At 44.2% G+C, this 72089-nt stretch overlaps 1 protein-coding gene, 1 long non-coding RNA gene and 3 other non-coding genes across 5 annotated transcripts; 4 read left to right on the forward strand and 1 right to left on the reverse strand.

Moving 5' to 3' along the window:
* Positions 1 to 8715: 8715 nt before the first annotated feature.
* On the forward strand, positions 8716 to 19974 carry LOC114429894 (NACHT, LRR and PYD domains-containing protein 12-like; the record flags this gene model as incomplete). Its single annotated transcript, XM_028398503.1, has 7 exons — positions 8716 to 8739; positions 10677 to 10878; positions 11098 to 12898; positions 12988 to 13161; positions 14331 to 14504; positions 15816 to 15862; positions 19487 to 19974. Coding segments are annotated over exons 1-7 (2910 nt in total), but the record flags the coding sequence as incomplete, so codon positions are not given.
* A 6387-nt stretch (positions 19975 to 26361) lies between these two features.
* Positions 26362 to 26434, forward strand: trnak-uuu (transfer RNA lysine (anticodon UUU)). Its single transcript has one exon. It is a non-coding gene; the product is annotated as a tRNA-Lys (tRNA).
* Positions 26435 to 33947: 7513 nt separating this feature from the next.
* On the reverse strand, positions 33948 to 34029 carry trnas-aga (transfer RNA serine (anticodon AGA)). The gene has a single exon. It is a non-coding gene; the product is annotated as a tRNA-Ser (tRNA).
* A 7223-nt stretch (positions 34030 to 41252) lies between these two features.
* Positions 41253 to 41334, forward strand: trnas-aga (transfer RNA serine (anticodon AGA)). Its single transcript has one exon. It is a non-coding gene; the product is annotated as a tRNA-Ser (tRNA).
* Positions 41335 to 60513: 19179 nt separating this feature from the next.
* LOC114429730 (uncharacterized) lies at positions 60514 to 61137 on the forward strand. Its single transcript, XR_003669900.1, has 3 exons — positions 60514 to 60564; positions 60654 to 60711; positions 60800 to 61137. It is a non-coding gene; the product is annotated as an uncharacterized LOC114429730 (long non-coding RNA).
* The last annotated feature ends 10952 nt before the right edge of the window (positions 61138 to 72089 follow it).

The following is a 72089-nucleotide window of genomic DNA, read 5'->3' on the forward strand; positions in this document are numbered from 1 at the left end:
GACGTCCTGTTGATACGAGGCGCTGTAAACTAAACGTTTTGATTGAATGTTGTTTCTGGACTGTTTACTGTAGTATAGTATAAAGTATAGTTCACGTGAGGAGCAATATTATCGTTATTATATCAAACGGTCATTCTGCCTGTTGTCATTTTGTTGAAGGAGGAGCAGAGAGAAACAGAAGAAACCTGACAATTGATAACGGAGGAGATGAGGCTGGAGAGAGAGGGAGAGAGAGAGAGAGAGAGAGAGGGAGAGGGAGGGAGAGAGAGAGAGAGAGAGAGAGAGAGAGAGCAGAGAAAGAACGGACAGACCTCAGCTCATTGAGAGGATGTGGACAGCAGTGATTTTATGTTCTGTGTTATTTAAATGTTACTTATTAATTAAAGGATGATATTAAATCGTTCTTGTCTCTGTGTTCTTAAACTCTTCTAACCTTGTTACATTATGTGTTTCATCACCTATTTATAATTTAAGTAAACTTTTGAACAACTCTCAGTGACCACAGTAAATCATTTATTGTGTGTGTTGTGTTATGTACAATATTTACAAAGACACAGTTTGAACATTTCTAACTATTTACCAGTGGGCATTATGAAAATGTACAGTTTATTATTTATAAAAATCAGCAGAAAATACTATTCACAAAGAACATATATATAAATGTTTGGCTGAGCAGGAGTCCTTGGTGCTGCTGGACTGGATGATGCCACGGTGAAGACCTTGGAGTCCTCTGGCTGTGAGTGGGACATCATCTGGGGGAGGGGGGTGTCTGTCTCCTCTGTCCACCACATCGTCCATCAGGGTTTGCAGAGCTGACGATCGGCGGCTGCCATGTTACTAAAGATGTTTTTAAAAGGGCAAAAATAAAAATAATAACTTCAACAGAGCGGCTTCCAAAGCAGCTTAAAATATGAAAAGCTATAAAATATGTATCCTCACCCTCCAGAGGTGATGATGGTCAGTACACCTCCTCCAGGACAGACAGCTGGTCCTGCAGGGAGCCCCTCTCCTCCACCCAGCAGTTTCTCTGGTGTAGTGACAGACCTGATGCTTAATGACACATTAAAGCAGTGGTTTCAGGGTTATTTGCAGGGTTCTTACACATTTAGCTATTTAATTTAAAGTATTAAAATTACAAACAGACCCTGTATCAAGTCTTACAATTGAATCAAATATAAATTACATTTAATCATATTTGTCTATCTACTGGTTATATCTAGCGTTTGCTCAGTAACTGGTATATTAATTATGATCAATAATATGGTTAAACAGCAGCTTACCGTCACCTCCCCACTGCGCTCTCCCAGCCTGAAGAAAATGAGCCGTCACAGGTTTTGCTGCCGCTGGAGCCGCCTCTCCTCTTCCTCCAACAACAAATAAATATATTAAAATATTCCAAATGTCTAAATCCACACTGTTGTCCCGTTTGTTGTGTAGTCCGTGTTGTGTCGCTGTCGCTGCTTTGTTTTTCCCGGGGCAAATTTATGACGTCGCGCCACAATCAGGAAGTGCTTTGAAGGCCAGACCGTCCCATTTACCAACGGTGGAGGATTCCTCCGGAGGATCCTCAGGAGGACGCGGCCTCCTGAGACTGCGTAGGCTGCGTCCTCCGAAGGATGCAGACCCTGAATTGGGACCACAGCCTATGTGTGTAGCTGACATGTTGCTCAGCTTCCATTGGACACATATATAGATGGAAGCTGCAGCAGGATTGGCTGATGGACTGATCACAGGTGTGAACAATCAGCCGGTGACGAGTGGAGCAGGAGCAGCTGCCCATGCTGCAGAGACACAAACAGCAGCAGCACTCTGTGACCCATGTCCACTCTGTGTGTCCTCCAGACAGTCTTACGATTAGATTAAGAAACCTTTATTAGACCCACAATGGGGAAATTGCATTTTTGCAACAGCAGTACAGACAGCAAAGGATAAGTTAAGAAAAGATATATATGATAAATAAACTACCAATAAAATATAGAATAGAATCATCAACAGTTTACATATGAACAGTTATTGCACAGGTGAGTGGAGGGAGAAGTGGTCTGTAAGAAAACTGTACATAGTGCATCAGAAACTAAATAAATAATGTGTTGTACACTGTGGTGTGTGAATATTGCTCCTATCAGAAGTGGTTATTATACAGTCTGACAGCAGCAGAGGTTGTGTGTAATGACGCGGCTCACCAGCAGAGGGCGTGTGACGGAGCAACAAGCAGAAACTACAGAGGAGAAGAGACACAACAAAGATCAGAACAGACACACTCAGCTCTTCTCTCTGAGACCATGATGATACCGTCACATATCATCACTGCACATGTTTTTGGCTGCACGTCTGGAAATGAGAGGAGACAGAACATTATCATACATGTTGCATAAGTAAAGTCACATGACATGCACCACTGTAAATAAAGGAAACCACATCCAAGACACTTAGAGCACAGAGCCCAAGAAATAATATAATCTAAAGCTCACAAGACACAAGACGAACAGAACAGAACAGAACAAACACTTTATTTATCCCAAACTGGGAAATGTTTTCTATGCAGCAGCAGCAATGTACAGGGTCCAGTATCATCCTATCTGGTGGTAAAAGTCTTTCTCCCCGTCGGGGAATCGAACCCCGGTCTTCCACGGACAGGCGGAGAATACTATCCACTATACTAACGAGGAATGCTGACAACCATCATCCGTCATAGCAGCAGCCACCTGGTGTGGTCATGTGTCAGCTGGGGTGTGACGGAGTGGCTACGTCAGTAACTGTTGGGCAGACTGCAGGTGTGTGTGCACCCAGACACACACACGGGTCCCAGCTGAGAGCAGCGGACCTTCCTGTCCTCCTGTCCATCGCTGTCCAAGGTGAACCGACACCACCAGACCACAGGGCCATTATTTATTTAGCAGGAAAGAAGAAGATGCTCTGCAGCATTCAGGTGTGTTAACACAGTGCAGAGAGAGGAAGACATGAACAATGGTGTCAGAGCAGCAGCTGTTGCTGCATCAACCTGGAAATCAAACTGTTTATATATATGCACAAACTGTACGTTCATAAGTCACATGACATGCACACTGTAAATAAAAAGGAAACCACATATTTTTAAGACTCTTAGAACACAGACAGAAGTATGAATTATATATGGTTACAATCAAAATAACTGAATGCAAATAAATGATTTTGTGAAATTTAAATTAAACCTAAAAACACCAGAATCAGCAAATCACATGTTTGCATTACAGTGGTCCCTCCTATAACCAGTTCACCTCTCACCTTGTTTTTTCTCTTACAGCTCATTGAGTTCTGGTCCGGATAGTCCGTAGACCAGTGTCAGTCCATCTCCAGAATGCAGAATGCTGCTGAAAACAGGTTTGATCTTTGGTTTCATTCTGTAATACTGGACTTATTTCCTACGAAGGTTTGAACTCTGACAGTGTTTAAACAGAGAGAACGGAGTTTAAAGTGTGCAGTGAGGGGTTCACAGCCTTAAAGCATCTAGAATAATCAAACATGGAGCTGACTACTTCCAGAGCTCCGCTGTCATGGCTCTGCAGGAGGCCAGCACCTGGTCGGCCTGTTCGAGGACACCAACCTGTGCGCCATCCACGCCAAGAGGCTCACCATCACGCCCAAAGACATCCAGCTGGCCCGCTGCATCCACGGAGAGAGAGCTTGAAGTGTCCGCGGCTCCTCAAACCACAGCGGCTCTTTAAGAGCCACCTCAGTGTCCTCTAAAGAGCGGCTCCTCATCCTCTGCCTCTGCTGCTCATCACTCTGTCTGATGCACAGAATAATCAGTCTCTTCTGAAATAAATATCATCTTTTATCTTTTGTAAGATGCAGTGTAATAATACACATGTTGAACTCTTCAAGATGAATAATGGTCCGTCTCAGGGACATTTATTTATTGGTTGGTTCAAGGATGTAATATCAAACTGACACCGAGGAATATTTAACAGGAAACTATAATAAATGTTTTACAATAAATACATAATATCATTTATAAATAGCTTTAATAAGTATAGGTTTATTATGTGTAAAAGCATGATGACCTATGGAATGATAACACTAAAAAACTCTGCTGCTCCAGGAACGGTACAGGCGGTGACTCCTGCAGTCCGCCATCAGACTCATCATGTAATTTAACCACAGGGATTAATAAAGTCATTCTTGAAAATATTCATGTATTGTTTCTATAGTTTTATATGTTTAGTAAATATAGGTTTATCACTGCTTTAGTATATAAGTAAACACATGAACTAACACTAACAAAACAAACCCCAGTGAACCAGGTGTATGGAGTCATAAGTTTTGTTAACCTGAAAAAATAAAATTCATTCAAACACTAAAACTTGAAACTGAAAATTTATGTTTTGATGTTGATTTTTTTCAGCTCAAAATTTTTTTTGAATCAACTTTGAAATTCTTTTGAATAAATAGTTTATTTTCAGGTTTCATGTCAATCATTATTTTCATATTTACCATTTTATTTTTTCAGTTTCCGAGTTTTTGTTTTCAGATTCAAATCTTAATTTTTTACAGTTTCACATCTTGTTTCTTCAGGTTCAAATCATTTTTTCAGCTTCAGATTTACTTTTCAGGTTCAAATCTTTTTTCCACTTTCGCCTCTCCTTTTTTCACCTTTGAGGTTTTGTCCCTGATTTTGCGGGGGGTGGGACATGGGTGTGGCCTGCTGAGTGACAGCAGGACAATGATGCTGAGGCAGAGCGCGCTCTGGGCTGAGGCCTTAGCTCGGCCATGGTGCCTTCAGGGAACATCGGACGTGTGGTCAGTTAAACTCAACATGCGCTATCTATCGTATTGACGTGACTGGCTGCAAAACACTGACACCAGGCAAAGTTGTAGACAGTTACGCATCAAAAGGGAGAATATTAATAATTTGTGGAAGCGATAAGACGCTAAACACATCATGCAGGCCTCCTGGCGGACCCTGTAAGGAACTATCGGCTGGCTGTCACTCTCTTCCTGCTCTGTGCACCGGAGAAGAAGTACGCGCACTCAATGAGCGTCAGTGCTGAGTTACAGCGAGACTCAACTGGTGAAAACACCGAATACGGCGCAATATGGCAGAGAAAAAATTGAGTCGGAAAAGCCACAACCAGAAAATGTCTTGATGCAGAAAGATGTGAGACAAGAGTGGTTATCGGTACGACTTCACCTGGCGACGACTGGCCGAGCAGACAGACTTCTATCAGAGCTGCTCGCTGCTTCTCTCGCTGAGCAGGTTGAATAAAGTCCATCACTGTTCTGTTTGTGTCACAGCTGTTATCATGTAAACAGACACAGACAGAGCAACAACAGGGAGGCTGCTGTACATGGAGCAGCAGACCGTTAATGAGCAGATCACTGCTGAATAACAGAAGCTCTAGTTCAGCTCCACACTTCAGAGCTGCAGCCTCAGCACTCTGTTGTTTCATCATGTGACTGTTTGCAGTCATGATAACCTGCGGCCGCTTTCTGACGTCATGTGATCGTTGTTCCTTCCTGCGGCGTCACACAACGGGGGACTCAACAAAGTCTGCACAGTGACAGAGAGCTGTGCGCACATGTTGTATGAGTCACATGTTCTGATCAACTCAAACATTTCAACCATCTTCAGCAGTTTTTAATTACATTTTATTGATGGAATGCAGGCAGTGAGATTCAGGGTATATAAATACAGTTTATTTTATTTCTTATATTGTATGAGCTCACACAGACATGAATAAACTCCATGAACTCCACAGTCCTCCTGAACAGATGTGTGTTATCTTAAGAATAACATGCAAAGAATATTGGAGAATACAGACCATAAATCCACAATATAGAAGTAATATATACAGTGAAATACAGAAGACTGAGCCATCTGAGGCTGCACTGCAGCGCCACCTGCTGGCAGAGCGCCATCACAGCAGGGACACAGTTAGTGACATACAAGCTGTTTTTATGTCACAGTTCTTTACACGTGATGAACACAATAAATGAAACAAGTGTACAAAACAGTTACATCACACTTAAATTGTTCTGATCTATAAACACTGATCATGAATAGGTACAGATCAAACAAACTGTCCGCTCCAATCAGGTTCATGTTTCTGTTTTGGCACATCGTTGACACATTCAAATCCTTCACGATCATTTATTGTCAAATCGCACATCCCTAGTTAGAGAGAGCAGACTCAATCTCATCCTCTCCACACTTGGACCAGAGATTGTGCTGGACTGTCCTATTGACTTCCTCCAGTCTGGTTTCACAATCTTTCATTGTCTTTCCCAGGTCTGCCTGCAACTGCGCGCTCAGCTTAGCTTCTTTATCCACCCCTTCAGCCTCTGTGATGTCCGCCAACAGTCCGGTCCAGTAGTTATCATTACTCCCTGACTTTCCTGGCATGAAGGGTAAGTGTTTTGAACTCCTCTTGTAGCTCAGTCTTTGTCATGTTCCCAGCAGCCCAGCTCAGGTAGTTTGCTTGTTTGGTGAAGGCACTTTTCAACTGACAACTCAAAGCTCTTCTTTTCCTTTTATTGCAAGTTGGTATGATGACATTAAGTTGCAGTGGCAATGGTGATTGCTTGGTTTGGTTTGATTAGAATCACTTAACCGCCTAGAATCGCCTAGGTTGATAACCTTAAAGACAAATTAAACCTGGTGTTAAACACTTTTCAAGATAACACAATAAACTTAACTAAAGCATAACATTGTAGCTATTTTTGCTAACTAAACAGCTTTCATTTCAACTTCAACTTAAATTGTTCATGAACACAAGTAGTACATTTGTCTATTTACAAAGTCCAGTCTTTACCAGTTGTCTTTGTGTCTTGCCTTAAGCTGAGAGCTCCATGGTGCTGAGGCTTACTGACTGTAAGGTGTGTGAACCATGCTGCTTCTGCTCTGCTCCATGTGCTGATCTGTAGCTCATTGATTGCTGAGCTCCATCTAGTGGACAGACAGTAGAAGTGAATCAGGAAAAGTCTTTCAGACACTTGTTGGACCGGTTTCACCGTCACTGACGTGTTCAGACTGTGAGGCTGTGAGGAAGTGACGGCGTCCTCAGATCAGATTGTGTCAGACAGCAGGACTGAGGAGGACCAGGAGCAGCTTCTTCTCCACACAGGAAGCTGGAAAGTGTCTGTAAGTCCATCTGAACTGATCCAGCAGGTGAGAGTCCTTCCAGAGAAATCTCTCCATGTCTGATCACACTGTGCTGCATCACTGACTGATGGTACAGTACAGATGTTTCTGCTGCTGATTGGCTGCTTTCTCTTTGCTCTTTGATGACTTTTATAGCAGATGAACAGCTGTTTCAGAACAAGTTGTTACTTGTAGTGTTTTTCTGTTCCAGTCACAGCAGACTGTAGAACACAGCTCTCAGGTCACATGATCAGTGAGGAATGCAGGGAGTGTCAGAACCGGTCTGACAGCTTTCTGAGTTTTTGTGTTCACTGAGCTGTGTGGAGTTACTGTAATTCAATTCATGTCAGACAGACAAACAACAAGCGTCTCTGTTGATCGTTCTCTCTGTAAAGTTCAGCAGCTTCATTTGCTCTGAAACTCAGATCGACTCGTTCAAAGCTTCAAGCGGAGAAAAGGTCGCTTTATTCTGACTTTATCAGATCAGTCTGTTTCAGGTTTAACACGCCTGTGCTGCGTTTTATTTTTCATGAATTCATATCGATGATTGAAACTCATCAGAAGAAACATTTTCTCTTCTAATATTTGCCATGAGGAGAAGTGTGTCAGTCCTCAGAGCTCAGACAGTAGCTGCTCATGTGTTTGTCCTTTCTATAGAAAACAGTCCACAGACTGTTACAGAGGAAGGTCTCAGTGCTTCACTCAGTCTGTTCACACTGTGACAGAAACACACATGAACACATGTTCATTTATTCACATGTTCACACATGGAGAGAAGTGACAGAATTCTGAAGCAAACACTGAATGTGTGTGTGCACTGTTCCACTTACAGCATGTGACATCAATAATAACAGCATCAGAGATGTTGGTGTGTTTACAGACTCACCAAAATAAAAGCCTGAGAACCAAACCTGGTCTGAGGCTCTGATGCTAAGCTAACAGCATGATTAGCCTGTTAGCATCTACATGAAGGATCAATAACAACATGCTGACTGTGTGTTTCTGTGTCATGTTGCTGTGTTTGTGTGAAGGTGTGAGCTCTGCTATGAGTCAGTGTGAGGACAGAGAGGAGGGAGTCCCTCCCTCTAAAAGCCCTCTGTGTGGGGACCATGAGAGCCGGACCAAAGCTCAGAGGTAAGAGGACCGTCTCTGACTGTCCATGACTCTTCTCCATGTCAGAGCTCACACTCACATTATTCACACATCTGTGTGTTCAAGACCAAAGCAGCAGCACACTGCACACTCTGCTGGACCTGGACCTGGACCTGGACCTGGACCTGGACCTGGACCTGGACCTGGGCCTGGGCCTGGGCCTGGACCTGCCAGCTGTGTGTCCATGAAGAGTGATCAGTCAAAGGATTATCCCATTTATTTCAAAGCTGTTGATCCATCTGAGGGTCAAAGGTCAGAGTTAATGTCACAGCTGCAGTTTGTTTCCATCATTATTAAACATTTAAAGTGTAACATGATGTTCAGCATCATTTTTCCAGAAGAAGCTCAGAGTCAGTGTTTGTGATTCTATCAGGATCCAGGATGTGAGAGCAGACTCTGCTGGACCTGGACCCAGCTGTGTGTCCATGAAAAGTGATTGGTCGATGTTTGAGCCCATTAATTTCAAAGCTGATCAGCCATCTGATGATCAAAGGTAAGAATCACTCTGGAAGTGTCTCCATGCTGTGATGAGCTCTGCTGGACTCTTGGGGTTGTATGTGTCTGTTTGCTCTGCAGGTGGTTGATGGTTTGGAGCATCTGTAGCACAGAGTAATGCATATTTACAGTGCTGCTTCAAAGTGTATGAATCATTTAAAATCTTCTATATGTCTGCATAAACATGACTTAAACATCTGCCTCACTGTACTAGAAAGGCAGCCCACTGAAACAAAGTATGGAAAGACATTTCAGTAATAAAACATTTAAATAAATGATAGATTCATACACTGTATGTAAATATTATTGTGCTGCCCCCTATAGTCAGCCAAAATCCTATGTTTGAGTTGAGATTGTCCTACGAGGCTTCCGTAGTAGCATAATGGTTCCAGAGCCAAGTGGAAAGTTTCTGCTGTGTTTTTTCATCCTGCTACATGTTTTTAGTCGTCTGAGAATATCTGTCTGTAAGTATTATGTTTCATAAGCCCTTACCTTACGTCATGCGCTCATAGGAGGCACTTTAAGTTATTTAAGTTTAAGAAAACGGGTTAAAAGTGTGACGCTAATAGCGCTAGCGACCTTATGGGTTTTTCAATGCAAATTAGCATTGTGCTAATCGCTAGCGGTTTATGCATTTTTCTGTTGTCTAGCTCAGCTATGTTTTGTCGGCCTGCAGAATTCAGCATTGATCGTGTTTCGGGTCATATTTATGCAGAAATATAGAAAGTTTGACCAACTTCCCAAAACGACTGTAGCTGTCAGCCTATATGTAGCTAGGAGCTAGTCTCCTCCTCCTCAGATTCCCAGGGTCCTGGTTTGGATTTTTGCACGTACCTCACACTGCTGATTATTCTGACTTGAACACAGCCTGTGCAGAACTTTAAGGTGGCTTCTGTTCTTCGGTGTTTTTGGTTGAATTTGGTCAAATTGTGATCAAATAAATTGTGTGATAACAGTTTTTCAGTCTCTTGTAGTGGCCATCATGGACACTGATCCAGCTCTGTGTCCATGAAAAGTGAACATTTCAAAAATGTTGATACCACTTTAAGTCCTGTTTCTGTAACTTAGCAGAGTTCTTCAATGATCATGTGGGTCTGCTTGGCTCTGTAAAAGACCCATAAGCAGGTCTGTGTTTGTAGATGTATAATAGAAAGTATGTTGTCATGTTATCATCTCATGGTGGTTTCTGAAGGCTTTAAGTAAAGGAAATAACAAAGGTCTGCAGTGTGATGATATAGACTCTATATCATCACACTGCAACATTGTCTGACTGCGATTCATCCTGCTGCACATCGTTTAATGTTAAAGAAAGAGAAACATGATGAGTGGAAGATTTAACTGAACTCTTACAGCTGTGCTGGCAGCCATTAAAGCAGAATATGTGAAGAAGAACAAAATACAAACCTGCTGGATGCAGCTGAACAGTGTGGAGTCAGGATAGTTTTCATTTTTAATACACACATTTTGTGTATTAATTAATTTTCTTCACCAGTCTGTTGACTGTTGTGTATCTGTTTAAAGTGAAAACACATCAAAACACTTAGTGAAGTGATTGTGTTGTTAAATGCTGATGTTTCTGTCACAGACTGCAGCAACCCAGTGTTCAGACTCCTGCTCAGGACGCCATATTTATGGTGAGTACAAACAGCTTCTAACTACAACACAACAGTCCTGGTGCTCTACAGAGACCCAGAGCCTGACCCCTGAGCAAGCATTCACAGAGACAGAACTGTGGTAGTAATACTTATAACTACAGCAGCTGTGCATACACAACACTTCATATCTAATGTTGTAGATTCAAGTAATACATGTATGAACATAAGCTGTAATATCATGAAACACTAAACTGTTATTCTGCTCCTCAAAGTCTGAGAGTTTATACTCTGTTGTTCTGTTCCAGCTGCTGGAGGAGAACATTGTCAGGTTTGTGAAGGATGAGCTGAAGAAGATCCAGAAGCTCCTGAGTCCAGATTACCCAGAATGCTCAGAGAGTCAGAGGGAGGATGAGGAGGATGAAGAGCAGAGGAGCAGCAGAGAGTCATTAGTGCAGATCACAGTGCACTTCCTGAGGAGGATGAAGCAGGAGGAGCTGGCTGAGCGTCTGCAGAGCAGTAAGAGGATTTAAGAGCTTTAACATGATGGAAAGAGGAAATGAAGTTTACATTTACACACTCTGCTGTTAATATGATGCAGACATCTGTGAATTCTTCTGACTGAAAACACAAACTGTTTGTCTACAACTGATGAACAGATTTCATGGAGACAGAAAATATTTATTTGACACATTTATTGTAGCGTTCACTTATTAATGACATTTATTGTTTGTTCAGGAACTCCTGCTGCAGAGTGTGGACGTAAACTCAAGTCTAACCTGAGGAAGAAGTTCCAGTGTGTGTTTGAGGGCATCGCTAAAGCAGGAGAGCCAACCCTTCTGAACCAGATCTACACAGAGCTCTACATCACAGAGGGGGGGACTGCAGAGGTCAATGAGGAACATGAGGTCAGACAGATTGAAGCAGCATCCAGGAAAGCACACAGACCAGAAACAAGCATCAGACCAGAAGGCATCTTTAAAGGCTCACCTGGAAGACAGGAACCAATCAGAACAGTGATGACAAAGGGAGTGGCTGGCATCGGGAAAACAGTCCTAACACAGAAGTTCACTCTGGACTGGGCTGAAGACAAAGCCAACCAGGACATCCAGTTCACATTTCCATTCACTTTCAGAGAGCTGAATGTGCTGAGAGAGAGAAAGTTCAGCTTGGTGGAGCTTGTTCATCACTTCTTCACTGAAACCAAAGAGGCAGGAATCTGCAGCTTTCAGCGCCTCCAGGTGGTCTTCATCTTTGATGGTCTGGATGAGTGTCGACTTCCTCTGGACTTCCAGAACAATGAGACCCTGACTGATGTCACAAAGTCCACCTCAGTGGATGTGCTGCTGACAAACCTCATCAGGGGGAAGCTGCTTCCCTCTGCTCGCCTCTGGATCACCACACGACCTGCAGCAGCCAATCAGATCCCTCCTGACTGTGTGGACGTGGTGACAGAGGTCAGAGGGTTCACCGACCCACAGAAGGAGGAGTACTTCAGGAAGAGGTTCAGAGAGGAGGAGCAGGCCAGCAGGATCATCTCCCACATCAAGACATCACGAAGCCTCCACATCATGTGCCACATCCCAGTCTTCTGCTGGATCACTGCTACAGTTCTGGAGGACATGTTGGAAACCAGAGAGGGAGCAGAGCTGCCCAAGACCCTGACTGAGATGTACATCCACTTCCTGGTGGTTCAGACCAAAGTGAAGAAGATCAAGTATGATGGAGGAGCTCAGACAGATCCACAGTGGAGTCCAGAGAGCAGGAAGATGATCCAGTCTCTGGGAAAACTGGCGTTTGATCAGCTGCAGAAAGGAAACCTGATCTTCTATGAGTCAGACCTGACAGAGTGTGGCATCGATATCAGAGCAGCCTCAGTGTACTCAGGAGTGTTCACACAGGTCTTTAAAGAGGAGAGAGGCCTGTACCAGGACAAGGTGTTCTGCTTCATCCATCTGAGTGTTCAGGAGTTTCTGGCTGCTCTTCATGTCCATCTGACCTTCATCAGCTCTGCTGTCAACCTGCTGGAACAACAAAGAACACCTGTGAGATCTAAAGTCTTTAGAGACAAACCTAAATTAAAACATCTCCACCAGAGTGCTGTGGACAAGTCCTTACAGAGTCCAAATGGACACCTGGACTTGTTCCTCCGCTTCCTCCTGGGTCTTTCACAGGAGACCAATCAGACTCTTCTACGGGGCCTGCTGACACAGACAGGAAGTAGCTCACAGACCAATCAGAAAACAGTCCAGTACATCAAGAAGAAGATCAGTGAGAATGTGTCTGCAGAGAGAAGCATCAATCTGTTCCACTGTCTGAATGAACTGAATGATCGTTCTCTAGTGGAGGAGATCCAACAGGCCCTGAGATCAGGACGTCTCTCCACAGATAAACTGTCTCCTGCTCAGTGGTCAGCTCTGGGCTTCATCTTACTGTCATCAGAAGAAGATCTGGAGGTGTTTGACCTGAAGAAATACTCTGCTTCAGAGGAGGCTCTTCTGAGGCTGCTGCCAGTGGTCAAAGCCTCCAACAAAGTTCTGTAGGTGGATTTATGAACCATTTCAAACATGGTTGATTTTTATATGAACAACAAAACATTGACTTTGTGTTCAATCTTTTTTTTCTCAGACTGAGCAGCTGTAACCTCTCAGAGAGAAGCTGTGAAGCTCTGTCCTCAGTCCTCAGCTCCCAGTCCTCTAGTCTGAGAGAGCTGGATCTGAATAATAATGACCTGCAGGATTCAGGAGTGAAGCTTCTTTGTGCTGGACTGGAGAGTGCTCACTGTGGTCTGAAATCACTGAGGTCAGGATCTGGTTGTTGATCATTTAAATGCATACCTTAACATTATGTTTGAAGCTTTTCTACATGCAGTTCATGTGTTGACATGTGGAGGCTTTCAGATTGACACTAATGTGCACTGAATTCTACACAAGTAAGAAGTAGGGGTGGGCGAATCGATCTAAATATCCATAATATCAATGTCTAGGTAGCTTATTTAAAGAAGTGAAAGTTTAGATTGAGTAATCTGCAGCATTATTTAATGTGTCTTTCTGAGTTTTTAGCAAAATGAGTAAACTGTGACCATATATTACTCAAATCCCAAAATATATCTAATAACAAATTATATAAGTTTATATATGTATTTCAATATTGTTATAAAAATAAACCAGAGTCACTGCGTGCTGTTAGTTCGCTGTTGTTGCTGTAATGCCGGTGGTTTCTTCCTGACGCGTCAGTGCAGTGTGAAGTGACAGGTCTACCACAGCGGCTCTAATGATGCTTAATATAACTATGCTTTTGTGATAAAGGTTGAAGAATCTTGATTCTTTATATTTAGGCTACATGCAGATAGGTTTTAAACTTTTAAAAAATGATCTTCATTATTTTATTTCACCTAGATTATTCACAAACAGCCATGGCTGTCACAAGGAGCATCACTGGCATGATTGTGAAGTTATAGTTTCATACAAGTTATAAGATAAGATTCTGAAGAATCCTTTATTAGTCCCTTGCAGGGGAAATTCACAGTGTTACAGCAGCAACAGCACACGTAAGAAGAGCAAAATATAAAAAATAAATAGAAATGAACACAAGGTGAATGAACGTTTGATTAATTAACAGAATAATGTGACTAACAGAATATAACAGAATACATACACATATACAGTTCTGCACTTTTGTTTGCAGCTTGATTTACTTAACAAATGTTTCTTGTGTGTTATTCTCCTAATTATGATCAACTGATTAAATTTCTAATTAAAAGAAACAGTACTGGTATCAGCAATACTGGCCCTGTATTTACTAGATATCGGATAGATGCTGGAATTTTCAGGATCGCCCATCTCTAGTAAAAACACCTTGATTTTCATTATTTAGAACAAATTTTGTAACTGGTTATTGATGCATTTATTAATTCGCTCATTCAGTCATTCACTAATGTGTCAGTAAGGATTCATTTGCATTTCTTTCAGACTGAGCAGCTGTAACCTCTCAGAGAGAAGCTGTGAAGCTCTGTCCTCAGTCCTCAGCTCCCAGTCCTCTAGTCTGAGAGAGCTGGACCTGGATAATAATGACCTGCAGGATTCAGGAGTGAAGCAGCTGTCTCGTGGACTGGAGACTCCAGACTGTGGACTGAAGACTCTCAGGTCAGGATCCAGCTTTTTGATGATCTGTGTTACGTTAATGACTGTTATGTGTGTCTCTTTGTTTTCTGTGCAGGTTCCCATGTGCACTTCTGGTGAACCAAGTGGATCATCAACAGCTGAGTCCACTTGGTTCACCAGAAGTGCACATGGGAACCTGCACAGAAAACAAAGAGACACACATAACAGACATACACACACAACAAACGAGTACCAGCACGTAACAATCAGTTAAATTCTGTTCATGTTGAAGATCTGTTGGATTTTCCTTCTTTCTTCTTGAGTTCATGACATGTTTTGTACCTCCAGTCTGTCAGGTTGTCTGATCACACAGGAGGGCTGTGCTTCTCTGGCCTCGGCTCTGACCTCCAACCCCTCCTATCTGAGAGAGCTGGACCTGAGCTACAATCATCCAGGAGACTCAGGAGTGGAGCTGCTGTCTGCTTTACTCAACAGTCCAGATTGTAGTCTGAAGACTCTCAGGTACACAGAGACCACAGAGCATGAGTCCTCCTCAGTCTGTCAGTTTAGCTCATATATCCACAGCTGTTGATGGATGGACTGAAACTGCAGAGGAGAAATAATCACTGATCCCTGATGTTCATCTTCCTCCATCATTAAGTGTCCATCATGTTAACTTCACTTTTCTTTATACACGTTCTTCATGTCAAAATACATACAGACTGATTTTCAGTCACACTTAGTGCAGATCAAATACAAAATGATGCCCTACTTATTAATGTCCTCAGCTGTAAGAACCACTGAATTATTTCCACAAACAAATGTTCCTGAAACAATCCATATGTGAAGCTTCAGAGGAGACAACAACACAATGGTAGAAGGAGGAGTTCCTTCAGTCAGAGACAGAGAGCAGGGAGACACTACAATATTATCACTGTAAAAACTACACACAGACATGAGTGAATGTATTTATTTGAAGTGTGTCAGAAACTCTTCCATCCATGACACATGTGAACCAGGCTTGTGTTTGCATATAGAGTGAAAGGAACAAACAGTCAGAGACAGTGTGGCTTGTTTGCTGCTTTGGATAAATGCACAATGCTGAGATCAAACCTACACTGTTGCTGCATGAAGAGGATTTTACAGTAAAGCACTGACAGAGAGCAATATTTCACAGAATGGAGGACATGAATAAACACAGAGCAGATCAGGAGAGACTCTTCTGGAGTCGACACAGATGAGTTTCAGTCTGTTTGTGTGTCTCTGACAAACTGAGGAACTCTGCTTCATGTTGATCAGCAGTTTGGACTCATGTTGGTTAGAAAATCATTCTGACTGTGTTTCTTCCTGCAGGGTGGAGCATGGTGGAGAGCAGAGGTTAAAACCTGGGCCGAGGAAGTGTAAGTTTGACTCAGTCTTTCCTCATGTTATTGTGCATGAGTCAGTGTTCTATCAGTCCATCAGAGCTGTTGTAGCGCAGCCTCGGCGGTTGGATTTCTTTGGTGTTTACTGGAGTTTATTACTCCCCAGCAGGAGTTTTAGGTTCCAGCTTTGTCATTGGTTTTCCTTTTTTCTCTTGTTAGGGAGCTTTAGTGTGTTGTAGTGTCTCTGTGTTTGTTTGGGCACTGCTCAGCTCTGAGTTCATGAACTGCAGCCTAACACTGAAACCAGCCTGTGTAGCTGCCGATCTGAGAGTGGGGACGAGTGGGGAGGTGCAGACATGCTGTGTGTGGGTTTCCCCTCAGCCTGGGACATAACAGAGACAACCAAAGCAGACAAAAGACAAAATCCAATAAGAGACCACAAAGGGTTGAAAAGGTCCAAACACAGGAAGAAACAGCTCCACAGTCCAAAAGCAGGCAGGACTCAGACACAAAGAATCTCATCCAAAGGGTCAGACTGGACTGATGGACTGAAGAGTGAAGACACTGAGACACTGAGCTGTGAGCAGCATTATTAGGGTTAGGGTTAGGGCGAGAAACGCCACTGTTTAAGAAAACGAGTTACCACCAAAATAAGTTTCACACGGGGTCTGTTTAAAGTTTGTAATCAATTAGTAACAAAACACGTTATCCGCCATGTTTCCCTGCACCGCTTCTTCCCTTTTTCCCAATCTGCTACAAACGCCCTGATTTTCAGCACAATGCACCATTTCCATTCAACCAATCACAGGGCAGCATTCCAACTGTCATGGCGGAGCCCTGTCAGTAGATAGAAAGTATGTCCAGTCGTCTTTTAAATGAGTGTTTTAGCTATGTGACATGAATAACTTTGACAGTATCCATGAGGCAGTCCTCTTTTCTTCCATGGGAAAAAAGCGGAAGCCTTCCAAACAGAATCCCGAAACTCAGCTGGAGGGAAAATACCGGCCACTTCCTGTTCACATATTAAAGAGAAAAACTTTTGTCATGCGGATCAACTGACAGCCGGCGAAATAATATTATTAGAAATACATATATAAATACATAAAATGAGTTTTGTGGATGAAATGGATTTATAGCTTTTTGGGTGGAAAAAAGATTTGATTGTTTAATAAATGTTTAAAATCAAAATATAGATTAGATTTTTTGATGTTATGACAAACTCATGATGATATATTACAGTTTGAAACATAAACTAGAAGTTTCATATAAACCCTTTTTGGAAAGAAAACACTTTTTTCTGGATTTATAGCGTTTTGGAAGCAATCTCTTCATTTGTTAGGCGGGACAGCCGAAACCAGTTAAACAAGCTTTTACTGACAGCTCTGAACAGACCACATTAACTTATCATTCATCTTAGTGCAGCCGCCACAACTTCCATTTCACAAACCATTGTTTAATCTTCAGTTATTATATTTCCTTTTATTTTGCTTTGTGCTTTGGTTTCATTCTGTAACACTGGACTTATTTTTATGAAGGTTTGAACTCTGACAGTGTTTGAACAGGAGAGAAAGGAGTATAAAGTGTGTAGTGAGGGGTTCACAGCCTTAAAGCATCTAGAATAACTGTAAAAAATAAAGCCCATCACTTCACGGATTTCACCTTTTGCAGGTTATTTTTGGAACGTAACCCCGCGATTAACGAGGGACCTCTGATGAGAAGGAAGAGACTGGGCTCTCAGCTGCAGTAAAGGGGGCAGGTCTGGCTCCAACACAGGTTTCAATGTGCAAGATGTCTTGCCCTCACATTCTTCTTCCATTTCCACTTGTCCTGAAACTTCGGCCTTCGCTGTCAACCTTCCTTTTCTTACTCACACTTGCCATTTTAGAAATGGGCAATAAAAAAACACAGATCACTGGCAAACAGGGTGGTGAGAGTTTGACCATGTTTGCTGCCATCTTGTGGTGAAATGTTAAATATATATAAATAATAATCATTTTTAAAGGTGTGATTTCATCCTGTGGACAACAGTACTGGTGGCATATTATGACATTATTGATTTTATGCCAGAGGCTTCGGCCCAGTGAACATATGAACTGGACTTTTGGTCTGTTCTACAGGAAAAACCCTCAATGATAATGCACCAACAATCCCAACCAAAGAAAGGAACATAAGGACAGAAGAACCAAACAGGAAAGAAAATAGAAATAACTATTGTTTATATAACCTAGAAAATTTCACAAGAAATTTTGAGTGGGCCAATGCGCGCTCACCCACACTCTGCTGCCGGTCCGCCCCATTATATACCACCAAACCTCATTCCTGATCACCGGCATATGTGAAAGATGCCACTGATGACATTTCATGCTTTTACAGTGTTTCTGATTGGTTTTATATAAGGTTTAATAGGCCCCAAGCTTCTCCATTCATTCTGAATGGAGGAATCCTAAAGATGTGGATGTGACTTTGGCTGCTATTTTATGAAGTTTGGTAAAAGACATGAACATGAGGACTCAGTATGATAAAGTCCAACTCCTTATGAGCAGTTTGCAGTTGAAATGAATATTCCGTGTAGAGGCATGCCAGACTGATAGGCTTCCAAAGTTAGCTGGGTTTTGTCAGGGATCTCACCAGTTTCCCATTATTTCCTATGAGGGGGGTTAGGTCAGCTTAAGTGGCTTGCCTGTCAAAACAAAAAGTGGCACAGACATGGGGACTCAATATGTCAGAGGTCTAATGTTTATCTACATTTTACATTTTGAATGAAGGTTCTGTGTGAAAGCATGCCCAAACACCATGCCTTCAAAGTTTGACAGTGATTTGATGCCTGTGGGGAGGGTCGATCGCAGTTTTTCTGGATTTTTTCAAACACCGTTTATCCGATCGCTACCAAACCTCAGAGGGTAGTAGTCCTGACCGAGCCGGTCGATTTGATGTATAATTTGTAGGGGTGGCTAGCGCTAGTTAGCTGTGTAATGAATTAGAGGCTTTTATTTTGAAAATCAGTGTGTGTCTGTCTAAGTGTGTGTGTGTGTGTGTGTGTGGGGGGGGGGTGGGTTGGGGACACTCCCTAATGCATGTTAATACATGTTTAAGTGTTTTATTTTGAAAATCTACACTTCAGCATATCCTGTTATTGTGCAGGGTCTTTTATTTTGAAAATCTATGTTTGTGTGTCTGTGTGTTGGCAGCTGTGTATAGTGTGTGTCTGCATATTTCTGGGTGGCTTGTGTGTAGTTTACCAGGCCTAGTAAGGTCTGTAATGATTTGGAGGCTTTTATTTTGAAAATCAGTGTGTGTGTGTGTGTGTGTGTGTGTGTGTGTGTTTGTGTGTCTGTGAGTGTGTGTGTGTCTGTGTGTGTAGTTGTGTATGTTCCTGTATGGGGCTTTTGGATGATGCTCTTTATCCAATGATACAGTTGATGCTGCTGTTCTTCTCATGTTCTAAATGTGTCGTCTGTCTTTACTCACATTGCTGCAAATATCCAGTTTGTGTTTGAACACAAAGCTGATAGTTGTGTGTTTGTTCATTCAAACATTAGTGACAAAAAGTCTGATGATAAACTTTGTATGAATGAACAACACATCAGTCAGTAAAGACAGAATGAAGCCATCAGATGTGTCAGATGATAAACTGCAGCTGTGTCTTTTTCTCTCCATCAGATTTCTGTCAACTTGAAGTCGACACAAACTCAGTGAACACAAAGCTCAAACTGTCTGACAACAACAGGAAGGTGACACATGTGGAGGAGGAGCAGCCATATCCTGATCATCCAGACAGATTTGACATGTGTCCTCAGCTGCTGTGTAGAAATGTTCTGACTGGTCGCTGTTACTGGGAGGTCGAGTGGAGAGGAAGGGTTTATATATCAGTGAGTTACAGAAGAATCAGAAGGAAAGGACACAGTGATGACTGCTGGTTTGGAGGAAACAATCAGTCCTGGAGTCTGTTCTGCTCTGATGATGGTTACTCTGTCTATCACAATAACAGAGAAACACTCATCTCCTCCTCCTCTGTCTCTCACAGAGCAGCAGTGTATGTGGACTGTCCTGCTGGCACTCTGTCCTTCTACAGAGTCTCCTCTGACACACTGATCCACCTCCACACCTTCAGCACCACATTCACTCAGCCTCTACATGCTGGGTTCTGGTTCTGGTCTCCTGGTTCCTCAGTGAGTCTGTGCTGTGTGTAGAAGCAGAGTGTGTGGAAGTGACAGCAGCTTCAACTTTGTGCTTTAAATGTTGATGATGTTTCACTTTCATTTGAATCACTGACTGTGATTTCAGGTCAGAACATGTTTTTGTCTTAGAAGCAGTGAAATGAAGAATGTGAAGCTGAATTTATGATCATGAACTTTGACATGTCCTCACAAATGAAACCCTTACATTAAGAAATGCATGATTCCATGTTGTTATGGCTCTGATATTAAAATGTAGTATTATAATAGGAGTTAATGGACCTAAGTGGAAAACACCATTTAAAACTGCTGCAATACAAACACTAATAACTCCAACTCAATATTTTGGATCAACTTTGACATGACAGATATAAAACAATGCCTGAGCCTCCCAACTTGTAACATAACTTGTCTCTCTCCCCCCCTCCCTCCCTCCCTCTCTCTCTCTCTCTCTCTCTCTCCTGTCTCTCCCTCCCTCTCTCTCTCTCCCTCTTGCTCTCTCCTCTCTCTCTCCCTCCCTCTCTTTCTCTCTCTCTTTCCTCTCCCTCTCTCTCTCTCCTGTCTCTCCCTCTCTCTCTCTCTCTCCCTCCCTCTCTCTCTCCCTCTCTCTCTCTCCTGTCTCTCCCTCCCTCTCTCTCTCTCCCTCTTGCTCTCCTCTCTCTCTCTCCCTCCCTCCCTCTCTTTCTCTCTCTCTTTCCTCTCCCTCTCTCTCTCTCCTGTCTCTCCCTCTCTCTCTCTCTCTCCCTCCCTCTCTCTCTCCCTCTCTCTCTCTCCTGTCTCTCCCTCCCTCTCTCTCTCTCCCTCTTGCTCTCCTCTCTCTCTCTCCCTCCCTCTCTCTCTCTCTCCCTCTCCCTCCCTCCCTCTCTCTCTCTCCTGTCTCTCCCTCCCTCCCTCTCTCTCTCTCCCTCCCCTCTCTCTCTCTCTCTCACCCTCTCTCTCTCTCTCTCTCTCTCCCTCTCTCTCCAGTCTCATCTCCTCCGTTATCAGTTGTCAGGTTTCTTCTGTTTCTCTCTGCTCCTCCTACAACAAAATGACAACAGGCAGAATGACCGTTTGATATAATAACGATAATATTGCTCCTCACGTGAACTATACTTTATACTATACTACAGTAAACAACAAGAAACAACATTCAATCAAAACGTTTAGTTTACAGCGCCTCGTATCAACAGGACGTCATGTTTGTAAATACAAAACTCATTTTCTTAATGCTACTAGCATTTTAAAACTCTCCAACTACTGCTCTTTACTTACATTTAAATGTGAATTCGGCACTCCTGCCGGTGCCGCTCGCTTGGTATATGTGTATATATATATATATATATATATATGGCTCCCTCTGGTGGACCATTTGTATATTACTACAGGTTTCATAGTTTTTTTTATGTTATTTATTTTATATGTTTTTTTTTCATACTTCTTGATACCACTTAGTATTTCGTGAGAATTACTTACTCTGATTACTCTTATTACTTACTCTATACTGGCCACTATTTACTTTGACAGCAAGCAAGAATATTTTTACTGACTAATAATTCAAAAGTAACATTTTCACAAAAATATTCTAGAAAGATAAATCACCTTTGAAATCAATCAAAAGATGATGTGGAAAAATTCTATATTTCTGCTGTAGACTGAACACAAGTTGAGTACCTTAGTCCTGACAAGTCTTTCCCAGTGTCCCTGCTGCTGTTTGACTAGTTTGAGAACGGGTTGGTTGGACTTCATTTCCCAGCAGCACTGTTCAGCAACAATATTCTGGTAAAGCTCCAGGTCGGCTCTGTACTGACGACCATTCACTCTGCCACTGCAGAACAAAAAGAGGGCATCAACACACTCCAAGTTTCCTCCATACCAGGTCACTTGTTTGCAATTCTGAAGCATTTAAGGCAATTTACGATTTCAATTTGCAAAAACACAAAAGGGAACATTAATATTCTACATTGTTTCATGATCATCTCTCAAACTCTATAATCTTCCCCTATATCCCTCCTCATTCTTTGTCAGGGTGAACCAATAAACCACTATAATTCCTTGGAAGCTTCCCACAGGTGAGCAACCACAAGGAATCATGTATACTGACAGTCAAGAAATGCACCAACAACCAAGTTACATATTTGCTGCTGATAGAAGGTCTTAGGAATCAGATGGGCAAGCTTTATTCTACTGTTATGTAATGTATACAATGAAAATCTGACACAAATGAGGGCGGGTATATTGAGTCTGTGCAAACAAAGAAGTTTGTTCCCTGACATGAATGAATGTAACTGCAGCAGAGTAAAGATATCTTTGCTAAATTAGTATAATGTTAGGCCAATCAAATTTCATGATAATGTAATCACAAATTAAATGTAGATTTCCTTTAAATCCAATTATGAGACAGCTGTATTATTCAGAAACAACAGAATACAGAACAATCACAGTAGCACCAAAGGAAAGTGACTGAATGAGATGCCCTTTACATTAAACTGTAACCCGGAACTGTGTGACACCGTTTGTTTGTCTAATTTACAGACTGGCATGCCGAACATGTACCCACTACCACCAGTGTAAAATGCTCTGGACAGAAAGTTCCACTGAATGTTGGATGTGATGAAAGTGAGTGAGCAAACACTGGTGGTCTGGTCCTGACAGACCTGTAGATGACTCTGTCAGAGAAGAAATCACAGCGCTGACTTTCTGGGTTCACCAAGATCACTCTTGCAACTGCACAGTTGACCGTCTGATACCAACGTACATGGGGGTGGTAACTGAAATCCAACAACAAAACACTTAGAACAATGTAACTGTATTATTAAGACCACATATTGTGCGACGTCTCGTGCCTTTTTGTTGAGTCGTCTCTTCTGTTAGTGCTGATGACCTGCTGTCTGTAGCTTCCATCTGCCCCTTCAGGTACACCTGTACACATGATTTATGGAGTGTCTCAGCTCATTCATAGTAGCCTATATAAAACATCTTTCTGTGTGCTAGTTTACACCATCTCTTGCCTCTTAGTGTCAATCTGCGATGTTTAGTAAACTGTGGATCTGTATAGAAGTTACAAAAATGCTTTTACCATTTCCAGAGGGGTTTAGAGAGGCAGCCAGGCTAATCACTGGATACACGTCTATCACATCCCTCTTCCCGTGTATGATAGCCAGCGTTCAATTAAACATTTGTGACAGTGTGTATGTGACAACAGCGACATCAAAATGGATATAAACCTTAAGTGGCTACAGAGCAGAATGAAAGGTATTACAGGAGCACAGAAACAAGAGAGCAGAGGCTGTGTGGTTCCCTTACGCTCTTTGCAACAACAACCACCTAATCAAAGGCAATAAGCTCTGACAACACCCAACAAACTGGGAATAGGGTTATAGAATAATTATTGTATGTTTCCTCACTGTAACGCTGCTGTTAGTAATAACAGTTTCTTTGGCGGACCTTGAAGTTTCTATGCCCTATTACTCAACACTGTGCTCTGTTTGTACAAGGAGCCCTGACAATCAGGCATCTCTGCCACTCCCTACGTATTGATAATAATGCCGCACAAACTTAATCACAGTACTCATTTTGAATGTATACAAGACCTGAAAGAATACAAAGCTCAATCAAAATCAGCAGCACACCAAGCCAAACACATACTGGTACTCACACTCAAAACTACACTGAATCTCTGAAACACATGCTTATCTAAAGACACCAACCTCTCCTTCTTAATTATTATTAATTAATATTATGATTCATTTTCTTCTTTTTAATGCGAAAGAAGAAAAGAATTCTAAGAAGAAGAAAAGAAGAAAACAAATCTGTCAGGGCACGGTTACATTTCCATTCAAACAATATAAAAAGCACTACTGTTTCCATTACAGCTGAAGGTTTACAAACCATGTACAGAATCATTGTATCATTTAAAATAACACAACATAACAGTTGTGGCTGTGTTAGTAACTTACTTTGTAGATGACTGGCTCAGAAAATACTGGGGTATCGACACACAGTATCTGTGAAGAGGACACAGAAAATCATCAACACATGCACTGTGTTTACTGTCACTTCTTGTATATGCTGCTAACACAACCCAATGACTCCATGGGTATTAATAAAGTTAATGTGAACGCACGACACTTTGATCATGTTCAATTTCAAATGACATAAACCAAACAGGCTCTCACACACAAGGAGTTCAGCAGCTCTGGTGCTTTAACACATCTTCATTAAAGTGAACAGCCATGAAGAAAGGCCTCCATGTTCAGTGAAAGGCACTACAAACAGGTTTTATCCTGCTGACTGAGCTACATGCTGTCACTCATTTTGACTTCCTACTCGCTATCTCTGGGCTCACAAACGGGAAGTTCTTAGATGACACTTTCTATGTCTCAGAGAAAACTCCTACCTGCTCTCGTACTATAGAGTTCCTTCTGTTGAATGTGTCACTGTTTGTTTAGCATGTTCCTCCTGATGTTAGCTGTATGACTGCTGCAGCGACCGCTTGTTTGCTTGCTTGTTTTCTTTTAACGGCAGCCGGACACGGATGCGGCAGAGTGTTGTTGGACAGCAGCAGAAGACGCAGCGTAGACCCAGATTAATTAGTCACAGGTTCACTTGCTTCGATTTTCGCATCAATTGATCTAGACGCAAAGGCGTGAAATCAAATATTTGTAAAACTGTTTTATTAATATTTACAAATACACAAATACAGACATAAGACTTCTTACCATAATGTGTTTTTGAGATTGGAGGTTGAATCCTTGTAAGCCGATGTTACCCCACATGGTAAACAGAGTTTGCTCCATCAGCACGCTGTCTCCTTTCCTCCCTGTGGACGTGAACAGCTCCTCCAAGTGTGGCCGAGGAACATGAAGCCATTGCAGCAGCATCAAAACAAGGTCCTGAGCAGCATAACAACAGATAAAGTAAAAATAAAGACGATACAGAACAACCATTAGATCTGCAGATATACATGTAAGTCTGTTCCGGTTGGCCAGCAGGTGGTGCAGAGGCACGGTTGGTTTGGTTGGAGTGACAGCTCACATGCTGCACTTTTCTTCAGTGACACCGTAGTTGCTGAGAGAAGTTTGTGCAGGGCGCCATATTGCTTTCAGAAGTTTGATTCCTCTGAAAGGTAAGCAGCACTTCATGATGTGGTTTATTTTATGTGAAGGTAGTGATTGTGCATGGCTCCTTGGGAGCTCACTGTAAAAATGGATATTTATGAGGCTGAGTTCTGTTTCTGACAATTACATTATTTGGTAGTTAACCCTTCATTGTAAGCATACCTATAAGTATGTGTAGTCATATCAGTGTTAATTTTGGCAGCAATTTTTGATTTAGTTTTTATTTAGTCTTGTGACTAAAATGTCATTTGATTTTAGAAACATTTTAGTCATCAACATTTTTTAACGACTAAAAATCGACTAAAATTCTATGATATAGGCTATTTGTCATGAAATTAGTTTGACTGTGCAATAAAAACAGGCACAGCTTTAACTTGTGTTATTTGAAACAAACATCTCTTTATTTAATTGCCGTTACCTTTTCACAAAAGAACAAAAGCACCAGTGAACAGTGAGCTGCTCTCCCTGAACGTTCAAACACTGTTCAGTCATGACCTTCTTCATGAACAGGCTCTCTCATATTCTAATAGGCTCACCCTTAACCCATCTGCAAACACGTGTTGCCAACAGCCAATAGAAAGGAGACACAACACAAAAACTAATCAAGTTTACTAACATGAATACAAACAACAAACCTAAAATAACATCCCTGAAGCACATACACTCAACACTAACCAGGTCTAAATGCATTCACTAGTTAACTAGTGCAACGTTTTGCCTTACTAGTGCGAGAAATAAAATATTTAATATCAAGAAATGAACTGAACTGGCTTTCCATACAACACTGACATGAGGTCCACATTGTCCTGTAATGGAATCCAGAGTCTGAGAGTGTATGACTTTATAACAAATAACAATTTCACTTTGTAGATTAAAGCAACATGTGCTCACACCAGAATCAGTCCTGTCAGCTGATATGAACAGGACTTCCTCCTCCTCCTCCTCAGGTTCAGACAATATGAAGAAGTCCTCTATAAAAACACATACATTCATTAAGTATGTATTCTTTATGTGTATAGGACCACTGTCCTCTGTGGACTAGCAGATGTGAGCATGTGAGGAACTGGAACCACTTCTTCATCTGAACCATGGAGATGCCAATTTATAACACCTGAAACCACCTCCACTGTCTGCACACACAGGAAGTTCACCCTTAAAGAAGCATTCAGCGAATTTCTTATATGTTTGAATGTAGCCAATCAATGCTCTCTGTTTCAGTTAACCTGTCTACACGGAATTAGTCCCTGAAATGACATGTAGAGCCCAGATAGCTCAGTCGGTAGAGCATCAGACTTTTAATCTGAGGGTCCAGGGTTCAAGTCCCTGTTTGGGCGGAAAGCTTTGTACTCTTGTTACACCACATTCAGATGTTAACCCTTTAAACCCTAAAAGAAAAAAAAAATCACCTAAAAAGACAATAATAATGTGCATTATGCATGTTCTTGGTGTCTAGGAACATCCAGGGACCTCGGAAAATGCATTTCCAGTGTTTAAAATATTGTGTCTATTAGTATGCCTGAGTGAATTACAATAAACTAAATGAGAAATGTAACATTTCTATCCTCAAGTTTTTTTCCTGTTTGACAGCAGAAAACAGTATGCTAACAATGATTCTATGTACACAGATGCCATTGATCACATTCAGCTATTCCTTGGCTACAAATGTACCAAATTTGATCGAATTTGAACAAAGAGCAAAGTCTTCACAAAGGTTTTAGTAAGGATATCACCAGGCGGACACTCTGGCACAATTTGGCACCACATTGCCAAATAGGTTACTTATCATTTCCAATGGGAAGTGGCTGAAAAATACAACTTACATCCATTTCACTAGTCTATTGCCATCTACTGGAGCTTTTGGGTATGAATTTTACCTTGTACTTCATCAACTACCATTATGCACAGTGTAAAATCAAAAACATCAAAATGTATAATTTTGTCTCCAAATAGAGCAGTTTTTATTATCATAACTAATAACTAATGTAAAATAATGAAAGTCCAACCAAATGTAAAGTAAGAAAAATACAATAACAACAAGGAGAGGTGATGCCTCAGCGTTGAGCCCAGATGGGCCTGGGACCTCGCTGAAGAGGAAAGCCAGGTCCCAGGCCCATCTGGGCTCTTCCCTCTTATTGGCTATGAAAATAATAACACTTATTTTTATCTGTAATTGCATACATATTGAAATATACACATTATGTAATAAATATGTAAAGACAGTATTGAATAGGATTGAATCATCCTTCATCTCTGTTCAGCTCTTCCCTTAGGGGTTGCCACAGTGAATCATCACCACTATCCTCTGCATCCTCCTCTCTCACCCCAACTACCACCCTGCTGTATACTATACTGTGTATATGTATATATATAATAAATCATTTTTATTAGCAACAAATAGTTTACACTTCAAAATAAATGTACAAAACGTACTCATAAACTGGGTCTATCTTTTCCAACATTCAACTGGCTGGCAACGGGGTCAAACAAATCCGGAAATCCCTGCCATTGAAATTCTGCTCCATGCCCCTCTCGACGCAGTAAGAAGAAGAGATAAGCTAGCTAACAACCTAAAAAAAACCTCTGACACTCACTGAAACTCACTGAAATTCACCAAAAGTCACTGAAGCGCACTAAAGCAACTACAACCTCCACAAACACCTACGCGCACTAGCGTTAGTGTTGTTGCATCTAGTCTTTACGCAGGGATTTTATGTCAGCTGGGTATTGTAGTCCATTAGATTTTTTTATACCATTCAATTCAGTAGCTTGTCCTCTTTCATTGGACTACAAACATGGCCGTGTCAGAATTTGAAGTAATAGTGCCTGCACGTTTTCAGCCCTTCAGCGGCCCATCGGGTTTAACCACTGCAGTACTGTTAACCTGCTAGCATCTTTGCTTATCTAAACACAGTTTTCATTTCTGTCCAATGCGAGACAATTACCAACCCCTATAAAGGAGAGGTTCTGCTTCTCAATTCAATTCAATTCAGTTTCCACTGACCACTTCCTGTTATGCAACAAATACACTTTATGATTCAATGTTGAGCTAATGCCACAGCCACAAAGTCAATCAAGGATTGTTTTTTGAAGACGTTTCGCCACTTCCCCAAGTGGCTTCTTCAGTTCTGCTACTTTTCTGGTTGGGAATCCGAGTTTTATGTGTTCAGGACCTCTGTGGGTGGATCTTGCAGGAGCTCACATGACTACGATCCCTATAGTTCAGGGTTCGGCAACCCAAAATGTTGAAAGAGCCATATTGGACCAAAAAAACAAAAAACAAATATGTCTGGAGCCACAAAAAATTAAAAGCCTTATATAAGCCTTATAATAAAGGCAACACATGCTGTATGTATCTATATTAGCTATATTAGCCTACTATCAAAATGACTAAGTTGGCTACAAATACATAATGAACCTTCATGATTACATGTTTATTTTCCCTGCAGCGCATCCTGTAGGGAATGACGCACCACGTGACTGCTCTGTTTTACGACAACTCCATTACAATATTAATGAATTATGTTTCATTGCTTTGATGAAATTAAAGAAATGCAATGAAGAAATCCGATTTTTGATGTCATTTTTATTTTGAGGATTCGAAAAAACAACAACAAAATGGAACGTGCATAACGTGCCCCTTATCTGGGCAACAAACAGAGTGCAATAAAACGCAGCCTGCATTTATAAAAATAAAACAGCAGCCTTTTGAAAAGGTAAAGTATATAAAATCTAATTCATACAGTTTAAGTTTGATTTCTGTGCAAATACCAAGCAAGTCAGTGCAAGGGTAAAACGAAGCAGCATCCTCTTCTCTTTTGGCACGCAACCAACGCAGCTATCCTCGGCCCTGAGCAACAAAACACAATAATATCCCTAAGTGTCATTCCACATATATACTGACGAAAATCAGAAATCACTTTATAGAAACAGCCACTTCGTTACTAAATATGTGCCTATGACAGGATTGTGTTCTTACCCGTTTAATGTGACGTCTGTTTTCGGTTTTTCCATTTTCAATGGTCAGCTTCTCAACATCGGGCATTTAAGATGTAACTTTAATCTTGACGCAGGACTGCAAGCTCTCATCTGTGAGGCGGGTGCGATATTTTGATTTGATGTAGTTCATGTTTGGAGATGCAATCCACTTCTTAAATCTATTTTTGCGCTGCTCTAATTTCTCCAGAAGTAATGCAATCGCACTTTTTCTCTCACTCCCAACTGGGCACTCGGCTGCAAATGTAACATGCCTTCCCTGGAAATGTCTTTCCACTGGCTTAGGAAGTGGAAAGACATTTTCCACTGGCTTCCACTTCTACTCTTTTTGTTATTTGACAACTTCTCGCTACAGAGCAAACATTCAGGCAATCCTTCCGCATTGGCAATGAATGCAAATGATTCGGTCCTTTGGGATCCATGGCCCATCACACAGCCACCTGCCTGGCATCCCGCCCTGCTGATAGAAACGTGTATCGCAGGCTATGACGCAAATCTTCGTTGACAGAAATGTTGAAATTGAATATTTATTCTAAACATTTTTACAGCATTGGAAAACGTTAAGAATGTTTGTGTCATGTTTGTCCTCCTACAGAAACCATATTAAAACAAAAAATTATATTTCCCTCCCCCATCTTTTTCCATTTTCAAACATTTTTGAAAAAGCTCCAGGGAGCCACTAGGACAGCGCTAAAGAGCTACATGCGGCTCTAGAGCCGCGGGTTACCGACCCCTGCTATAGTTGGTTAATGGCCAGTTAACGACCAGAAACTCTGGGATGAAGGGACAGGGTTGTGAACAGGTGAGAGCTGTTGCCTCACTAGTTGACGGCCCATCGTTAGAGTTTGAGTGGGAGTGAAGTCTGCTAGGAAGAGTTGTAAACAGGTGAGAGCTGATGCCTCAGCCCTCCCCCTCTGTTTAGAGAGGGTTTTTCCAATTTCACATAGACGCTTCTTTGACTCCTCTTTCATACCATCTGTCCTCCCTGTCTAGGATTTGGACATTATTATCCTCAAAGGAATGACCACTGTCTTTGAGGTGGAGGTGAACTGCTGAGTCTTGTCCTGAGGAGGTGGCTCTCCTGTGCTGTGCCATCCTTCTGTGTAGTGGTTGTTTGGTTTCACCAATATAGAGTGGCGAAACGACTAGAATGAAAAGCATTCCAGAATGAAAGAAAGCATTCCCAAATGAAAGGCAGAAATCTAGAATGAGAGGCAGCATTCCGGAATAGACATCCATCCACCCATTCCAGAATGATAGGCAGGATTCCGGAATGGTAGACAAAATTCTGGAATTAAACCCCTAACCCGACAGTGACCTGTGATGTCATCCGATTGGAGCCAGAGACTGACCCTCCTTAAGAGCAACAGTGGCAAGAAAAAACAGGAAGAACCCCTGAAAGTTTTGTCCAACGTCTCAGCTGTTACCTTTAATATTATCATAACAGATGAAATCATTAAATTGGATTTTGTGGTCTGGGTTAGATCAGTCAGCGTTTTAAATGAAAACTTATTTCTCCTCCAGAGGAGGAACTGTCAGGAGTTGGATTTGAACCCACACCTCCAGTGGAGACTGCGACCTGAACGCCAGCTGGCGAAGGATCGTCCGTACAATGTTGGAAAATGTTGGACACAAGAGCCAATCACAAGCCTTCAATTGCTGGAGGTGCGCCCAATCAGCTAGCGGATTTCTTCCCCACTGTCCAACATTTCCAACATTTGACCAATCACGGTGGACAAATGTTGGAGCAGAGAATCAGTATGGCGCATACCGGTCATCATTCATTCTGCACTAGCTAGCGAGAAAAACAGTCGGTACGGTAATTAAACACTTGCTACAGTGCCGTGTGACACTATTTTACGTTTGTGTGTCATGTAAACTCTTGTACTGTGTTGACGTTTTTATAGATTGATAGATTTGTTGAGTTACGGTCGTTACACAAAGTGGATTTTGTTTTTGCCACTCGGTGCTTACTAATGTTATTTAAGGTGCAGTGTTGTGTACACCAAACCTGAGAATCAAAGTATTTCCACCCACGTTTAAGCACTACCACAGCACCGTTTAAGCACTACCACAGCACTACCACATAAGTTATTTAGATTTTTATGGTGTATGGCCATATAGAAATGTCTTCCTGTAAATAAACATTGTCCCTTAATGCTGCTTAAAGCTACGGCATTCTTTGTAATATTTTATTTTATATTTTATATTATATGTTGTGGTACACGGCGTGTCAGAGGACAGCGGGGGTTGGGTGATCTATTTTGCCAGCTGACATGCTGTGGGTGAAAGGAGAGAGACGTGAAGGACAGCGGTGGCAGACAGGAGAAGGAAAACGGGAAAACGGGGAGAGTAAGAGGGACCCGTGATTCGAAAAAAAAAATACGGACAATAACCATTTGTTTTTATGGACAAGGATCGCCCAGGGAGAGAGAGGATCCTGTGTGGGGTTCACCAGGAGGAGTTTTTTGTTTGTTTGCCTGTTACTTTTTGATCGGGACTGAAGGGACATTTATTTGTAAATATGGGTCGGATTACAGCGTTATTTGGGATGTAAGAAAATATGATTTTGAGTTAATAAACCCGAAACAGTCTCATTTCAAGTGTCTGTGGTCTGTGTTATGCAACAAGGGTAAATAGAGTACAACACAGGAGAGTCCCTGCTTAATAGCAACACTCCATTTACTTTAGGCAGACTGTTAAAACGTTTATCCATATGTCCATTTGTAAAAATGATGCCAAAAATGTAGCAGATGCAGATCAACACTAGCATTCCTGTGGTCGCCGGTTCGAATCCAAGCTGTGGTCCAAAGTAAAATCCTAAGTATTTCAAAAGTTTGAAATACGTACATAAATTAGATATGTTTCCACAGCTTTCCTTTCTTTTTTCATTTTTCCCTTTTTCCCCTCTTTTTCCTCTTCTTTTCTTCTCCCCCCTTCTTCCCCATCTTAGACGGACGAATGTTCCCCAGCTTGAACGCCAGCTGGCGAAGGATCGTCCGTACAATGTTGGAAAATGTTGGACACAAGAGCCAATCACAAGCCTTCAATTGCTGGAGGTGCGCCCAATCAGCTAGCGGATTTCTTCCCCACTGTCCAACATTTCCAACATTTGACCAATCACGGTGGACAAATGTTGGAGCAGAGAATCAGTATGGCGCATACCGGTCGTCATTCATTCTGCACTAGCTAGCGAGAAAAACAGTCGGTACGGTAATTAAACACTTGCTACAGTGCCGTGTGACACTAGTTTATGTTTGTGTGTCATGTAAACTCTTGTACTGTGTTGACGTTTTTATAGATTTGTTGAGTTACGGCCGTTACACAAAGTGGATTTTGTTTTGCCACTCGGTGCTTACTAATGTTATTTAAGGTGCAGTGTTTTAAACCTGAGAATCAAAGTATTTCCACCCACGTTTAAGCACTACCACATAAGTAATGTTTTTATTTAGATTTTATGGTGTATTGCCATATAGAAATGTCTTCCTGTAAATAAACATTGTCCCTTAATGCCTATTACCTATAGAGAAAGGCCGCTCAAGGCGACGGCATTCTTTGTAATATTTTATTTTATATTGTTGTGAGGACAGCGGGGGTCGGGTGATCTATTTTGCCAGCTGACATGCTGTGGGTGAAAGGAGACGAAGGACTGTCATCAGGGGAGGAGAGACGCCAAGGACAGCGGTGGCAGACAGGTGAAGGAAAACGGGAAAACGGGGAGAGTAAGAGGGACCCGTGATGCGAAAAAAAAATACGGACAATAACCATTTTTTTATGGACAAGGATCGCCCAGGGAGAGAGAGGATCCCGCGTGGGGTTCACCAGGAGGAGTTTTTTGTTTGTTCGTCTGTTTGCCTGTTACTTTTTGATTGGGACTGAAGGGACATTTATTTGTAAATATGGGTCGGATTACAGCGTTATTTGGGATGTAAGAAAATATGATTTTGAGTTAATAAACCCGAAACAGTCTCATTCAAGTGTCTGTGGTCTGTATTATGCAACAAAGGTAAATAGAGTACAACATGGGAGAGTCCCTGCTTAATAGCAACACTCCGTTTACTTTAGGCAGACTGTTAAAACGTTTATCCATATGTCCATTTGTAAAAATGATGCCAAAAATGTAGCAGATGCAGATCAACACTAGCATTCCTGTGGTTGCCGGTTCGAATCCAAGCTGTGGTCCAAAGTAAAATCCTAAAAGTGTCAATTTGAGTTTCTGCATCCTGAAATACGTACATAAATTAGATATGTTTCCACAACTTTCCTTTCTTTTTTCATTTTTCCCTTTTCCCCTCTTTTTCCTCTTCTTTTCTTCTCCCCCCTTCTCCCCCCTTCTTCCCCATCTTAGACGGACGAATGTTCCCCAGCTTGAACGCAGCGCCTTGGACCGCTCGGCCATCCTGACACTGATGTGGACAGACTGAGAGTGTGTCTGTCTATGCTATCTCAACAAGTCTCAAGTCTTGAGCCAGAGATGAGATTTTTCATCTGGTCACCACATGATGAATCATTCTGACTATTGTAGTACCTTGAGATCTGCCTTCCCTAGGTGTTTTGTCCTTAAGGTGAAGCAGTCTCTGCCTCAGGGTGAAACTGGGTTTGAAATGTGCTGGGACGTTTTATCCTTTGCCTCCTCACTGCACACCAGTTGCTCTCGGTCCAGCGTTTTTAAAATGATAGTTTTTGGAAGTGTCAGATGGACTGTGCCAGGGTTTGGTCCTCAGACAGTCAATATAAATGGCAGCACTCTGACTGGTCAAGATGAACTTTTTCATAGAGCTCGTTGTTAACACATCAGACTTGTTAAGTGTAAACGATGGAGGGGCATAAAGTGATCTTGGAGATGAAAAGAACCGTTGTTGGCAGGATTCGAACCTGCGCGGGGAAACCCCAATGGATTTCTAGTCCATCGCCTTAACCACTCGGCCACAACAACCGGCAAAAGGTAACGATGAAGAGTCTGATGACCCAGGTTGGTTCTGTCCATGAGTGCATGGTCTTGTCCAGTTTGGTGTTGGCTCTCCTTTACTTGTTTTCCATTTCATTCGCAGGTTTGATTGTTCACACCTGTGATCAGTCATCAGCCAATCCTGCTGCAGCTTCCATCTAGTATATGTGTCCAATGGAAGCTGAGCAACATGTCAGCTACACACATAGAAACGCTACACATAGTTTGTCATATAAATAACATGGATTGAATCATGTTGTACAGTCAATGGAAACAAAAAGCACTGAGAGTGGTGCTGGTAGTGCAGCAGTGGATGGAGGCTGAAGTGCTGCCACCTAGTGTCAATATTTGGTATTAACTCTGACTACATATTCCACCTTTAACTCTCTGCCATATATACTGTGCCATGTGTGAAGTGATAATAAAATGTGAATGTGAATTTATTGTAAAGAACTTTACTTATTATCCCTGTTACAAGCAGTGTGTGTTGACCTATTACATACATATTTTATAGCTTTTCATATTTTAAGCTGTTTGGAAGCCGCTCTGTTGAAGTTACTCCCTCTCTCCCTCTCTCTCTCTCTCTCTCTCTCTCCCTCTCTCTCTTTCTCCTCTCCCTCCCTCTCCAGCCTCATCTCCTCCGTTATCAATTGTCAGGTTTCTTCTGTTTCTCTCTGCTCCTCCTACAACAAAATGCCAACAGGCAGAATGACCGTTTGATATAATAACCATAATATTGCTCCTCACGTGAACTATACTTTATACTATACTACAGTAAACAACAAGAAACAACATTCAATCAAAGCGTTTAGTTTACAGCGCCTCGTGTCAACAGGACGTCATGTTTGTAAATATAAAACTCATTTTTTTTATTGCCGCTGTCACTACTAGCATTTTAAAAATCCCTCGAATTACTGCCCTTTACTTACATTTAAATGTGAATTCGGCACTCCTGCCGGTGCTGGTGCCGCTGCCGCTCGCTTGGTCCGTCATTGTACTATTGGACAAAAAGTAGATCCTCCAAATTCAGGCAAAAGGAGGACGCATTTGGAGGACGCATTTGAAGGACCCAGCCTTTGCGCAGCATTGTGACGTACGTGGCCTTAAAATGTGTCCCTTAATTGGGACACAGCTTATGAAACCTGTAGTAATATACAAATGGTCCACCAGAGGGAGCCAGCGTGAGTATATATATGTAGTGTCCACCAGAGGGAGCTACATATTAATTCTATGAGAAGGGCCTACTATGAAACCTGTAGTAATATACAAATGGTCCACCAGATGGAGCCAGCGTGAGTACCGTATTTTCGCGACCATCAGATTTATAAGGCGCAGTGTCTGTTACAGGGTCTATTTCTGTCCTCAGCACATACACAAGGCACATCGTATTATAAGGCGCATGCTACGCTAAAACATACCAGTACGTAAATAAAAAGGTAACAGGAGCAAAACAGTGAGTTAAGTTGAACTTTATTGTTGTGAAGGAACAACTTTGTATATAGTTTGATTACTCGCTGCATATAGCGCTGTAGCTCGCAATAATCACATAATACAGATGCAGCGGTTTGTTACTCACACGTTATTCTGCATAACAATTTGAAATGTGTATGTACAATTTTCTGTTTCACATGCCGCGCCTGTGTGTTTTTCTTGTTGTGCTCTGAGCTGCAGTGACGTACGCTCGGACCCTCACATCTCAGCTTTTAGACAGAGAGTTACGCTGTGCTGACTCATTTGCATACGGACGCTGACAGAGCCATTGCTTGACACTATAGGGGCCCTAGGCAAGAAGGTAACACTGGGGCCCTACGGGCTACTAGATTCTATAGAAATGCCGCCCCAAACACAAAGACATGTACAGTGATGATTATATAAGCAACCTTTTATTTAAATAATGTGGAACACACATATGAAAATATTATCTTAAGGAAACATAACAAATAATCAAACATAAAAAACAATCAAAATACATCATAGAAATATGTACTCTCTGAAGACTGTCCACAGTGGTGGAAAGTAACTAAGTATTTGTACTTTGTTACTGTACATAGGTAATTTTTCATGTATTTTTTATGTATCCCCAAGTTAAAAAAAACAATCCTTGAGTCCCGTTGCCTTGTTTTAAACTCTTGGAAATTGAAAGTAAGTACTTACGACTTTGGTTAAGTAGGATCATTGATGTAGCACATCTACTTTTACTTGAGTATATATTTGGCTGGGTAATTGTACTTTCACTGAAGTACCAAACATCAGTACTTCCTCCACCACTGACAACACAAGATATGATGACTAGTATTGTTATTATTAAGTTTGTCCACAGTGCAGGATCATCAGTGAGACCTGGACACCTTGGACCCTTCCTCTGTTACCAGGTCAGGTGCTGGAGGAGCAGAGGAAGGAGTGGAGGCTCTCAGGTGTTGGACTGCTGCTGGGACGTCCTCTGGAGTGTCCTCACAGGGCTCCACATGACCTGTGTGGTATAAGACCATAATGATCAGCCTGATAACTAACACTGTAAATAATCCAGATTATACCTTCATCTGTGGAGGCTGTGGCATCTTCATGAGGAGACACAGACAGGTGTTTAAGCACAGCACCTGATGAAAAACATTTAAAAAAGCCATAAAATAACAACTATATGACAATAATTCACTAGCTTGTCCTTTACAGAGAAACACCTGAGCATTAATAAACACTAAATAGACTAAATACATACATTAGTTTTTCCTGCTGTGGTTTAGAGCTCATTAACTCTTAACAGTAAGTTGTAACAGCAGCACTTAGCTTAATGCTAAACAAGCTAAAGTAGCATTAGCATAGCAGCTACACACTGTTGCTGCATGAGCTAACAAGCTACTTTACAGCTTCATTCACGTTTTTATACGTTTAAGTTTTATATCACGTCATTATATTGACGTTTGTAACTCATTTAGCAGACGTTTGTACGCAGAGCGACTCACAGTGAACATTCAGGCTGCAGCATGAAGGAGGCTGTAGTGACGTGAAGCCTGCATCTCTAAAAGTGTTCTGTGATACAATGTGAAAAAGACAAACAGTGGTGGAGTAAGATGAGGCTGAGCTGTGTCACAGACTCTTCCCTCTCTTGTTTTGTCCTCTGCTCCTTTCCTTGCAGCCTGCAGAGTGTGTGCTTCCTCCTTTATTTTGAACAGCCGCTCCGCTTCTGACTTTATGTGGAGGAGGATTGATTTTGGAATGAGGAAGCTGCAGCCTGCAATTCCACCACTAGATGTCAGCATTGCACAGCATTGGTGGTTCAGTTCAGATTGAGAGAATGCAAAGAGTGTGCAAAGCTGTCATCAAAGCAAAAGCTGGCTGCTTGGAAGAATGTCAAACATCAAACATATTCTGCTTGGTTTAACACTGTTTGTTCACTGCATCATTCCACATGTGTTCCTTCATAGCTCTGATGTCTTCAGGATGAACCTACAATGTAGAAAGTCATAAAAACAAAGACAAACCACTGAGTGACTTTTGACTGGTACATTTAAAATGTCATCATATGTCCTAACCAGCAGGGGGAGCACTGATCATAAACTCTCTGTCTCACACGTTATTGTCATGTGTTTTTATGGAAGATGATGCTGACTGTTGTTTTCTTGCTTCTCTCTGTAAACAGCTTGTAAACAGCAGCTTCCCTGAGGGGAAACTCAGCTAATAAATGATGCTGTAACCTCTGGGAATTGATCTGCTGGGTGGGAGTCCACTACATTATCCATCCATCCTCATCCATCCAGCTACACCCTCCCTCCTAAAATGCAGGCTGGAGGATGCAGGCATCGATCCCGCTACCTCTCACATGCTAAGCGAGCGCTCTACCATTTGAGCTAATCCCCCTTGTATAAAGGGTCAATTGCAAGTCAATCAGGACTCACTGCACTACATGAAGTGTACTAGTGAAGTATTGGAAGCATCAGACTTTTAATCTGAGGGTCCAGGGTTCAAGTCCCTGTTTGGGCAGAACACTTTGTACTCCCTCTTGCTTGTACACCCCTTCCCTCTCTGTTAATGTGCTTGGACAGAGCTCTGTGAACAGCCAGCCTCTTTGTGTCTTGCCCTCCTCGTGCAAGGTGTCAATGGTCGTCTTTTGGGCAACTGTCAAGTCAGCAGTCTTCCTGTGGTTGTGCAGCCTACAGAACTAGACTGAGACCATTTAAAGGCCTTTGCAGGTGTTTTGAGTTCATTATCTGGTTAGAGTGGCTCCAGGTGTCTTCAATATTGAACCTTTTCACATATTCTCATTTCCTGACCTACTGAATGTGGGTTTTCATTGGTTGTCCGTTATAACCATCAAAATTAAAAGAAATAAACACTTGAAATATTTCAGTCTGTGTGGAATGAATGTTTGCATTATACAGCTTTCACCTTTTGAATGGAATTACTGAAATAAATCAACCTTCTGATGATATTCTAATTATATGACCAGCACCTGTAGTGGTGTTTTGTTGCAGCCTGTGGGGTCACCATAGAAACCAAGCTATTTTTTATTTTGCTTAGAGAGCACTTGAGAGCACTCCCTAATACTTGTTCTAGTTTCCTGAGTAATGAGAGAGTAATGAGTACCCTAATTAAGACACCTGTGTGATTCTCCTTTCACTCCTGTCAGGGCAGATCCCATGTATTTTAATGGGGGTTGCACCCTCCGAACAACTTCTCTTTTTGTCCAAACCGAAGCCTTCATACCAAAAATAAGAACACCGTCAGAATCACAAGAAGTTGCTCTAAACACAGTATAATTTTTATGTGTGTGATGTCAAAGATGTGGAGATGGTGGTGAGTTACACAATATGGCTGCTCTGCTTCTCTGTTTTTGGTTTTACATGATGTCTTAATGGAAGAATGACCAGCACTCTTGCCAAATAACTGGATCTACAGGCAAAACGGTTTGGTGTTCAGTTTTAAGAGTGACACCATCAGAAAGCTAACTAGTGTTCCTTCGAGCCGATATACAAATTATCCCAGTTATCTCCACATTGAGGGAGAGGTTGTGGTCTCTGCACCACTCGGCCAGAAGGTGCATCTCATTCCTGTAGTTTGTTTCATCTCCACTGGAGATGTCGTCCACAAACTTTAACGTGCAGTCATGGGTCAGCAGAGTGAAGAGGAGGGGGCTCAGCACACATCCTTGGGGAGTCCCGGTGTTCATTGTGATGGTGCTGGATGTGTTTCTGCCGACCCGCACTGTCTGAGGTCTCCCGGTGAGGAAGTCCAGCAGCCAGTTGCACAGCAAGGAGTTCAGCCCCAGCTGGTTCAGTTTGTTGATGAGCTGCTGTGGGATTGTATTTAGACTTAAAATTACGCATAATTATGAGCGTTGGCGCTTGAGCGACAGACGGTTGCCATATCACAGCACGAGTTTCTTGCCCGCCCCCCCTAAACTCAGCTAGTGCTACCCCTCTTTGTCCGTGAGTTTGAGTTTTGGCGGACACAACGCTGCCAACATGGCAGCGATCAGAGTGTCCCGGAGCCTCCCACCGAACAAACGGGTGATGTCACGGAAGCTCTGTCCATAGTTTTTACTGTTGAACTTAAAAGACAACACATGCGTCTATATGTGTGTGTGTGTGTGTGTGTAAGAATGTGTTATGTGTGTGTTTCTGTATGTATGTTTGTGTGGTGTGTCTGTAAGAGCGTGTGTGTGTCTATATGTTTGTGTTATGTATGTGCGTGTGTGTCTGTGTGTGTTATGTGTGTGTGTGTGTGTGTGTGGTCAGCCTTCATCCTTCCTGTCAGCAGAGCAAAGCTGTATCAGTGTCTCATCCAGGTCTCAGCTCCTCAGGCTTTCTTCAGAAGAGCTGTCACTGTTGGAGTATCTGTTGCACAAGTGCTGCACATATCTGATCTAAGTTCTTTCTGAATCCTCACATTTAAAGTTACAGAGAACTTTTACAAACTCCCTTCTTGTTGGCTGCTACAAGCCGACAGCCTCCACACATCAGAGGCCTGCACACCATGAGCTTCCTGCACTTCCTGCTGTTGATGACAGCTCTCTCTCCGATTGGGAGATTAGACTGATGTGACTGTGACATCATGACGTCACTATTCAGAGCCTGCTGTTTAACATGGTGCTTACAGAGAGACAGCAGCAGCAGCACTCTGTGAGCCAGGTCCACTCTACTTGGAGGAAGTAAAACAGCCTCATTTCATCAAGATGGAGACACTGAAAGAACACAACCAGCAGCTGTGACACATCAGCTTTTCCTCTTAATCTACTCAGTTCATGGATGTTCTGACACACGTCCTGCCTCGTGCTTCAACAGGAAGACTCATCAAGTTGATAGCAGCTTCAAAATAAGTGTGTATAAGTATTAAAACACTAAACTGTGACTTCAGTGAGTCTCCTTTATTTGAGCTGATTCATAAAATGATCATAAACACATGACAAATGAAATCTATTCAAACTCTGAAGTTCACCTCATCATATCCCAGTGGCAGACAGAACAGGCCCCCTGAGTGACAGCAAAGCAGTGAGCCCCCTGCTGGTGATCAGCTGCATGTACCAGAAGCAGACAGAGATTTCTGATATGATGTTAAAGGTGTCACAGAGGAGGATCCGACTGTCTGACCTCTGATTCTTCTGTCAGCATCAGACACATCACAGTTTGATCAGTTTTCAGATCACACACAGCAGCATCAGTAACACTGAGCAGACATTACACACTCCATCAAACACACACACACACTGCTCACTTATAACAGGGATAATAAGTAAAGTTCTTTACAATAAATTCACATTCACATGTTATCATCACTTCACACATGGCACAGTATATATGGCAGAGAGTTAAAGGTGGAATATGTAGTCAGAGTTAATACCAAATATTGACACTAGGTGGCAGCACTTCAGCCTCCATCCACTGCTGCACTACCAGCACCACTCTCAGTGCTTTTTGTTTCCATTGACTGTACAACATGATTCAATCCATGTTATTTATATGACAAACTATGTGTAGTGTTTCTATGTGTGTAGCTGACATGTTGCTCAGCTTCCATTGGACACATATACTAGATGGAAGCTGCAGCAGGATTGGCTGATGACTGATCACAGGTGTGAACAATCAAACCTGCGAATGAAATGGAAAACAAGTAAAGGAGCACCAACACCAAACTGGACAGGACAAACTGGACAAGACCATGCACTCATGGACAGAACCAACCTGGGTCGTCAGACTCTTCATCGTTACCTTTTGCCGGTTGTTGTGGCCGAGTGGTTAAGGCGATGGACTAGAAATCCATTGGGGTTTCCCCGCGCAGGTTCGAATCCTGCCAACAACGGTTCTTTTCATCTCCAAGATCACTTTATGCCCCTCCATCGTTTACACTTAACAAGTCTGATGTGTTAACAACGAGCTCTATGAAAAAGGTCATCTTGACCAGTCAGAGTGCTGCCATTTATATTGACTGTCTGAGGACCAAACCCTGGCACAGTCCATCTGACACTTCCAAAAACTATCATTTTAAAAACGCTGGACCGAGAGCAACTGGTGTGCAGTGAGGAGGCAAAGGATAAAACGTCCCAGCACATTTCAAACCCAGTTTCACCCTGAGGCAGAGACTGCTTCACCTTAAGGACAAAACACCTGGGAAAGGAAGATGTCAAGGTACTACAATAGTCAGAATGATTCATCATGTGGTGACCAGATGAAAAATCTCATCTCTGGCTCAAGACTTGTTGAGATAGCATAGACAGACACACTCTGAGTCTGTCCACATCAGTGTCAGTGAAGATTTCAGATTGTTTATTAAGTATTCATCCTTGAGATTTTCCAAACTTGTTGTGGACAGCACGCTTTTCATGTCAGGATGGCCGAGCGGTCCAAGGCGCTGCGTTCAAGCTGGGGAACATTCGTCCGTCTAAGATGGGGAAGAAGGGGGGAGAAGGGGGGAAAAGAAAAGAAGAGGAAAGAGAGGGGAAAAAGGGAAAAATGAAAAAAGAAAGGAAAGCTGTGGAAACATATCTAATTTATGTACGTATTTCAGGATGCAGAAACTCAAATTGACACTTTTAGGATTTTACTTTGGACCACAGCTTGGATTCGAACCGGCGACCACAGGAATGCTAGTGTTGATCTGCATCTGCTACATTTTTGGCATCATTTTTACAAATGGACATATGGATAAACGTTTTAACAGTCTGCCTAAAGTAAACGGAGTGTTACTATTAAGCAGGGACTCTCCCGTGTTGTACTCTATTTACCTTTGTTGCATAATACAGACCACAGACACATGAAATGAGACTGTTTCCGGTTTATTAACTCAAAATCATATTTTCTTACATCCCAAATAACGCTGTAATCCGACCCATATTTACAAATAAATGTCCCTTCAGTCCCGATCAAAAAGTAACAGGCAAACAGACGAACAAACAAAAAACTCCTCCTGGTGAACCCCACACGGGATCCTCTCTCTCCCTGGGCGATCCTTGTCCATAAAAACAAATGGTTATTGTCCGTATTTTTTTTTTCGAATCACGGGTCCCTCTTACTCTCCCCGTTTTCCCGTTTTCCTTCTCCTGTCTGCCACCGCTGTCCTTCACGTCTCTCTCCTTTCACCCACAGCATGTCAGCTGGCAAAATAGATCACCCAACCCCCGCTGTCCTCTGACACGCGGTGTACCACAACAATATAAAATAAAATATTACAAAGAATGCCTTTCTCTATAGGTAATGGGCATTAAGGGACCATGTTTATTTACAGGAAGACATTTCTATATGGCAATACACCATAAAAATCTAAATAACTTATGTGGTAGTGCTGTGGTAGTGCTTAAACGTGGGTGGAAATACTTTGATTCTCAGGTTTGGTGTTTAAACACCGCACCTTAAATAACATTAGTAAGCACCGAGTGGCAAAAACAAAATCCACTTTGTGTAACGACCGTAACTCAACAAATCTATCAATCTATAAAAACGTCAACACAGTACAAGAGTTTACATGACACACAAACGTAAAATAGTGTCACACGGCACTGTAGCAAGTGTTTCATTACCGTACCGACTGTTTTTCTCGCTAGCTAGTGCAGAATGAATGACGACCGGTATGCGCCATACTGATTCTCTGCTCCAACATTTGTCCACCGTGATTGGTCAAATGTTGGAAATGTTGGACAGTGGGGAAGAAATCCGCTAGCTGATTGGGCGCACCTCCAGCAATTGAAGGCTTGTGATTGGCTCTTGTGTCCAACATTTTCCAACATTGTACGGACGATCCTTCGCCAGCTGGCGTTCAGGTCGCAGTCTCCACTGGAGGCGTGGGTTCAAATCCCACTCCTGACAGTTCTGTTTATTTCCTCTGGAGGGGAAATAAGTAATCATTTAAGACATTGACTGACTTAGATTCTAACCCAGACCACAGAAGCCAATTGGATGATTTCATCTGATATGATGAGACATTACACCAAACCTACAGGGGTTCTTCCTGTTTTTTCTTGCCACTGTTGCCCCTAAGGAGGTTCAGTCTCTGGCTCTGATTGGATGACGTCACAGGCTGCTGTCAGGTTAGGGATTTAAGTCCGGAATTTTGTCTACCATTCTGGAATCCTGTCTACCATTCTGGCATGGATGGATGTCTATTCTGGTATGCTGCCGCTCGTTCTAGATTTCTGCCTTTCAATCTGGAATGCTTTTCATTCCAGAATGCTGTCTTGCTGACTTTTGTCCCGGAATGTTGCCTTCCATGTCGGAATGCTGACTTCCATGACGTCACAGGCCGCTGTCGGGTTAGGGGTTTAACTCCGGAATTTTGTCTACCATTCCTTAATCCTGCCTATTATTCTGGAGTGGGTGGATGTCTATTATGGTATGCTGCCACTCATTCTAGATTTCTGCCTTTCATTTGGGAATACTTTCTTTTATTCTGGAATGCTTTTCATTCCAGAATGCTGTCTTGCTGACTTCTGTTACGGAATACTGACCTCTGTTCCAGAATACTGACTGTTATTCGGGAATTCTGCCTATCCTTCCGGAATACTGATGTCTATTCTGGTATGCTGCCACTTATTCTAGATTTCTGCCTTTCATTGCGGAATTTTGACTTTCATTCCGGAATGCTGTCTTTCATTCTGCAAATGTGCTCTTCATTCTGTTATGCCGATGTTTGTCCCGGAATGTTGCCTTCCATTCTGGAATGGTAACTTCCATTCCAGAATACTGGACCTCATCTCAGGGCATCACAATAGTCAGAATGATTCATTATGTGGTGACCATGAATGCAGATGAAAACTCTCATCTCTGGCTCAAGACTTGTTGAGATAGCACAGAGACACTCTCAGTCTGTCCACATCAGTGTCAGTGAAGATTTCAGATTGTTTAAATAGAGAAGCAAGAAAACAAGTCAGCCTTATCTTTCACAAAAACACATGACAATAACATGTGAGAAAGAGAGTTTTATGTTCAGTGCTCCCCCTGCTTGTTGGGACAATTGTAGAGCACCTTCCTAATAAAGTAAACAGCGTAGAATGGACAGTGAAGGCTTGTAGTCTCAAACGACCATGTGATCGTGAACACAGCCGGCTTGGAAGCAATTCAACTTGTGCCATGTTGGCACGTGAGTACTTGCTCAGCTGTCGGCAACTTTCTGTGATAGCTGTCTGTCAAACGGAGACTCTGGTCGGCGCAGATTTACCTGCGAATGAAATGGAAAACAAGTAAAGGAGCACCAACACCAAACTGGACAGGACAAACTGGACAAGACCATGCACTCATGGACAGAACCAACCTGGGTCGTCAGACTCTTCATCGTTACCTTTTGCCGGTTGTTGTGGCCGAGTGGTTAAGGCGATGTACTAGAAATCCATTGGGGGTTCCCCGCGCAGGTTCGAATCCTGCCAACAACGGTTCTTTTCATCTCCAAGATCACTTTATGCCCCTCCATCGTTTACACTTAACAAGTCTGATGTGTTAACAACAAGCTCTATGAAAAAGGTCATCTTGACCAGTCAGAGTGCTGCCATTTATATTGACTGTCTGAGGACCAAACCCTGGCACAGTCCATCTGACACTTCCAAAAACTATCATTTTAAAAACGCTGGACCGAGAGCAACTGGTGTGCAGTGAGGAGGCAAAGGATAAAACGTCCCAGCACATTTCAAACCCAGTTTCACCCTGAGGCAGAGACTGCTTCACCTTAAGGACAAAACACCTGGGAAAGGCAGATCTCAAGGTACTACAATAGTCAGAATGATTCATCATGTGGTGACCAGATGAAAAATCTCATCTCTGGCTCAAGACTTGTTGAGATAGCATAGACAGACACACTCTGAGTCTGTCCACATCAGTGTCAGTGAAGATTTCAGATTGTTTATTAAGTGTTCATCCTTGAGCTTTTCCAAACTTGTTGTGGACAGCACGCTGTTCATGTCAGGATGGCCGAGCGGTCCAAGGCGCTGCGTTCAGGTCGCAGTCTCCACTGTTTTATCTTATCTTATCTTCTCTTATCACTCTCTGACACAGTGCTCGAGTAGGACATTGTCGTGACCTTCCCTGGTCACCCCGGATTGTCAGATTCTGTCTCCTGTATTCAGAACATTGAGTGAAAGAAAATACCCTGGGTTTTATAGTTTCGCCTTTTGCAAAAGGGAGAACACTCAGTGAACACAGGCCTTTCAGTCTGCTCCACTCCCCTCCATAAGTGCTCTGCCCTTCCCTGGACACAGGCTTGTTTTATTGAAAATCCAAGATGGATCCAAGATGGCGGCGCAGACACGTGCGGCGGCTTCTCTCTCTCCCGATTCTTCATTGTTTTCGTGTTCTATGTTACACGTGCCGCAGACTTATAGCAAGTCATCGCCGTGTTTGTATGTCAGGAAGCGCACATACAGCCGTGAGCTACTTTTTAACATCAGCAGAACTGTAAATGTTGAGTTAGACCCTGCAATCGCTGAAGAGCTACGGGACTGTGGACTACTCCGCCTGCCGGCACCTCTACCGGCCCCTGCAACACCATCTCGCCCGCAGTGGAAGCGCCACAGGCGGTGTGAAAGGAAGCAGAAGAGGGGCAAGCGCGGAGGGATACGGACCAGGCTAGCGGCTAACCCACATAAGCCGGCCATCCCTAGCATCGTACTGGCCAACGTACGCTCTTTGGACAACAAAATGGACTATATCCGGCTACTTCGCGCCACACAGAGGACTATAAGGGAGTGTTGTGTGTTTGTGTTTACGGAAACATGGCTGAACGACAGCATCCCGGACTCCGCCATTCAGCTCGACCGCCTAGCGTGTTTCAGAGCGGACAGAGCCTTGGTTGAAGGAGGTAAGACCCGCGGCGGCGGGCTCTGTGTTTACATCAATGACTCTTGGTGTCGGGACGCTGCTGTGGTCTCAAAACACTTCTTGCCACTTGTGGAGCTTATTATTATTAAGTGCCGGCCGTTTTACCTGCCACGGGAGTTTACAGCTATACTGCTTGTAGCTGCGTACATCCCGCCGAGCTCCAGCAACAACAACAGGAGCGACGCACTGAATGAGCTCTACCTGCAGGTCAGTGAGCAGCAGACAGCCCACCCGGATGCTTTTCTCATCCTGGCGGGTGATTTCAACCATGCAGACCCCAAGACTGTGTTTCCAAAACTTCACAAACACATAGACTTTCCAACTCGTGGCAACAACACACTGGACAATGTTTACACCACCCAGAGAGGCTCGTACAAAGCCCTCCCCCTCCCCCACCTCGGAGCTTCTGATCACATCACTGTTATGCTAATGCCAGCATACAGACCACTGGTAAAAGTTGCCAAACCGGTCCGAAAAGAAGTGAGAGTGTGGCCGGAGGGAGCCACAGGAGCTTTACAGGACTGTTTCAGCACAACAGACTGGGATGTGTTTAAGCAGGCTGCAACCCACAACAACTGCACTGACCTCCAGGAGTACTCAGAGACTGTCACTGCTTACATCACCAAATGCATTGATGATGTAACTGAAACCAGGACTGTCAGCATTCGAGCCAGTCAGAAACCATGGCTGACAGGGGAGGTCTACAGGCTGCTGAGGGCCAGGAACGCTGCCTTCAGAAGAGGCGACGACACCAGCCTAAAGTTAGCCAGAGCCGACCTGTCCCGTGGCATCAGGAAGGCGAAGAGACAGTACTCCAGGAGGGTTGCCCACCACTTCAGCGACAGCAGGGACACCCGGAGCCTGTGGCGGGGGATACAGACCATCACAGACTACAAGCCCCCACCACAGACCTGTGACAGCGACACCTCTCTGCTGAACCAGCTGAATGACTTCTTCGGACGCTTTGAAGCACTCAACAGCACTCCTGCACAAAAGATCACATCCTCTCCCACTGACCAGGTATTTTCCCTGTCCCGAGCCAGCGTGAAGACATCTCTCAGCCAGATCAACGCACGCAAAGCTCCCGGTCCTGACAACATACCTGGCCGTGTGCTCAGAGACTGTGCTGAGGAGCTTGCTGAGGTGTTTACAGACATCTTCAACATCTCACTGAGCCAGGCTGTTGTCCCCACCTGCTTCAAAGCCACCACGATCATCCCTGTGCCGAAGAAGTCCACCCCCGCCTGCTTCAATGACTACCGTCCAGTAGCACTCACACCCATCATCATGAAGTGCTTTGAACGGTTAGTCATGAAACACATCAAGACGGCCCTTCCTCCCTCTCTGGACCCCTTCCAGTTTGCATATCGGCCCAACCGGTCAACCAGTGATGCTGTTTCCACAGCACTCCACACAGCTCTCACCCACCTGGAAAATAAAGACTCATACGTTCGAATGCTGTTCATAGACTTCAGCTCAGCATTCAACACCATCATCCCACAGCAGCTCATCAACAAACTGGACCAGCTGGGGCTGAACTCCTTGCTGTGCAACTGGCTGCTGGACTTCCTCACCGGGAGACCTCAGACAGTGCGGGTCGGCAGAAACACATCCAGCACCATCATAATGAACACCGGGGCTCCCCAAGGATGTGTGCTGAGCCCCCTCCTCTTCACTCTGCTGACCCATGACTGCACGCCAACACACAACACCAACATCTTTGTGAAGTTTGCGGACGACACAACTGTGGTGGGTCTCATCTCCGGTGGAGATGAAACATACTACAGGAATGAGGTGCACCTTCTGGCCGGGTGGTGCAGAGACCACAGCCTCTCCCTGAATGTGGAGAAGACAAAGGAGATGGTTGTGGACTACAGGAGAGCACAGAGTCAGCACACCCCTCTGACCATCGACGGTGCTGCTGTGGAGCAGGTGAGCAGCACCAAGTTCCTGGGTGTGCACATCACTGAGGACCTCTCCTGGACTAACAACACTGCATCCCTGACCAAGAAGGCACAGCAGCGCCTCTACTTCCTCCGCAAGCTCAAAAGAGCCAGAGCCCCTCCCTCCATCCTGTGCACCTTCTACAGAGGGGCTGTTGAGAGCATCCTGTCCAGCTGCATCACTGTGTGGTACGGAGCCTGCACCGCCACCTGCAGGAAGACGCTTCATCGCATAGTGAGAGCAGCTGAGAGGATCACCGGCGTCCCTCTCCCCTCCCTCCAAGACCTCTACGACAGCCGTCTCACCCGAAAGGCCCTCCGCATCACAGGAGACCCCACCCACCCTTCACACCGCTTCTTCAGTCTGCTGCCATCAGGAAAGAGACTGCGCAGCCTCCGGGCCAGGACCAGCAGACTGAGGGACAGCTTCATCCACCAGGCTGTCAGGAAGCTGAACTCTCTCCCTGCTGCGCCCCACTTTCTCCCCCTTCCCTGACACCACCCCCCACCCCCTACCCCTACCACCATCCCCTCACCCCTACCACCACCCAAGATAGGAACTCTTTGTACCAGCCACTTTACCAAAGGAACTCTGTGCACCAGTCACTTTTTACCCTGTCATGTCACACCAGTCTCATATAAGCTGCTATAACTTAATCTATTCCTGGACTGTTACATTATGCCAACTGCACTGACTTGCACCATTGCATCTTTTGCACTCTCATACCAGTCTCAATAAGCTGTTATAAGTTAAACCATTCCTGTTTATATTATGCCAACTGCACTGACTTGCACTATACATCTTTTGCACTCTGACTGCATTGTGCCTTCATTATGTGCCTTGTATTTTGTGTGTGCCTCATTGTAGGTACATTTTTTACACTTTATATTTATCTTTAGTTTTTAGTTACATGTTATATGTTGCGGAGTGAAGAGTAACGCAATTTCGATTCTCTGTATGTTCAGCACATATAGCAGAGTTGACAATAAAGCTGACTTGACTGACTTGAAAAAGTGGAGGTACATTTGCATAATAGATAAACAGTTCTTCAAGACCTTCGTAGGTATTACCATATTGGGAAATGTTGCCCTTTTATTCCCACCTACAAATTATCATAATTGGTTTAACATATCTCTGTGAAACACTCTGCATCCTTCCTATGTTGGATGATTTATCTTACGTCCAATGCCTCCCTATTCTTCGGCCCTCACCGCATCAAAGGGATATGACGAACATCCTCCCGAACTCCCTAAAAGTAAGGATGTTTGTGTGTGAAAGAGTGTGAAAACCTCCCTTTCTTCCCTGAGAGCCAGGATGCATACGAGTAAATATGTGCTCTGTATCATGTCAGTGTGTAGTTAACCTTATATAATCCCACAACTCCCCCTTTTGGACTCTACTAGAGTCCAACACCCAAAGAAAACCGTGACAAAGGTTATATGTGTCAAAAATATAAGTAAAAGTGTGAGCAGTCAAACAGTAAACATGTTATACATCATAGTATGTGGGGGTATTTTAATCGGTCGGTCTTTCACCGTTCCCGCCCCCAGATACTCCTAACAGCTCAAATGTAATGAAAATTGTCAGAATGTACAAAATTGTGTTTTTATCAGTTCATGTATGTGTTCCTGTCCGTCTGCCTCATCGTCCAGCGCCCCGCCTGGTTCTCTGGTCCTCTCGTCCCGCAGAATGTGTTTTCTTTCTTCGGATCCCTGGGGTTAGACTACCCGGGATCCTGGATTCCTGTCAGGGGATTATTCTGCCCCTTTTGTGACAGGATCCGTATCTGAATCAGCCGATTCAGACTTCTGCGCCCTCAGATCAGCGTGGACGTCCTGTAGAGATCATTGAGGCTCCTCTGCAGCTGCACTGGCTCCAGTGGAACCAGGTGTCCCCCTTTCCTCTCAGCCGAACTGCGTGTGAGGTGCGTTCCGTCACCTGATAGGGACCTGTCCACCTTGGCTCCGACTTCCTTTTGATGACCCTCAGGAGTACCCACTCAGCTAAATACTAACACCAAAGCTTTAAATTCATTATGGTTTATATTAATATCATACTACATACTCTTTCAGTCTCAGCCGGCCAGCTGGTCCAGGAAACTGTCGACCTGTAAGAAGCTCATAGGGTGTAGATTATATGGCGTTATTACCAGAACATCAATACAATACTAATACATGAACCCATATAAATTTGGTCTGTGCACAGATTTTAGCCAATTTTTGTTTTAGGTTTGATTCATCCTTTCCACCTTTCCTTGAGACTGTGGATGATAAACAGTACCAAAAGCATGCTTCAGTCCCAACATAGCCTCCACCTGCTGGAGGTCTTTATTTTTGAAATGTGTTCCATTGTCAGATCTGATTTTTTCAGGAAAACCATGTCTAGGGATGTAGGTGTTAATCAGAAATTTAATGACAGTTTTGCTGTCCTCCCTTTTCGCAGGACAGGCTTCTGGCCATCCTGAGTATGCATCAACACACATCAAAATGTATCTGAATCCCCTCACAGAGTTAATCATGTCAGTATAGTCAATGATGATTTCTTTGCCCGTCTTGGCCTCTAGTGGGTAGTGTCCTGCTTCTGGTTTGATGGTTGGTCTCGGATTGTATTTATTACACTGATCACATGTTCAAATTACAAACTGAGCCATGTCTTTCATGTAGGGGTGCCACCAGTGCTCCAGATTTCTTAACATCTGAGCTACCCCCACATGGCCTAGCCCATGTGCTTCTTCCATGGCAGTTTGTCTCAATCCAGGTGGCAGTATGGGTCGTCCATCCGGTCCCCTCCATACGCCTCCTGTGTCAGTGGGGTGAGTGTGAATGTCTCTGAGTTTACATATGCGACTACACTATGTGTTGTGAGTACATACAGCTGGTGTCCCATGACCATGTGTTCAGTTTTCTGAATTAGCTTAGCTATTCCTGCATGTTGTGTGCACTGCGGGTGTCTTTTTTCCATGTTGTCTAAGAGGACACTGATGTACATCAGTATTACTCTCTCTCCCCCTTTTCTCTGGAACTCCTTCTGCAAACTTCCTCTATCTTTCACCATCAACTTTCACAACATCTTTCTGCCAACAACTTATCTACAGCATCCTTCATAAGAATCACTTCTGCCGCTGCAGTCTTAGAGTCATAAGTCTGGTTCAGTATTCCGCCTAAGACCGTCAGCTGTTCTTCTACCGTCTTTAGTGGGCTGTGCGGATCCCACCCGTCGTCAGTCATGTCTCTGTGCACACTTAAGTCCATGTCGTCAGTCATTAAAGTCTTAATCTCGTGCTCACGTAGGAATTACAAAACTATAGTTTAAGTTCAAATTTACAAAACTGCAGTTACAAGGTTTCTATGTCCTCTACCAAACTATGTACACATCAGAAGAAAAAACTAATCCAGTTCGTGAGTGAACCTACTTCAACAGACCACTGCTTTACGTTAGCACCAGTTAGGTTTCCAGCAGTGCTGCTGCTTCAGCTCACACGTCCCTGGCACTCATCCACATTTCTCATTCATGCATTACCCGTAATATGAGCGCTCAGTATGTGTGTGTGTTACAGCTTCACTCTCAGCTGTGTGTCTCAGTAAGGGGTGCTTTCGAACTCACAGGACTTTCCTCTGTTCTTGTAGACGGTCCGACTACTCACAGTTCATCTGTTCTTGCCGTCTCTCTTTTAGACGGCTCACAGTTATAACAGTGTTCTTCACTGTCTAGATTCAGGCCGACTGAGAAATATGGCACGCTATGTCCCTAGTACTCAGTCCAGTGGATTTGAAACTAGCCTCTCTTCCACGACACCAGAATCTTATACGTCTGTAATTTGGAAGCCTGTTGACTTACTACAACTTCCGCCTAACTAGTGCGGTCGTTGTTTCAGTTTCCAGTCATTCCAACATCCATACCATGTGTTTGCCTGTTGTTCTTTTCCTCTCTCTTTTTTTAGTGATTTAGGGTTCCTCAAGCCCCGGGACTCAAACCCAGCTTTTCCGGCCTCTCGTCAGAGCACCGGTGGAGTCGCCACACTCAGGATTTTGCAACCCCTTTTTCCTTTTCCTTTCTCTTATTCTTTATCTTTACTCTTACAAGAATTCTTTAACCTCTTTTTTTTTTTTTTTGTTTCAGTCAATGTTCGTATAATTTACAGGCAGATTACTACTAAGACTCGGGACATGTTACACTTTAGAGTAGTCAGTGCAGATATAAAAGGTCTCCTCACCTTATTGTTGGCGCGCCACGTGTCCTCTGTCTGTTCGTAATCAACCCCTGTGTTCAATTGACGGATCTGAGAAAAATATAATTACCTTTAATCCCCGTACGGGCCACCAAAATGTCGTGGCCTTCCCTGGTCACCCCGGATTGTCAGATTCCGTCTCCTGTATTCAGAACATAGAGTGAAAGAAAATACCCTGGGTTTTGTAGTTTCGCCTTTTGCAAAAGGGAGAACACCGTGAACACAGGCCTTTCAGTCTGCTTCACTCCCGTCCATACGTGTTCTGCCCCTTCCCTGGACACAGGCTTGTTTTATTGAAAAGTGGAGGTACATTTGCATAATAGATAAACAGTTCGTCAAGACCCTCGTTGGTATTCCCATATTGGGACACGTTGCCCTTTTATCTCCACCTACTAATTATAATAATGTTATTTATGACTGTGAAAAACTCTGTTTCCCTCCTATGTTGGATGATTTATCTTACTTCCACCTTCACCAGAAAAAGGGCTCCAGTAATGTAAACATCCTCCCTAACTCTCTGTAAGAGTTATAGATGTGTTTTTCTCTAAGTGTAAGCTTATATAATCAAATACATACGTGGTCTGTATCATGTCATTGCGTAAATAACCTTGTATACTTCACACAGGGCACACAATCGCCACTGCCTTCATCATACATGTTTTACAAATTCGCCCTCGTTAAATGGTTTTGAAGCCATTGCGATTTCATTAGCACTGAGGTAGCTAGCTTTAACTGCAGCGTCACTGATGTCGCGGCTGTGAGTAAACGCAGACTGCTGTTTCTTCAACAATTCATTCACCTTCTCTCTTCTCCACTGTCCTTGAAAGCTGTCATATTTGTCGGCATGAAGACTCACATAGTGCACTGCAACATGCTGTGAACACACCAACCATACAGCTTTTCCATTCACTTCCATGAATAAATAGGAGGATGACCCTTTTTCTTGGAACACTCTGCAATCTGCGTCCACTTTTCTCTTTTTTTGACAGAGACATGTTGGGACAAAGATGGTGCCAAAGCACGGAAAAGTAGAAGCCATAATAAATATCGCAGGCAAAACAAAGTAGCTCATCCAGACTGGCTGCACTTGCTTGACCTACTTGCTCTGCCCCGGTATTACGCCATCCGGTGGACACAATTGGAACGGCGGTTTCTTTTATTGAAAAATTGCAGCTTATTTTTTACTTACAAAATCATCTCGGGGGCCGGATTAAACCTGTTTGCGGGCCTAAGCCTGTACGTTTGACTCCCCTGGCCTAAATCATCTCTTGTCTTTTTGTCCTGTGGCATCAGGAAGCATGAGAGATACAAAATACAAACATTGCAACACTGGCACGACTCTAAAGCTGGATCCATACTCCGCGAGACAAAGAACTTTTTCCCCCGTGCAGACGTTACGCCCACGAACTTTGTCTTTCAAGGCTGTGCGGCAACCATGCTGTGATTGGTCGGAGTTTATTGTGGGCATGATGAAAGTGGAGAAGCGCAAGAGCCTCTCCAGGTATATAGGTAGGTGTATAAACAGCACTGATTTAACAGATTTAGATAAGACCATACCGGTTTTGAATGATGAGCAATAAAAGAAAGAAAGAAAGGCAAGTCAGGGTGATTTGTCACCAATAACTCCAGACAGCCATTCACACATACCAGATGGTGACTGTTATTACCATTCTATATACTCCTACATACCCGGGCATAACAGGCTCGTTAACAATGTCTGTATATCTTTGCTATTGTTACTTTTAATGTCGCATCTTCACAGCTCATCACCGGACAGTTTGAAGTATCGCAGGCACATTGGAACACAGTAGATGTGCAAATGTGGTCATAAAGGCACAAACACTGAATCTTTGCTATTGTTACTTTTAATGTCGCATTCTCACAACTCATCGCCGGACATCTCACGCTGTTGCAGGCCCCCTCTCTGTATAATGCCCTCTTGCCATGGCACACACCACACACCACAAGTCTTGTGGTGTGTTAAAAAACTCAGTAAAGTCTTTCCTTATAGTTTAGTGGGCGGGCCGTATGAGGAGTTCTGCACACACACACGTCTCGTGGAGTATGGTACCTCAGTGCGGAAAAGACCTTTTTTATTTATCTCTTACCACCCGTGGAGCGCGTTCTCCGCTCTTTGTCTCACGGAGTATGGAACAGCCTTAAGGATTCAGGAAATGTATAATTTACCCATATTATCTCATTCTGAGGGGCTTATGTCAGGTGGACAGTTATTCTAAGAAAGCAGACCAAACAGTAAGCAGACCAGATTCAGTGAGATTACACTCATTTTATGCATGTCTTCAACTCAGTGGCAATATAGAATAATCATTTAGCTCACAGTGAGGTTACAACTATACAACTTAAATAAATAATTGTATTAATATATCTGATATATTACTACATTTGGTAGTCTGTTTAATCTGTATGAAGTACAGTATTTGCACTGGCAAGATTCTTGCAACACCACCTTTGCACTAAAACAGGGTGAACACATCATCCTAGGCTCCTGCGTAAGGTAATGTCTCATGACATAATGAGGTAAGCAGTCGTAGTGATTTTTAATTACAGTTTTGTAAATATATCAAAATCAAGTAAGCTGTTAATGTACATAGTATTATGGTTTCTGTTTCTAGTTAACTGAATTATCATGGCCACTAAGCAAGTAAATAACGGTCCAGATCCAAAGCAACGAAAAATGGAATGCATCATCCACTACTCTGATGACAAAGACAAGTTTATTTCACTTCAAGGAGTTGACTCTTGGAAAACTCTGCTCAGGGCAGCTCAGATACAGAATCACACACCGGTTTTAGAAATATTGGAAGACCTTCCTGAGGGTCAGAATCCTTCACTCTACTACCACAGGAAGTGTTGTAATATCTTCACTATGAAGAAACTTCTTGATGGCATTCTTAAAAAAGAAAAACAATGTGCTAGTGGTTGTAGTGAGGAGAAAGAATGTAAGAGAGCATTTAGAACCACGACTTAGAATCTATGACTTTTGACAAGTGCATATTGTGTCAGAAAACTGGCAAATGTGTAAAAGTAGACAAAATAGAAGAGCCATTGGTACAGTGTAGAGAACTGCGAGCTGATGAAAAGATCCGAAGGGCAGCCACAAAGACAATGGACAGTAGTATACTGGCTATAATGAGTAGAGACCTTGTAGCAGCTCAGGGACACTAGCACAGGTCTTGCTACAGATTATACACAAAACAGGACGTCCCTAAATATGTGTTAGTCTGTGATCAATGTGATGATGTTGATGGTGCTTCAGCCCAGTATGAAGCTGCTGTAAAAGAATAATTTGATGAGTTATTCCAGTTCATCAGGGTGGAGCTTTTTGCCAATCCTAAAGTGATGTCTATGGCTGAACTAACTTCTAGACTGACTGCTTCAATGAAATCCAAAGGAATGACCCAAGTCAAAGAAACAACCAAAAAGCACATACGGCGAAAGCCCGAGCATGAGTTTGTTGGAGCCCTGCACATCTTCACTGATGATAATGGAAAACTCCTGTCAGGGTTTGTGGTGTGGGAGGACACAGTTGCAGAATGCAGAGCGGTTTAAAGTTTAGAGTCTTTATTTAAGGCCAGGAGGGCAAAACAATGCAAAAACCAAAAATCTCACTCAGTGTGGTCAGAGGAAAAGTACAAAGTAACTAACTAAAAATCACACTTAGCGTAGCAAAACTAGATTAAGAAAAAACAGGCACATGGCGAAAAAGGCAAGAACAAAAAACAAAGCATCAACAAGGCTTCTACCTGGAGCACGGTGAGGTCAGGCAGAAGTACATGACATCGAAGACGAGGATCAAAGCATGGCATGACATGGACGAGACATGGACAGAAACAACCCTACACCAGACGAGACGAACTAGCAAGGACAAAGGGGAAGACACAGACTATATACAAAGGGACCAGGGAAGACAACGAGGCACAGGTGACACACATGAGGGCAGGGCAGGTAATCAACAAGGAGGGAAAACACAGGAAGCAAAACTCAAGACAATACACAGGGAGGACAGGACTACCAAAGTAAAACAGGAAACACAAGACAAGACTAGACAACTAAACACAAACCCAGGGAAACAAAACACCAGGACTACAGGAAAATAACAATAACTAAGCACAGATTAAACTAAAAACCCAAAACAAGGAAAACAAAACCAAAAATAAACACCAGGTCATGACAGAACCCCCCCTTCAAGGAACGGCTCCCAGACGTTCCTAACAAAAATACAGGGAGCCAAAGTTCCAAGTCTCTGAAGTTCCAGAGTTCATGAAGGCCCAGGCCATGGGCCAACAGGGGCAATGGAGACAGAGGTCCTGTAAAATGAGAGTCTGGGGTGCTTGAGGGACAGAGTCAGAAATGGAGGGGACAGGGACCTTCCGGGGTCCAGGCGGAAGTACAGTCAGCGGAAGTACAGAAGGACAGTCTCCTCATGGAGGACAGTCTCAGTCTCCTCATGGAGGACAGTAATATGCAAAGTGTTCAATCTTTGTTGACACAGTTAGAAGAAATCTTTGTTCATATCTTTACCAATGTCAAACTAAGAAGAACATGTGCTTTGTGTTGTTGACTCTTTTCAGTTCCTCTCTAACTACCACACAGCTTTACAAAGCTAACAAAGTTCTATTCAGACTCATCCCAATCCAGAGCAGTTGTTCCACAGTAACACCTGGAGGAGGACGTCATCACCCAGTATGTGACCTGCACTGTGAGCTGTAAGGTCTTATACAGACAGGTGTGTGTCTGTCCTCATCAAGTCCAATCAGTATCATCAAAGACAGCTGGACTCAGATGAAGGTGTAGAACCATCTGAAGGACGATCAGAAGAAATGGACGCACCTGAGTTCAATATATGAGAGTCACAGCAAAGGCTCTGATACTTAGGACCATGTCATATTTCACTTTGTCTTTTTAATACATCTGCAAACATGTCAACAGCTCTGTGTGTTTCTGTCAGTATGGGGAGCTGTGTGGACATTAATGAGGAAAAATGAACTTCAATGATTTTAGCAAATGGCTGCAATAAAACAAAGTGAAACATTTAAGGGGGTCTGAATACTTCCTGCACCCACTGTACACATAACAACTGAATGTGACTGAAACAACAGCTCTGTGTGTAATATAAATATACAAACTAATGTGATTTGATCAGAACATTTTAAAAGACAGTGATGATCTGTTCTTATTGTCTAAACAGGAACAGTTGAAGCTCAGCTTGCAGCCCCTGTATCTCAGGCTTCTCAGCTTCTCTTCAGCTGTCGTTCCATGTCAGCCATTTTGTCTCTGTTAAAACAGTGGGTGTTGTGGCTAAAAAAATCTAAACCTGTAGATAATTAGCTGCCCCTTTGTAATAATAGTGACACTTTTTCTGCTAATAGCATTATGTAATTGTTGATCACAATGAGAGGTTAACAGGAGTACAGGATTACTAATGAATTTTGAGTTCATTCGATTAGCTTAAATCTGTTGTTGGTAATGTTTGCTGACAGTCCTAGTATCTGGATCATGGCTGTTTCAGGCTGTTCACTTTAATGAAGATGTGTTAAAGCACCAGAGCTGCTGAACTCCTTGTGTGTGAGAGCCTGTTTGGTTTATGTCATTTGAAATTGAACATGATCAAAGTGTTGTGCGTTCACATTAACTTTATTAATACCCATGGAGTCATTGGGTTGTGTTAGCAGCATATACAAGAAGTGACAGTAAACACAATGCATGTGTTGATGATTTTCTGTGTCCTCTTCACAGATACTGTGTGTTGATACCCCAGTATTTTCTGAGCCAGTCATCTACAAAGTGAGTTACTAACACAGCCACAACTGTTATGTTGTGTTATTTTAAATGATACAATGATTCTGTACATGGTTTGTAAACCTTCAGCTGTAATGGAAACAGTAGTGCTTTTTATATTGTTTGAATGGAAATGTAACCGTGCCCTGACAGATTTGTTTTCTTCTTTTCTTCTTCTTAGAATTCTTTTCTTCTTTCGCATTAAAAAGAAGAAATGAATCATAATATTAATTAATAATAATTAAGAAGGAGAGGTTGGTGTCTTTAGATAAGCATGTGTTTCAGAGATTCAGTGTAGTTTTGAGTGTGAGTACCAGTATGTGTTTGGCATGGTGTGCTGCTGATTTTGATTGAGCTTTGTATTCTTTCAGGTCTTGTATACATTCAAAATGAGTACTGTGATTAAGTTTGTGCGGCATTATTATCAATACGTAGGGAGTGGCAGAGATGCCTGATTGTCAGGGCTCCTTGTACAAACAGAGCACAGTGTTGAGTAATAGGGCATAGAAACTTCAAGGTCCGCCAAAGAAACTGTTATTACTAACAGCAGCGTTACAGTGAGGAAACATACAATAATTATTCTATAACCCTATTCCCAGTTTGTTTGGGTGTTGTCAGAGCTTATTGCCTGATTAGGTGGTTGTTGTTGCAAAGAGCGTAAGGGAACCACACAGCCTCTGCTCTCTTGTTTCTGTGCTCCTGTAATACCTTTCATTCTGCTCTGTAGCCACTTAAGGTTTATATCCATTTTGATGTTGTTGTTGTCACATACACACTGTCACAAATGTGTAATTGAACGCTGGCTATCATACACGGGAAGAGGGATGCGATAGACGTGTATCCAGTGATTAGCCTGGCTGCCTCTCTAAACCCCTCTGGAAATGGTAAAAGCATTTTTGTAACTTCTATACAGATCCACAGTTTACTAAACATTGCAGATTGACACTAAGAGGAAAGATGTTTTATATAGGCTACTATGAATGAGCTGAGACACTCCATAAATCATGTGTACAGGTGTACCTGAAGGGGCAGATGGAAGCTACAGACAGCAGGTCATCAGCTCTAACAGAAGAGACGACTCAACAAAAAGGCACGAGACGTCGTACAATATGTGGTCTTAATAATACAGTTACATTGTTCTAAGTGTTTTGTTGTTGGATTTCAGTTACCACCCCCATGTACGTTGGTATCAGACGGTCAACTGTGCAGTTGCAAGAGTGATCTTGGTGAACCCAGAAAGTCAGCGCTGTGATTTCTTCTCTGACAGAGTCATCTACAGGTCTGTCAGGACCAGACCACCAGTGTTTGCTCACTCACTTTCATCACATCCAACATTCAGTGGAACTTTCTGTCCAGAGCATTTTACACTGGTGGTAGTGGGTACATGTTCGCCATGCCAGTCTGTAAATTAGACAAACAAACGGTGTCACACAGTTCCGGGTTACAGTTTAATGTAAAGGGCATCTAATTCAGTCACTTTCCTTTGGTGCTACTGTGATTGTTCTGTATTCTGTTGTTTCTGAATAATACAGCTGTCTCATAATTGGATTTAAAGGAAATCTACATTTAATTTGTGATTACATTATCATGAAATTTGATTGGCCTAACATTATACTAATTTAGCAAAGATATCTTTACTCTGCTGCAGTTACATTCATTCATGTCAGGGAACAAACTTCTTTGTTTGCACAGACTCAATATACCCGCCCTCATTTGTGTCAGATTTTCATTGTATACATTACATAACAGTAGAATAAAGCTTGCCCATCTGATTCCTAAGACCTTCTATCGGCAGCAAATATGTAACTTGGTTGTTGGTGCATTTCTTGACTGTCAGTATACATGATTCCTTGTGGTTGCTCACCTGAGGGAAGCTTCCAAGGAATTATAGTGGTTTATTGGTTCACCCTGACAAAGAATGAGGAGGGATATAGGGGGAGATTATAGAGTTTGAGAGATGATCATGAAACAATGTAGAATATTAATGTTCCCTTTTGTGTTTTTGCAAATTGAAATCGTAAATTGCCTTAAATGCTTCAGAATTGCAAACAAGTGACCTGGTATGGAGGAAACTTGGAGTGTGTTGATGCCCTCTTTTTGTTCTGCAGTGGCAGAGTGAATGGTCGTCAGTACAGAGCCGACCTGGAGCTTTACCAGAATATTGTTGCTGAACAGTGCTGCTGGGAAATGAAGTCCAACCAACCCGTTCTCAAACTAGTCAAACAGCAGCAGGGACACTGGGAAAGACTTGTCAGGACTAAGGTACTCGACTTGTGTTCAGTCTACAGCAGAAATATAGAATTTTTCCACATCATCGTTTGATTGATTTCAAAGGTGATTTATCTTTCTAGAATATTTTTGTGAGTCACGACATGGATCACCTTGACGACGAGGAAGAAACACCAAACGGTAAGCTGCTGGAGACTGACTTAATTTTTGTGATAATACCTACTTTCAGTGAGAATGATTCGCCCTCTTGTGGTTTTGTGGTTTATAGGGAACACAGGAGAGGACAACTGCTATGTGAATTCAGAGAGCGGTAGTGAAAGTGACTGAACATCTAGCTGTGCATGCATTCATACTTATTCATCATAGGATCACAGGACTGTTATAAAGTTTACACAGTTAAGTGATCTGATTTATACTATAGAAAGAGATTTTTGCTCTGAGATGCAGAGAGCCGTTTGTGTTTCATGCAAATATTTTACATCAGACAATGTTACTTTTGAATTATTAGTCTGTTGGAAAAAAATATTCTCCCTTGCTGTCATCAAAGTAAATAGTGTTCAGTACAGAGTAAGTAATAAGAGTAATCAGAGTAATTAATTCTCACCAAGTGGCATCAAAAAGTATGGAAAAAAATCATATAAAACAAATAACATAAAAAAACTATGAAACCTGTAGTAATATACAAATGCTCCACCATAGTATAAAGTATAGTTCACGTGAGGAGCAATATTGTGGTTATTATATCAAACGGTCATTCTGCCTGTTGGCATTTTGGAGAGAGAGAGACACAGTTTGAACATTTCTAACTATTTACCAGTGGGCATTATGAAAATGTACAGTTTATTATTTATAAAAGATCAGCAGAAAATACTTTTCTGACTGCACACACACACACACACACACACACACACACACACACACTCTGACTGCACGCACACACACTCTGTCTGCTCTCTGACTGCAGACACACACACACACACACTCTGTCTGCTCTCTGACTGCAGACACGCACACGCGCACACTGACTGCAGACACGCACACGCGCACACTCCGACTGCTCGCACACACACGCACGCACGCACTCTGACTGCACACACACACTCCGACTGCACGCACACACACTGACTGCACTCCCGACTGCACGCACACACACACTGACTGCACTCCTGACTGCACGCACACACACACTGACTGCACTCCCGACTGCACACACACACTCTGACTGCTCTCTGACTGCAGACGCAGACATACACTCTGACTGCACACACACACACACACACACACTCTGACTGCTCTCTGACTGCAGACGCAGACATACACTCTGACTGCACACACACACACACACACACACACACTCTGACTGCTCTCCGACTGCAGACACGCACGCGCGCCCACTCCGACTGCAGACACGCACGCGCGCACACTCCGACTGCTCTCTGACTGCACACGCGCACACACACACTCTGACTGCGCACACACACATTGACTGTGCACACACACACACACACTCTGACTGCTGTCGTGACCTTCCCTGGTCACCCCGGATTGTCAGACTCCGTCTTCTGTAATCAGAACATTGAGTGAAAGACAATACCCTGGGTTTGTAGTTTCGCCTTTGCAAAGGGAGAACACTCAGTGAACACAGGCCTTTCAGTCTGCTTCACTCCCCTCCATAAGTGTTCTGCCCCTCCCTGGACACAGGCTCGTGGAGGTACATTTGCATAATCTATTTGCATAATAGATCAACAGTTTTTCAAGACCTTCGTTGGTATTACCATATTGGGACATGTTGCCCTGTTATTCCCACCTACCAATTATAATAATTGGTCTAACATATTTTTGACTGTGAAACACTCTGTATCCCTCCTATGTTGGATGATTTATCTTACGTCCGATGCCTCCCAGTGCTTCGCCTTCACCGCATCAAAAGGGTTCTGTCAGGAGTTGTGGTGGATGAGGACACAGTTGCAGAGAGCAGAGCAGTTTCAAAGAAAAGCAGTCTTTTATTTAAATGCCAGGAGGGCAAACAAAACAAACTAAAAATCACACTTTGCGTGGTCGAAGGTAAAGTACAAAACAACAAACTAAAAATCACACTATTTGTGGCAAAACTAGGTGAGGCAAAAACAACATACTTAGCACAGAAAGAACAGGATCAAAAACAAGGCTAGGCTAGGTCCAAAGTTTAACAAAAAGCAAAAACAAGGTCTAAAGGCATTGCATGGCATAACCTGGTCACATGGCGGTAGCAGGGCATGGCAGAGACAAGGACAAGACTAAACACAATCCCCTTTGGTGACGACAAGACAAACTGGCCGAGAGTGCAGGGAAGACAAAGACTAAATACACAGGGACCAGGGAAGACAACGAGACACAGGTGACACACATGAGGGCAGGGCTGGTAATCAACAAGGAGGGAAAACACAGGAAGCAAAACTCAAGACAATACACAGGGAGGACAGGACTACCAAAGTAAAACAGGAAACACAAAACAAGACTAGACAACTAGAAACACAAAACAAGACTAGACAACTAGAAACACAAAACAAGACTAGACAACTAGAAACACAAAACAAGACTAGACAACTAGAAACACAAAACAAGACTAGAAACACAAAACAAGACTAGACAACTAGAAACACAAAACACAAACCCAAGGAAACAAAACACCAGAACTACAGGAAAATAACAACAACTAAACACAGATTAAACTAAAAACCCAAAACAAGGAAAACAAAACCATAAATAAACACCAGGTCATGACAGAACCCCCCCTTCAAGGAACGGCTCCCAGACGTTCCTAAAAACACAAAACAAGGGTCCAAAAAATAAAAACACAGGGAGCTGGAGTTCAAGGTCTCAGAAATGAATCAAAATAACTCAAAGTCCCAGAGTTCATGAAGGCCCCGGCCATGGGCCAACAGGGGCAACGGAGACAAAGGTCCCGTAAAACGAGAGTCTGGGGTGCTTGGGGGGCAGAGTCAGAAATGGAGGGGACAGGGACCCTCCAGGGTCCGGGCGAAAGCCCAGCATGGACAGGGGTGAGGACCCTCCGGGGTCCGGGCGGAAGCCCAGCATGGACAGGGGTGAGGACCCTCCGGGGTCCGGGCGGAAGCCCAGCATGGACAGGGGTGAGGACCCTCCGGGGTCCGGGCGGAAGCACAGCATGGACATGGCTGAGGACCCTCCGGGGTCCGGGCGGAAGCACAGCATGGACATGGCTGAGGACCCTCCGGGGTCCGGGCGGAAGACCACCAGCGATGGAGACGCGGACCCTCCGGGGTCCGGGCGGAAGACCACCAGCGATGGAGACGCGGACCCTCCGGGGTCCGGGCGGAAGACCACCAGCGATGGAGACGCGGACCCTCCGGGGTCCGGGTGGAAGACCACCAGCGATGACGAGGCTGCGGACCCTCCGGGGTCCGGGCAGAACACCAGCGAGGACGAGGCAGCGGACCCTCCGGGGTCCGGGCAGAACACCCGCGAGGACGAGGCAGCGGACCCTCCGGGGTCCGGGCAGAACACCAGCGAAGACGAGGCCGCGGACCCTCCAGGGTCCGGGCAGAACACCAGCGAAGACAAAGCAGAAGACCCTCCAGGGTCCGGGCAGAACACCAGCGCCGAAGACGAAGCAGAAGACCCTCCAGGGTCCGGGCAGAACACCAGCGCCGAAGACGAAGCAGAAGACCCTCCAGGGTCCAGACAGGAAGCCAGAGCCGAAGACGAAGCAGAAGACCCTCCAGGGTCCAGACAGGAAGCCGGAGCCGAAGACGAGGCGGAAGACCCTCCAGGGTCCAGACAGGAAGCCAGAGCCGAAGACGAGGCGGAAGACCCTCCAGGGTCCAGACAGGAAGCCAGAGCCGAAGACGAGGCAGGGGACCCTCCAGGGTCCAGACAGGAAGCCAGAGCCGAAGACGAGGCAGGGGACCCTCCAGGGTCCAGACAGGAAGCCGAAGACGAGGCAGGGGACCCTCCAGGGTCCCGACAGGAAACCAGAGACGAAGACGAAGCAGGGGACCCTCCAGGGTCCCGACAGGAAACCAGAGACGAAGACGAAGCAGGGGACCCTCCAGGGTCCCGACAGGAAACCAGAGACGAAGACGAAGCAGGGGACCCTCCAGGGTCCCGACAGGAAACCAGAGCAGGGGACCCTCCAGGGTCCCGCCAGGAACCAAAGGCTGGGGGCCCCTCAGGATCAGGGCTGGAAGCCAGAGCTGGGGGCTCCCCAGTGACTGGACCAGTCGCTGGGGCTGAGAGTCCCTCTGGGTCAGGGCGTGGACCCAGATCTGATGACCCTCCAGGGTCAAGGCTGGATGCACCCCCAGCATCCAGACAGGTGACCTCCAATGTCTCTGCCGCCCCTGTCTTGGCAGGTAGTCCTCTGCGGGGGGCACTGGAGGTCTCTGGGGCAGGTGGCGTCGCCTGGAGCCCGCCCTCTGGCCGAGACGGGAGGAGCGACGCCGTCTGGAGCCCGCCCTCTGGCCGAGACGGGAGGAGCGACGCCGTCTGGAGCCCGCCCTCTGGCCGAGACGGGAGGAGCGGCGTCGTCTGGAGCCCGCCCCTGGGCGGCACCGGAGAGGATGGCGTCATCTGGAGCCCGCCCTCTGGCGGCACCGGAAGGGATGACGTCATCTGGAGCCCGCCCTCGAGGACTGGGCGGGGAAACCAGGGGGGCAACATGGGGGCCACAGGCGCCGGGAACTCCTCCATGTCCTTGAATGCCCGAGCGTAGTGGAAGCAGAGCAAAGGGTTAGCATTCAATGCTAAGTCCATAAGGGCCCTGATCTTTTTTCTTTGGTTCCACAACTCCCCCAGCTGCTGGAGAAGCGAAATCCTGTGCTCCACCAGCCGCCTCACCTCCCTCCCGTCCGTGGGAGGTGACGGCAGGTGATCCACCAGGTCGAGCTCGGCTTGCAGCTTGCCCCTTAGCTGGTTGACCTGACTCCAAAGAATTGCCAGCTCATAAGGGGCAAACTCTGGGCCGCGGCTAAGGGCAGCCGATGTGACCGCTCCTGCGCCTGCTGTGTCCATGGCGGCCAGTTTGTACTGTCAGGAGTTGTGGTGGATGAGGACACAGTTGCAGAGAGCAGAGCAGTTTCAAAGAAAAGCAGTCTTTTATTTAAATGCCAGGAGGGCAAACAAAACAAACTAAAAATCACACTTTGCGTGGTCGAAGGTAAAGTACAAAATAACAAACTAAAAATCACACTATTTGTGGCAAAACTAGGTGAGGCAAAAACAACATACTTAGCACAGAAAGAACAGGATCAAAAACAAGGCTAGGCTAGGTCCAAAGTTTAACAAAAAGCAAAAACAAGGTCTAAAGGCATTGCATGGCATAACCTGGTCACATGGCGGGTAGCAGGGCATGGCAGAGACAAGGACAAGACTAAACACAATCCCCTTTGGTGACGACAAGACAAACTGGCCGAGAGTGCAGGGAAGACAAAGACTAAATACACAGGGACCAGGGAAGACAACGAGACACAGGTGACACACATGAGGGCAGGGCTGGTAATCAACAAGGAGGGAAAACACAGGAAGCAAAACTCAAGACAATACACAGGGAGGACAGGACTACCAAAGTAAAACAGGAAACACAAAACAAGACTAGACAACTAGAAACACAAACAAGACTAGACAACTAGAAACACAAAACAAGACTAGACAACTAGAAACACAAAACAAGACTAGACAACTAGAAACACAAAACAAGACTAGAAACACAAAACAAGACTAGACAACTAGAAACACAAAACACAAACCCAAGGAAACAAAACACCAGAACTACAGGAAAATAACAACAACTAAACACAGATTAAACTAAAAACCCAAAACAAGGAAAACAAAACCATAAATAAACACCAGGTCATGACAGAACCCCCCCTTCAAGGAACGGCTCCCAGACGTTCCTAAAAACACAAAACAAGGGTCCAAAAAATAAAACACAGGGAGCTGGAGTTCAAGGTCTCAGAAATGAATCAAAATAACTCAAAGTCCCAGAGTTCATGAAGGCCCCGGCCATGGGCCAACAGGGGCAACGGAGACAAAGGTCCCGTAAAACGAGAGTCTGGGGTGCTTGGGGGGCAGAGTCAGAAATGGAGGGGACAGGGACCCTCCAGGGTCCGGGCGAAAGCCCAGCATGGACAGGGGTGAGGACCCTCCGGGGTCCGGGCGGAAGCCCAGCATGGACAGGGGTGAGGACCCTCCGGGGTCCGGGCGGAAGCACAGCATGGACATGGCTGAGGACCCTCCGGGGTCCGGGCGGAAGCACAGCATGGACATGGCTGAGGACCCTCCGGGGGTCCGGCGGAAGACCACCAGCGATGGAGACGCGGACCCTCCGGGGTCCGGGCGGAAGACCACCAGCGATGGAGACGCGGACCCTCCGGGGTCCGGGCGGAAGACCACCAGCGATGGAGACGCGGACCCTCCGGGGTCCGGGTGGAAGACCACCAGCGATGACGAGGGATGCGGACCCTCCGGGGTCCGGGCAGAACACCAGCGAGGACGAGGCAGCGGACCCTCCGGGGTCCGGGCAGAACACCCGCGAGGACGAGGCAGCGGACCCTCCGGGGTCCGGGCAGAACACCAGCGAAGACGAGGCCGCGGACCCTCCAGGGTCCGGGCAGAACACCAGCGCCGAAGACGAAGCAGAAGACCCTCCAGGGTCCAGACAGGAAGCCGGAGCCGAAGACGAGGCGGAAGACCCTCCAGGGTCCAGACAGGAAGCCAGAGCCGAAGACGAGGCGGAAGACCCTCCAGGGTCCAGACAGGAAGCCAGAGCCGAAGACGAGGCGGAAGACCCTCCAGGGTCCAGACAGGAAGCCAGAGCCGAAGACGAGGCAGGGGACCCTCCAGGGTCCAGACAGGAAGCCAGAGCCGAAGACGAGGCAGGGGACCCTCCAGGGTCCAGACAGGAAGCCGAAGACGAGGCAGGGGACCCTCCAGGGTCCCGACAGGAAACCAGAGACGAAGACGAAGCAGGGGACCCTCCAGGGTCCCGACAGGAAACCAGAGACGAAGACGAAGCAGGGGACCCTCCAGGGTCCCGACAGGAAACCAGAGACGAAGACGAAGCAGGGGACCCTCCAGGGTCCCGACAGGAAACCAGAGCAGGGGACCCTCCAGGGTCCCGCCAGGAACCAAAGGCTGGGGGCCCCTCAGGATCAGGGCTGGAAGCCAGAGCTGGGGGCTCCCCAGTGACTGGACCAGTCGCTGGGGCTGAGAGTCCCTCTGGGTCAGGGCGTGGACCCAGATCTGATGACCCTCCAGGGTCAAGGCTGGATGCACCCCCAGCATCCAGACAGGTGACCTCCAATGTCTCTGCCGCCCCTGTCTTGGCAGGTAGTCCTCTGCGGGGGGCACTGGAGGTCTCTGGGGCAGGTGGCGTCGCCTGGAGCCCGCCCTCTGGCCGAGACGGGAGGAGCGACGCCGTCTGGAGCCCGCCCTCTGGCCGAGACGGGAGGAGCGACGCCGTCTGGAGCCCGCCCTCTGGCCGAGACGGGAGGAGCGGCGTCGTCTGGAGCCCGCCCCTGGGCAGCACCGGAGAGGATGGCGTCATCTGGAGCCCGCCCTCTGGCGGCACCGGAAGGGATGACGTCATCTGGAGCCCGCCCTCGAGGACTGGGCGGGGAAACCAGGGGGGCAACATGGGGGCCACAGGCGCCGGGAACTCCTCCATGTCCTTGAATGCCCGAGCGTAGTGGAAGCAGAGCAAAGGGTTAGCATTCAATGCTAAGTCCATAAGGGCCCTGATCTTTTTTCTTTGGTTCCACAACTCCCCCAGCTGCTGGAGAAGCGAAATCCTGTGCTCCACCAGCCGCCTCACCTCCCTCCCGTCCGTGGGAGGTGACGGCAGGTGATCCACCAGGTCGAGCTCGGCTTGCAGCTTGCCCCTTAGCTGGTTGACCTGACTCCAAAGAATTGCCAGCTCATAAGGGGCAAACTCTGGGCCGCGGCTAAGGGCAGCCGATGTGACCGCTCCTGCGCCTGCTGTGTCCATGGCGGCCAGTTTGTACTGTCAGGAGTTGTGGTGGATGAGGACACAGTTGCAGAGAGCAGAGCAGTTTCAAAGAAAAGCAGTCTTTTATTTAAATGCCAGGAGGGCAAACAAAACAAACTAAAAATCACACTTTGCGTGGTCGAAGGTAAAGTACAAAATAACAAACTAAAAATCACACTATTTGTGGCAAAACTAGGTGAGGCAAAAACAACATACTTAGCACAGAAAGAACAGGATCAAAAACAAGGCTAGGCTAGGTCCAAAGTTTAACAAAAAGCAAAAACAAGGTCTAAAGGCATTGCATGGCATAACCTGGTCACATGGCGGTAGCAGGGCATGGCAGAGACAAGGACAAGACTAAACACAATCCCCTTTGGTGACGACAAGACAAACTGGCCGAGAGTGCAGGGAAGACAAAGACTAAATACACAGGGACCAGGGAAGACAACGAGACACAGGTGACACACATGAGGGCAGGGCTGGTAATCAACAAGGAGGGAAAACACAGGAAGCAAAACTCAAGACAATACACAGGGAGGACAGGACTACCAAAGTAAAACAGGAAACACAAAACAAGACTAGACAACTAGAAACACAAAACAAGACTAGACAACTAGAAACACAAAACAAGACTAGACAACTAGAAACACAAAACAAGACTAGACAACTAGAAACACAAAACAAGACTAGAAACACAAAACAAGACTAGACAACTAGAAACACAAAACACAAACCCAAGGAAACAAAACACCAGAACTACAGGAAAATAACAACAACTAAACACAGATTAAACTAAAAACCCAAAACAAGGAAAACAAAACCATAAATAAACACCAGGTCATGACAGGTTCCAGGAATGATAACATCCTCCCGAACTCCCTGTAACGGAGGATGTGTTTGTGTGAAAGAGTGTGAAAACCTCCCTTTTTCTCTGAGTGAAAGCTTACATACGAGTAAATATGTGCTCTGTATCATGTCAGTGCATAGGTAACCTTATATAATTCCACACTCAGCTTTCACCCCATCCAAACCCTAACACAATGGGGCCGTCAACTAGTCCTGCACAGTGTCTGGTCCTTAACTGACCATTAACCAACAACAGGGATCTTAGTCATGTGAGTCAAGATCCCCCCACAGAGGTCCTGAACACATAAAAACTCAGATTCCACACCAGAACAGCAGCAGGACCGAAGAAGCGACGCGGGGGACGAAACGTCTTCAAAACACCATCCTTGAGTCCAGCTGCCGCCATCAGACTCCTGGACACAGCGGCTCTGTTCCACCTTCACTCAAACCAAGTGTGATGTGAAATAGGAGCAGCCAGGTAGCCGTTCTTAGCTAACCTGCACAAAGGGGAGGGACGGAACTTTTGTAACAGTTTGTCTCAGCTCAGTGTGAGAGAGCGGCCTCATCACTCGGTCGTCAACACAGAAATATGAAACAATGGAAACACTCATGTCACATCTTTGACTTCAAGCCACAGAACAGTGACTCACTTCCTCTGAGTCTGAACGTTCTACTAGTCTTCTTACAGATATCAGATCTATCATCTGATACCATCAGTTCATTGTTCACTGACACTGATTGAGACAGTTTGGTTCTGTAAAGAAAATGTATCCTGTCCACAGCTGAGTCAGCTGATCACATGCTCTCACATCTCTTTTCTCTGTATTCTGACCACATGACACTTCCTTTCATCACTTCCTGTATTTCAGACCCATCGTTTGTCGGCTCGTCTCTGGACCAAGCCGAGAAGAAACTCTACTTCTTCTTTAGTGAAATTGGGAAAGAGTTTAACTTCCTGGACGAACTGCAGATCTCCCGTGTGTCTCAAGTCTGCAAGGTAACATAAAAAGTGACAGCAGGATGTGATGTCATCTGATGCTACAGTCTGATGCCTGTGTGTGCAATTACAGGATGATGTGGGAGGACAGAGGACTCTGCAGAGGAAGTGGACGTCCTTTGCCAAAGCAAAGTCCCCCAAACAGCTTCCCTTCAACATCCTCCAGGATGTGTTCACACATGGTGCTGTTGTGTTTGTTTACAATAATGCAGGGATTGATTGTTTATTGTTTTGAATTGATCTCTGACCTCATGTGAATCTGCAGCTTTAATAAATCTTCCTCAACAGCTGGTCTCCTGTTGGTGGAAACACTGCCACCAAAATTTATGACGTCGCGCCACAATCAGGAAGTGCTTTGAAGGCCAGACCGTCCCATTTACCAACGGTTGAGGATCCTCCAGTTTTCCTGGTTACCACAGCGCTGCAATACCGTTACTATAGTAACAGACCTAACAAAGCCAGTGGTTTCTTCGGGCGAGCGTAAAACACAGTGAAGAGAACCGTCGGTGCTGGTCGAAGCTGGAGGAGGTAACGTCAGTGTCATCCCACAAAGTCCAGCTCATGCTGAAGCCTGACTGTTTGTCACATGGCCCCAGGTCACGTTAGGTTGATGTTAAAGAAACTTAGAAAAGTTGGGAGGAAGCTGCTGTTTACTTTCAGTTACAGTAGACGGTTTTATTTGTCTGACGACATGTTGTTGCCTTTTCTGCTCCCTCCGCACACACAATGGACATGAGGAGATTCCCAACAAAGACACGGAGAGTTAGAGTTGTTTTCAGCATTAACCCATATTGTAATAAAGCCAGGTTAGCTACTGTTAGCCTGCTAGCTTCAGCCTCGCTGTGCCAGTGCACACAGCCACCTGCTCCTACTCTTATCAGCAAGAATAAAACACATGTGATGGACCGTCAGGACACAGTGGAGCATTATATGAACAGGGAAACACTGATGCAGCAGATGAGGCAGGGCGTCATTATAAACACATCCACAAGGTTTGTTGTGAATTCAGCAGTTTTATAAGCAAATAAAAATAAAGACATGCATCTTTTTGAAAGTTAGTATTTTTAGTGTTTCTGTATTATCTGCATTAAGCAGAGTTTGGTTCATGGTCCAACAACTTTTTGAAACTCAGATGAAGAGAACTGTGTTAAATCAACATGCTGATGTTATTTCATTGATGATATATATATTTAAAGCTCACTTATATTGGTTGTTAATTCAAAAGTATGCTTGCTGAGGTGAGTGATGACGGGGAAACTCTATCAGGTGGACATGAGGGAGATTTGCCAGTGTTTTGTCTCTGTAAATGAGAGAAGGCCTCAGATATGGAGGCTTTGTATCATCTGTTAGTGTAGTGCCACCAGTGTGTTTGATAAAACTGTTGTTTCACTTGGAATTAGTTTCTGTCACCGTGTTTTAAAATCAATGAGTGTTTATTGAATCTGTTTCTGAAATAGTCATTAAGTGTTTACTTCTGTAGCTAAAATAGTTTAACAACCTGTTAAAATCTGCAGGAAATCTCAACTACTTCATATTATTATATTTCATAATATACTAATGTACTTTTTTTCACCACCAACCCACAGAAGGTGTCCCCCCCGTAATGAAGGGCCTCTTCATTACTGTTAGCAGTGGTTGCTAGCACAGTTAATCTTTTTTTAGTTCACCTTTAACCCATGTAGGGAGCATGATTTTTGTTTGTGTAGTGGC

This window comes from Parambassis ranga, unplaced genomic scaffold (assembly GCF_900634625.1).
Source record: "Parambassis ranga unplaced genomic scaffold, fParRan2.1 scaffold_21_arrow_ctg1, whole genome shotgun sequence".
Taxonomy (NCBI): Eukaryota; Metazoa; Chordata; class Actinopteri; family Ambassidae; genus Parambassis; species Parambassis ranga.